This window comes from Petromyzon marinus, chromosome 73 (genome assembly GCF_048934315.1).
Source record: "Petromyzon marinus isolate PM22_M1 ecotype Great Lakes invasive population chromosome 73, UKy_Petmar_22M1.pri1.0, whole genome shotgun sequence".
Taxonomy (NCBI): domain Eukaryota; kingdom Metazoa; phylum Chordata; class Hyperoartia; order Petromyzontiformes; family Petromyzontidae; genus Petromyzon; species Petromyzon marinus.
Genome location: NC_133739.1, coordinates 5,879,736 through 5,951,824, shown reverse-complemented (window position 1 = coordinate 5,951,824; position 72,089 = coordinate 5,879,736). Strand labels below are relative to the sequence as shown.

At 44.1% G+C, this 72,089-nt stretch overlaps 1 protein-coding gene across 1 annotated transcript; it reads left to right on the top strand.

Moving 5' to 3' along the window:
• The first annotated feature begins 44,302 nt into the window (after positions 1–44,302).
• Positions 44,303–63,086, top strand: LOC142905249 (interferon-induced very large GTPase 1-like). The gene is made up of 3 exons (XM_032979463.2): positions 44,303–44,415; positions 50,514–50,613; positions 52,149–63,086. Exon 3 carries the CDS (start codon positions 52,152–52,154, stop codon positions 59,304–59,306), a length of 7,155 nt encoding a protein of 2,384 aa, XP_032835354.1. The 5' UTR covers positions 44,303–44,415; positions 50,514–50,613; positions 52,149–52,151; the 3' UTR covers positions 59,307–63,086.
• The last annotated feature ends 9,003 nt before the right edge of the window (positions 63,087–72,089 follow it).

Sequence of the window (72,089 nt, the reverse complement as noted above, 5' to 3'; positions counted from 1 at the left end):
CGGGCGACCCTCCTCAATCGGCGGCGCGCGCACGGCAAACGTCCCGCCCGCCCATCCCTCGACCCCAACCCCCTCGCGTGCAATTGGTGTACGGGGCTGGGCAGGGGGTAGAGGCACGTTTGTTATTACTGGGGCACGTGGAGCGGGGGTGGGAGGGAGACACACGCCGCGCAAGTCTGTTCACGGGCGGGAGGGAGTTTTTTTCCGGCGAACGCGCTCCTCGCGGTACACCGCCTCGCAGCGCAAAGCGAGCGTAAAGCGACGCGTCCTAAACATCGGTTAAAAAATGCTACGTGGTCAGCAGCACAGGAGGGCGGGGTAGTGGAGGTCGCTAGCCCGAACCCCACAGAGCAGCGGGGGGGTAGTGGGATAAATGTGGCGGGGGAGTCGGGAGCCAACAGCCCCGACAATTCGGTGATGGCGGGGGACATTCGCCCCCACAGTTTGGCGTCAGAAGCGGTACGAACCCCCGCGTTACCCCACGCGAAAATAAGGCATATATTCACCGGCCGGGGTACCCCTTCGTGGAAAGCGTTTGCCTGCAACGTCCTCGGGGCTAAGGAAATTAATGGGTGGACGGACGAGCAGGCGTTACGTCAACTTAATATGAATCTGGATGGGCGGGCAGCCGATTTTGTGGAAGCCCTACCCACAAGCGCGCAGACACAGCTAGAGGAGCTGATGCGCCAACTGATCTGCGTTTCAGTGTGCGCGATGAGGAGGCAAAAGCGAGTCACGCGAGTCACGCCGTCGCCAACCCGGCGAGGACCTGCGTGATTATGCCGAGGATGTGCGCGAGTTAACAAAGATCGCCAGCCCGGTGTACACGACGGAGGTGATTGAGGAGCTGGCCGCAGAGAAAATCCACTGACACTTAACTCGCATGGCGTGGTGGTAGCCAGATATGAACTGTACGCGTCTCTCCTTTAACGCCCTTGTCGAGCGCGCGCGCAAATGTGAAAGAATTTCTAGCGAATGCGCGTAGCTCCGAGGACTGGGACGGGAGCGCACCGTCGCAAGCCTGTCCACCGAGGAGGAAGAGGAGGAACAGGAGCTCGCCAGGACGGTAAGGGTTCGGGAAAGGGAGCCCCCGGTATCTTGCGAGACAACCCCGGGATGGGATGCGGGGATATAGATGGGCATCGGGAGGATCGACAACAAGGTAACCCAAGTACGGGCACATATGACTGCGCTGCAGACTACGGTGGAGACGGTTCAGACCGAGGTGGGAGGGCTGGCCGGGAGGGTAGCCCGACTAGAGGTGGAGTCTGGGCAACGGCGTACGGGAGGGGAAATAGGGAGCGGGCGGGGAGGCTCCTACGGGGCCGCCGCCCTTCCCCGAGCATGTAACCTGTGCGTCCGTCAAGGGCACCTCGTGAGGGACTGTCCTCAGATCGCCCGCGCTAGAAACGCGCCACGGTTAAAGGCCAACGCCCCCTAAAGAGTGGACCACGGGTGCAGTCAACACGGTCCCTTTGCAGAACGACGATAATAATAATGGTGAGCGAGTGACCCCACGCAGATTCCGACCACAACACCCAGGGACATGGTGAGCACGGGCGACTGGCTGCGGGAGCTGGTGGCGGGAATCACGGGGGCCACGTCGTTGGTGGAAGGACAGGTGAACGGGCAGCGCACCCGGATCCTACTTGACACGCGGACCGTAGCCTCACTCGTGAGCGCCGCGCACTGGAGCGTGCTCGGGGTTGATGTGAGCCGCCTGCAGTCACCGGATCGCGCGCTGCACACAGCAAACAGAGCCGGGATGGGGTTCCTGTGAAGGATCTCCCTCGAGGTTCGTCTCGGAAACCAGGTGTGCACACAGGAATTCTACATCTCGAGTGTGTTGTGCCACGAGTGTATTACAGGTACGGACCTCCTGGAGAAACTGGGGCTCAACGTGTAGCCACCCCACCAGCGATGCGCCACCGTGGAGGGCAGCGTGGAGCGGATCCCGTTCCAGGACCCGAGCCGAATCGCCCTCGCTTCACACCCGTGGCCGCTACGCTGGTGTCGGACGTCACCATCGGGCCGCTTGCCGAGATGCTGGTGCCAGTGGCAACACCCTCCACCGATCCCACACACCGACCATCGGGCAAAGTAATGCTAACTCCTCACCCGGAGTTGGCAGCGCGGTACGGAGTCGTCGGGTCAGCCGCGCTGGTAAACGCAGATGGGGGCCGACAGTTCATGCAGGTGTTTAACCCAAACAGTACCCCGGCGATACTACGATGGCGCACCACAGTAGCCGACGTACACCCCCTGCACGCGCGCCCCTCTAACGACTCGGTGTTCGCACTCTGGGCGGAAGACCCTCGCCGCCCCGAGGACAACCAGGATCTGGCATGCCGGGTCGGCCCGACTCCCCGAGCCGAGATCATCCCCTTGCATGACGCGTTACATGTGCCTTGGGCGGACTTACCTAAGGGGGAGGCCGATCAGCTGCGCGGGTTGTTGCAGGAGTACGCCGACGTGTTCAGTGAGCACGATTCAGATGTAGGTCGGACAGACCTTGTTAAGCACACAATTGACACGGGTGCAGCCCGACCTATCAAACGCCCCGCATACCGGGTGGGCGCGTCTGAACGGACCCAGATCAAGGAGGCAGTAGCGGATATGCTACGTGATAACATAAACCAGCCCTCGACGAGCCCCTGGTCTGCCCCGGTGGTGCTAGTGACGAAAAAGGACGGGTCGACCACGTTCTGCGTTGATTACCGAAAGTTGAACGCAGTCACCCTCGGCGACGCCTTCCCCATACCGCGCAATGACGACACCTTTGAAAGCCTCGCAGGAGCACGGTATTTATCCACCCTCGATCTGGCGTCCGGGTACTGGCAGGTGGAGATGGCGGAGGAGGATCGGCCGAAAACCGCATTTACCACCCCGATGGGGCTGTTCGAGTTTCGAGTGTTTCCGTTCGGACTCACTAACGTGCCCGCGACGTTCCAGCAGTTGATGGAGTGGATAATGCGGGGCTTACAGTGGGAACAGTGCCTGATTTACCTGGACGACGTGATAGTGTTCAGCAGATCTCTGTCCGTGCACTGGTCCAGGTTGCGAGACGTGTTCCAGCAACAGCGAGCAGCCCATCTCAAGCTCAAGCCGTGTAAGTGTTACATTGTGCAGCGCGAGGTAGGGTACCTCGGACACCGAGTCAGCGAGGCAGGGGTGCGCACCGATCCAGAAAAGGTGCGCGCCGTAGTGGAATGGCCACGGCTCAGGAATCTGACGGAGATCAGGTCATTCTTAGGACTCGCCTCCTATTATCGTCGATTTGTAAAGGGATTCAGCGAGACTGCACGCCCCCTCACCCAACTCATCTCCCCTAAGAACCCCTATCGATGGACGGAGGCCTGCCAAACGGCCTTCACCACCCTCAAAGACCACCTCACCCACACCCCCACCCTAGCTTTCCCCGATTTCACCACGGATTTTACCTTGGACACCGACGCCTGCAGCAGAGGAATGGGCGCAGTGCTGTCACAGGTACAGGGTGGGACGGAGCGGGTCATCGCATACGCCAGTTGGACCCTGAGTGGGGCCAGCTGAATTATTGCGTGACTTGTCAAGAACTGTATGCCGTGATCTTCGCGTGTAAACAGTTCCGACCGTATTTGTATGGTAGGAAATGTCGGGTGCGCATCGACCATTATGCCCTGCAGTTTCTCTTTACATTCAAGGAACCGCGTGGGCAGATGGCCCGATGGCTGGCGCAGCTGCAGGAGTACAACCTGCAAATAGAGTACCGAGCTGGGCATACGCACGCAAACGGGACGCCTTGTCAAGGCGGCCCGCGGTGTGCGCCGAGACAAGGGTGGAGGAAGTCTGCCCGTGCTTCACGGGGGGCCGTTGCCGGCAGGTGGTGGGCCCCCAGTAGCGCACCGAGACTAACCCCCCCCCCCCCCCCCCGGTGAGAGACAGTGCAGTATGCGCAACAGAGACCCCGGCAGGGCGAACCAGGGACCCGGGGGACCACTCGACGGACACGGAGCCCACACCCCGGGGCCCGACGGGTCCCCTAACCCCACCCGATCGGATCCAGGAGGACGTCGGCTGCACCTTCCCGGGCCTGGACGACGAGCAGCTGAGACGGACCCAGCTGCGGGATCCAGATCTGGCAGCGGTGGAGACGGCCCTATGGGAGAAGAAGGACGCCCTACCGGGACCCTGGAGTGGTTTGTATGCCCGGTTGTGCGTGCAGAACGGGGTAGTACGGGAACTAATCGAAGCCGGCCAGCCGGGATGCATCTGCATTCCCGCCCAGGTGCGACCCCATCTGCTAAGGCTGGTACACGACCACCCGCTCCGGGGCCATGACGGGGAACGGCGCACTCCGGAAACCCTGCGTCACCAGTATCTCTGGCCCAAGTTGGCACAAGACGTGGCCACCTGGGTGCAGGGCTGCCGCGCATGTCAGCAATGCGGGCCGAAACTGGCACGCTATCAGGAACCCCTGAGACCGTTCCGCGTCAGCCGGACGAACCAGCTAGTTGGGATCGACCTGTAGGGACCATTCCTGCGATCCCACCGGGGCAACCGGTATATTCTCGTAGCGGTGGAGTACTTCACATGCTATCCAGTAGCGGTGGCCATCCCAGAAAAAAAAGACAGCCCCCGTAGTGGCCCGAGCGTTCATACAACACTACATACTTAAGCACGGGAATCCCGAATGAGTCATTACTGACCAAGGTAGTGAGTTCGAGGCAGAGCTATTCCAGGCGATGTGCAGGGAGTTCGGGATCCAGAAGGACCGAACTACAGCGTTTCACTCCCAGGCAAATGGGATGGTAGAGGGGATGAACCAAACCCTAGCCGGGAAGCTTAAACGCATGGCGGCCGCAAATCAACAGGACTGGGACGAACACCTCCCCTATGCTCTGTTCGCCTATGCCACCCCGGTACACACATCCATGGGACAGATCCCGTTCCTAATGATGTTTGGTCGCAAGTCTCGCCTGCCTACAGATCTGCTGTTCGGTGTCCCTCTGCCGCAACGGTAGGAAAGGAGCTGCCCCATGGAGCACCTGATGGAGACCCTATGAGAAGCTAGGGTCCAGGCCTACCCGCAAGGCGAGACCGCACACAAGCTGCAGGACCAGAGCGCCCGACCCCGAATGGAGCCCCCCTTCTACTTGGCGGGCTCTAAGGTGTGGCTGCACACCCCTAGCATCGGGGCCGGACAGGTGGGGAAGTTAACCACTTACTGGCGGGGACCCTGGACGGTGGGGCGACAGATCTCCCCCTGGACGGTACTGATTCAAGGGGGAGAGAGGGGCCGGGAGATGGTAGTCAATGTACGGCGACTGAAACCATGGAGGGCGACCCCAGCGAGGGAGAACCCCAGTTTCTACAACAGAGTCCGTAGATGATAATATGGTACTTAAATACCATTATTATTGCACGCCCGGGGGAATGGGTGTGGGGGTAGTGGCCCAGCCTGCCAACGTGTTACCTCCCCTGCCTTGGCAATGTAGGCCAGGACGGGTGCTCCGCACCGGCCTAGGCCTGACCAAGCCTATGGTAAGTACAAATTTCCTTGCTTGTTACGCTAAGAACTCAGGTTCATTGTTTACTATTATTAATCAATTACGTTGCCAGATTTTACAATAATATGTTTAGTGTGCACATAGGAACTCTGGCTCATTGCTTACTATTATGAAACTTATAAGGTACCACATATTACAATAATGATGTTTGTGTGCAGATAAGAACTCGGGTTAATTGTTTACTATTATGAAACAAATACGTTGCCAGATATTACAATGATGTTTGTGTGCACAAAACAAAATTTTCATTATTAGCTTGATAAATATTCCCTTTTTTGCTGTTTTTTTTTATCATGCTGCGATGGAGCATTGCCAGTCTGTCATGTGCTCTGCTGCCTGCTGATTAATTAACGTCAGTGCACTGCCACTATATTATCTACACTCATAATATTCCTTTTGACCATTATGAGTGTATGCCAGTCTATAATCTGTTGCCTGCTTCTTTACCCCACTCAGTGTTCTCCCAGCCTTTCATGTCCACTGTATTCTGCTTTTTCAGCTGCTGCCTGTATTGGCAGCTTTTTATGTCGACTGTAGCAATGCTTATGTCATTGAGTCGGCGTACTGGCAGTCTATAATCTAAACTGTAGCCTGCTTCTCAACTTACCTGTGCGTACTGCTGCTCTTTAATTTACACTGCTTTCTGCTTATTTCTTCAATGCATTTCCATTGTTTCCATTGCTCATGTCACGCTATTTACTCATACGGAGTACTGCGATACTGAGAGCTGTGCCATCATCGGGGATTGCTATGCACGTCGATGTGTGTGTGTGTGCGAGTCGATGTGTGTGTGTTTGAGTCCATATGTGTGCGCGTGTAGGTCCATGCGTGTGTTTAAGTCCATGTGTGTGTCTGTCTTTTACGATTGGACAACGCCGATGTGTGTGTATACGTCCAAGTGTTTGTGTCAGTCCATTTGTGTGTGTATCAGTCGCTGTGTGTGTTAATCCATGTGTGTGTATCTAAAGTAGATGTCTGTGTGACACAGTTCATATGTATATGTGTGTGTATGGCAATGTGTGTCAGTCTATGTGTGTGTGTGTAAGTCCATGTGTGTGTGTCTTAGTTGATATGTGTGTGTCAAAGTACATATGTGTGTTTACGTCAATCTGTCTGTGAGTCCACGTATATCTGTGTGTGAGTCGATGTGTGTGTCGCTGTATGTGTCTACGTCCATATATGTGTGCGTAACTCCATGTGTGTCTATCTAAAGTGGATGTCTATGCGTGTGTGAGTCCATATGTGTGTGTGTGCAAGTCCATGTGTTTGTGTGTGCGAGTCGATATGTCTGTGTGTGTCAGTCCATGGACATGTGTGTTAGTCGCTTTGTGTCCGTGGCTCCATGTGAGTCCGTGTAAGTCCATTTCTTTGCGTGTCTGTAGGTCCATGTGTGCATGTGAGTGAATGTGTGTGCTTTATTGACCTGGTCAAGGCCTATGATACCATCAGTAGGCCTAGCCTCTGGGTTGTTCTTCATACTTTCCGAGTCCCTCAGCCTTTGCTCACAATCTTTAAAGACCTTCATGATGGTGAGCGGTTCCGCGTCAAACTACGTGGCCGTCAGTCAGAGCCATTCCCTCTACACCTTGGGGTGCGACAGGGATGTCCTCTGGCTCCCACATTATTTAACATATATTTTGACCACGTAGTTCGTGAAGACTTCAATGGCTGTACCGGAGGAATTACCATATGGTACATATACAATGGGAGGCTGATCGATAACCGGGTACGGTCAAGGGATGGCTCCCTATTGATCAACCATGTAATGTATGCCGATGCTCTGGTGAATCCTGCTCACTCAGAGGAGGACTTGGAGGCACTGCTGCTGAACCTGGAGCTTGGCACTAAGAGGTGGGGCCTTACCATCAGCCAAATCAAATCTAAGCACCTGGCTGGGTATTTTGTACCATCGGACAATACACCCCCACAACTCACAATTTCTGATGCGCTAGTTGTGGAGAGATTGGAGAGATTCCCATACCTGGCCAGTGTGCTCATGACCAGCTCCAGTTTGACACCAGAGCTCTCGCTCCAAATCAGTTGAGCGCCATTATCTTTTCATCGGCTGCGCTACACTGTGTGGAAGCTACCTGGTCTCTCGCTCCGCATGAAGCTCCAGGTCTTCTCGGCCACGGTAATCCTCTACATTCTGTACGCTTGCGAAACGTGCACCCACCTAATGGAACATCTTCGCCGGTTGGAAACATTTAGGCTGGCCTTCTAACGATCCACCCTGGGTTTAACCATATGTGTGTGTGTGCGTCTAAGTCGATGTGTTTCTATGTGTGTGGGTCGATGTCTGTGTGTAAGTCCATGTGTGTGACTGCCTTTTTCGCCTGGGCAATGCCGGGTACTTCCCGCTAGAATTTTAATACTTTTTTGGTGTTCTTGTACTCTCGTGCTGATCATTTGTGCTTTTTGTCCAACATAGCATTTGCCACACGTGCAATTAATCCGGTACACACCTTCTGTTGACAGCATCGGTAATACATATTTCGTACAAGATATGAATTTATGTATTATATGTACTATGCCAAATATGATTCAGATGCTTTTTTTTTCTACAACCATCTGGCTAGTTTACCAATTACTCCTGCAATGTACGGTATTTTAATAGTTTTAATTACTTGGTCAGATTCAACGGGCATGTTATTTGATTTGATTTGCCATTCAGTAGCCTGTTGATTTGTGTATCATTGTAACCGTTCAATTGCAGAGCTTCTTTAACATGGTTAATTTCACTTCCTCGACTGTCACCATTTGACACTTTCTTACCCCAATGTCTGAGTATCTTGATGAGAGGATTTCTGTGCAGGATGATGGTGGGACTGCATTGATTTAATTAACACTCCAGAGTTTTGCAGTTCAACTTTCAATGATTGTTCAACACTCAGGGGTCATTTAATTATACACTTGTTTATCAGTCATTAGATTTAACAAACCTAAAATGTGGAAGATCATTACTCCATCGCTACAGCTATTGAGAGAGCCATGCCTTGATCTCGAAGCAATGACTATTGCAGAAGATTGCACAAGAGCAACACCTTAGTACCTTAAATCCAATAAAAGTTGTTTCATGGTAAATCCTGCATTTTTATAGAAACGGATTGAAAAACCATTGCATAGTTAATTATACATCTACTGGCACAGTGCAACTGCAGATCAAGTGTAATGCCTTCACTATTACAGGGGTCACCTTGCAGGGTTGAGAATAGATCACTATTCCATCACCTACGAGACATCTGGTAAATGCATTACCAATTTGCAGCATGTACAACATTCTTTGCAAGATTGTGCCATGTCCGTCCAGTGCTCGCTGAGCAGAATTGGCTTCCGGTTGCCCAACGAATACACTAGAATGTCGCACTCATTACACACAAGGTGCTTGCCACAAATGTACCACAAAACCTAGCTGATCTCGTCAAGGAGCATAAACGATGACGAAAAATGAGGTCCTCCTTGCAGCAGTTTTGGCTAACCATCGAACAAAGACGGTCACTGTATCATGCGGAACTTTTAGATGAGCTTCTGCGGATGTCTGGGAACGCTCTTCATTCCTATATTAGGAAGCCACTGCAGCTATACACTTTTAAAGATAAATTGAAAACGAATTTCTTTAGACCATATGTTTCTGTTTAGTTTGTTGTCTTTGCCCCGCGCCTCTGATTAGCAGGTGGCTACGTACGGTGTGAAAGAAGCTCACCATACACATAAACACGTGTTTAATACCGAGTATACTGTACGACTAAGTGCAAACGGTAGCAAGAGCGCACTTTATGAATGGAATCAGTCATTATTCACGAACGTGGGTAATTAAGTAAACAGCCAAAGATTGTAGAAGCAGTGGCAAAGATGGCTAGGCACCACACTGCTCTACGACCCGGGCGCACATGAGTTCAATCCTGGCCATGGCCACAACAATATACAATGGCGAGCGATGTCAGGGCTTGTTGCCCGATGCCTTTACCGACCCGCACCGAGCACCCGTGGTGGCATGTGGTTAAACAACCCCCATGCTGGGGAGGCCTTCATGCAGCAGTGGATTGGCCATGGGCTGTACAGTATTATTACTTTTTCGCAAATAGCCATTGTAACCGTTCATTTGCAGCGCTTATTTAACATGTTTAATTTCACTTCTCAGATAACTGATAAACTCGCCAGATGTTTGTAAAAACAAAACATCCGAGTCAGATTTGGCGCGGTACATAAAATACAGAATTTTATATCTGGTACAAAAATGTATTGCCGAAGCTGTGCACAGGATTAACTGCACGTGTTGTAAATGTTATGTTTGGCAAACAGGACGAATGATCAGCACAAGACTAAAAGAACATCAGATAAATATTAAATTCTCCCAAATGCAACTGTCAGCAGTAGCAGAAAACGCGTGCTAACAAGGACACTCAATTCATTTTGATGTTGAAGTTTTGTGCAAAACTAGATACTACTGGCCAAGACGAATTAGATTATCTATCGAAACTTAAAGAAATCACACTAACTTTAACCGTTCGGATAGCTACCGTCTTAGTGCTGCATAGAAGCGAACCATCAAGTAATACATTATTTAAATGTATGCCTACAAAGGGCAGCGTTCTTCAATAGGGATTATCGTTGGTAGGGCTATTTTAATAACCACTAGACAGGAAGAACAAGTTCAAAGGGCTCGCATAATGCACATGCATAATGTACGTTGCCTCAGTAATCCCCCCTCCTCCCCACATTGTGCAAGAGCACAGAAGGGTGGTCAACACAACTACGCTTCTATATAAGGAACGAAACAGTAAGGCTTCACAAATCTGGCTGTTGCCTGATGAAGCTAGTTGTAATTACTGGCGAAACGTCGTACTCAGATTGTAAATGTTGTGGCTTGGCTCTCCAACACACCTGTGGCTGTTCTAGTGACTAATTGGCATGTTCTGTTTACGTGACAACCCTTACGAGTTAGCTGTGTCGGGTGGTGGCGGGTTTTAGCAACACATATTTACGCGATCTAACTCAAAAAACCTCAATTATGAATAAAGAATTAAATGAAAAATGTTAAGTATTTAATTATGCCAATGTATACAATTATCCCAATGTATGTAATTATGAAAATTATTCAAAATTAATAAAATAATCAAACGTGTGTGTTCAAATTCTTTGAGTGTAAGTGTAATGTGATCAATCTTATGTGTGGTTAAATGTGTGTAAAATATTACGTGAACATGTATGTACATCATCTATGTGTGTGTGTGTGCTTGTATGGGAGTATTATTAATGTGTGTGTTAGTTTGTATAAGGATCAATATGTGTGCGTATGGTTACGTGTATTATTATTATTGGCTCGGCTTCGTGGTCTAGAGGTGTATTCTTTGTGTTTGGTTATTAATGATTGATGTCTGTGTGTGATGTGATGCTCGGCTTGGTCGTATAGTGGCGTATCGTGTATGTGTGACAGTGTGTGTGATGCTTAGCTCTGTTGTCGAGGGGTGTATTGCCAATCGTGATAATGCAATGATTCTCGCCTAAACATTTCCTGATTATGATTCTCGCTTAAACATTTACGGGTTTAGTGTAATTATGTCCGGTTTCAGGATTCAGATCTCGCCACAGGATATAGTTCTCATAAGTAAGATAATGATGCATGAACTTAGGAAGGAACCACTCAGACCCTTCTGTGTTAATAAACTTGAATACATATTTTAAAAACTCTAATATGTGAACACACTTATGATCGGAATTACCACAACGATACTCTAGCTTATATCCTACTCATATATCCGTAAATGAAACCCCAATGGTTAGGTTGTTAAACTGAGCAATAGAACAACAGGCTAACTCCTCGTAGTAGCGCGACAATACACGACGTTAGTAAAGTCCTTAAAAATTACAATATGCATACGGAACCATGCTCAAGAAACATGTGCCCAATTGGTAAGATTATGCAATTAAAATAAATTTCCCGAAACATTAGTGTACATGCGAGTGTGTAGGTTTGGCTAATAGATGCTTATCAAATGGCTAGTGGCCATCAATGAATTCATTGCTATGATTTTGAAATTAAAATAAATATCTCAAAAAATAATATTCATGCGAGTGTGTAGATTCATGACGTTGATGCTTATAAATGTTTAGTGTGACATCAATAAATTAATTCGTAAAATTACGTGATGAAAATAAAACGAATAACAAATACTTCTCACCGATCGTATTCATGCAACTCAAGGGACAGAACAATGCTTTTCATGACCAGCTAATTAACTCACCGCCTTGGAATGGTAACCCTTTTCAAAGCAAAAAAACCTCTTGGAACAATCTTTTTCGTACCGAAATGCGCATTGTATGTGTGTTGGAGGGCAGTCACCATGAGGTCTAATAATTAGTGGGCACTATGCACTGGCGGAGCCAGTGGGGGGGTGGCCCGTGCCCCCCAATGATCCAATCGAAATCCCTAATTTCGATCGCATCATTGGGTTTATTAATAATATATCGGCATTTTGCGACCCCCAATACCACTGTGTTGCATACTATTACAGTGAGGGAAAAAAGTATTTGATCCCCTGCTGATTTTGTATGTTTGCCGACTGACAAATAAATTATCAGTCTATAAATTTTAATGATAGGTTTATTTGAACAGTGAGAGACAGAATAACAACAACAAAATCCAGAAAAAAGCATGTCAAAAATGTTATAAATTGATTTGCATTTTAATGAGGGAAATAAGTTTTTTACCCCTCTGCAAAACATGACTTAGTCCTTGATGGCAAAACCCTTGTTGGCAATCACAGAGGTCAGACGTTTCTTGTAGTTGGCCACCAGGTGTGCACACATCTCAGGAGGGATTTTGTCCCACTCCTCTTCGCAGATCTTCTCCAAGTCATTAAGGTTTCGAGGTGGACGTTTGGCAACTCGAACCTTCAGCTCACTCCACAGATTTTCTATGCGATTAAGGTCTGGAGACTGGCTAGGCCACTCCAGGACCTTAATGTGCTTCTTCTTGAGCCACTCTTTTGTTGCCTTGGCCGTGTGTTTTGAGTCATTGTCATGCTGGAATACCCATCCACGACCCATTTTCAATGCCCTGGCTGAGGGAAGGAGGTTCTTACCCAACATTTGACGGTACATGGCCCTGTCCATCGTCCCTTTGATGTGGTGAAGTTGTCCTGTCCCCTTAGCAGAAAAAACATCCCCAAAGCATGTTTCCACCTCCATGTTTGACGGTGGAGATGGTGTTCTTGGGGTCATAGGCAGCATTCCTCCTCCTCCAAACACGGCAAGTTGAGTTGATGCCAAAGAGCTCAATTTTGGTCTAATCCGACCAAAACACTTTCACCAAGTTGTCCTTTGAATCATTCAGATGTTCATTGGCAAACTTCAGACGGGCATGTATATGTGCTTTCTTGAGCAGGGGGACCTTGCGGGCGCTGTAGGATTTCAGTCCTTCACGGTGTAGTATGTTACCAATTGTTATCTTGGTGACTATGGTCCCAGCTGCCTTGAGATCATTGACAAGATCCTCCCGTGTAGTTCTGGGCTGATTCCTCACCGTTCTCATGATCATTGCAACTCCACGAGGTGAGATCTTGCATGGAGCCCCAGGCCGAGGGATATTGACAATTATTTTGTGTTTCTTCCATTTGCGAATAATAGCACCAACTGTTGTCACCTTCTCACCAATGGTGTATATGTGGGTGTGTGAAAATTAGATGAAAATGATGAAAATTAAATAAAATTTGAAATTTGCACAATCGATTTATGCACATAAATTATGCTAATTCGAGAGATAAGCATATTAATTTATGCGAGTGGGCGTGGTTATGATAATGCGAGTCCCTATGATAATTAGGTTCAGCCTCGGTGACGAGGGTTGGTTATTAATTGGAACAACGCAATTAGCCGTATGCAGTTGATTAGGTATTGTGAGCGTGAATGAGAGAGAGTCAACTCGACTTGTTATTTAATTCCGTATTATCAATAAGGATATGATTATCTTCAGAATCAGAAAGGGTTTTATTCGCCATGAAAGTTCACACCGACATGGAATTTACTTTGGCAGGATCGTGCATACATTCAACATATATGAATCTAAAATCTTAAATAAGTTTTAAACAAGTCTTACTATAATAATAAGGGTTAAAAGTTTAACTAACACCAAGGGGCTGAAGTATATAAAATTGAATAAATATCGAATATAAAATAGCTTTAAGATATAATTTAAAAATAAAAAATACAAATAGGTTAACATAGTTAATATCGGCAAGGTGTCATTATGTAGATAAAATGTTAAAATCAGTGTAAGACCTTGGCCTTTGTTTAACAGGCCAGCAGCAGATGGGAAGAAACTGTTTTTTTTATGGCGTGAGGTTTTGATCCTGATGGACCGAAGCCTTCTGCCGGAGGGGAGTATCTGAAACAGAGAGTGTCCAGGGTGGGAGGAATCGGCCATAATCTTCCTCGCTCGCCTCATGGTCTTTGTCGTGTGCAGGTCCTCGAGGGTTGGTAGATTGCAGGCAATTCCCTTCTCAGCAGTGTGGATGATACGCTGCAGTCTGCTCTTGTCTTTGGCAGTGGCAGCAGCGTACCAGACGGTTATGGAGGAGGTAAGGATGGATTCAATGATCGCTGTATAGAATTGCACCATCATTGTCTTTGGCAGGTTGAATTTCTTCAGCTGCCGTAGAAAGTACATCCCCTGTTGAGCTCTCTTGGTGAGGGAGCTGATGTTCAGTTCCCACTTGAGGTCCTGTGAGAGAATGGTGCCCAGGAAGCGGAAGGACTCTACAATTTTGACTGGGGAGTCTAACAGGGTGATGGGGGTGAGGGGGGCTGCATTCTTCCTGAAGCCCACAACCATCTCAACTGTCTTTAGAGCATTTCGCTCTAAGTTGTTCTGGCTACACCAGGTCACCAGGTTGTCAGCTTCCCACCTATAGTCAGACTCATCCCCACCAGAGATCAGCCCAATGAGGGTGGTGTCGTCCGCAAACTTCAAGAGTTTGACGGACATATGATTGGAGGTACAGCTGTTGCTATACAGGGAGAAGAGCAGTGGGGAAAGGACGCAGCCCTGAGGAGTTCCGGTGCTGATGGACCTGGAGTCAGAGATTTGTGTTCCCAGCTTAACGCACTGCTTCCTGTCAGACAGGAAGTCTGTGATCCATTTACAGGTGGTGTAGGGCACGTTCAGCTGGAAGAGCTTGTCCTGAAGCAGGGCAGGGATGATGGTGTTGAATGCAGAGCTGAAGTCCACAAACAGGATCCTGGCGTAGGATGCTGGGGCGTCCAGATGCTGTAGGGTGAAGTGGAGGGCCATGTTAACTGCGTCGTCCACAGACCTGTTGGCTCTGTAGGCAAACTGAAGGGGGTCCAGGAGGGTCTGTGATGGCTTTGAGGTGTGCCAGGACCAGGCGCTCAAATGACTTCATTACCACAGGTGTAAGGGCGACCGGTCTGTAATCATTTAGTTATGTAGGCCTTAGCTTTTTGGGCACAGGGATGATGGTGGAGGGCTTGAGACAGGCTGGTACATGGCATGTCCCCAGAGAGGTGTTAAAGATGTTGGTGAACACCGGAGACAGCTGGTCAGCGCAGTGCCTGAGGGTGGCTGGAGAGACAGAGTCCGACCCGGCTGCTTTGCGTGGATTCTGCCTCTTGAAAAGTCTATTAACTTCTCCCTCCTGAAAGGAGAGAATCGTCTCTGTAGTATGGGTGGGGGGTGGGGCCTCTTGGGTGGGAAGGGGTGGTTCAGGACAGTCCAATTGTCTTTCAAATCTACGGTAGAACTCGTTCAGGTCGTTGGCTAGGCGGGAGTTGTTAGTGGTGTGGGGGGCTCTGGGTTTGTAGTTGGTGATCTGCCTGAGCCCTCTCCAGACAGAAGCAGCGTCGTTAGTAGAGAACTGGTGTTTTAGTCTCTCTGAGTACAGTCGTTTAGCCTCTCTCACCGCTTTGCTAAACCAGTTCTTCGACTCCTTGAATCTGTCTCTATCCCCACTCCTAAACGCTTCCTCCTCCAACCTCAACCTTCTGAGCTTTGCTGAGAACCAGGGCTTATTGTTGTTAAAGTTCACCCTGGTACGTGTTGAGATACACCAGTCCTCACAGAAGCTGATGTAGGACGTCACAGCCTCTGTGAGTTCATCCAGATTATTGGTAGCAGTTGTGAACATATCCCAGTCAGTACAGTCTAAGCATTATGGATTAGTGTGCTTATGATAGGTCCGCAGGATTCAGATCTGATTCGCAGAACAATTATATGCAGAATCACGGAAAGAATCACACACAACCTTTATGCTTTAATCAATTTTATTTTCTAGCTAAACTCAGCGAGACTGCATGCCCCCGCACCCAACTCACCTCCCATAAGAACCCCTATCGATGGACGGAGGCCTGCCAAACGGCCTTCACCACCCTCAAAGACCACCTCACCCACACCCCCACCCTAGCTTTCCCCGATTTCACCACAGATTTTATCTTGGACACCGACGCCTGCAGCAGTGGGCTGGGCGCAGTGCTGTCACAGGTACTGGGTGGGACGGAGCGGGTCATCGCATACGCCAGTCGGAACCTGAGTGGGGCCGAGCTGAATTATTCCGTGACCCGTCAAGAACTGCATGCCGTGATCTTTGCGTGTAAAAAGTGCCGACCGTATTTGTACGGCAGAAAATGTCGGGTGCGCACCGACCATTATGCCCTGCAGTTTCTCCTTACATTCAAGGAATTGCGGAGGCAGATGGCCGATGGCTGGCGCAGCTGCAGGAGTACAACCTGCAAATAGAGTACCGAGCTGGGCGTACGCACGCAAACGCGGACGCCTTATCAAGGCGGCCCGCGGTGTGCGCCGAGACAAGGGTGGAGGAAGTCTGCCCGTGCTTCACGGGGGGCCGTTGCCGGCAGGTGGTGGGCCCCCAGGAGCGCACCGAGACTAACTCCCCCCCGGTGAGAGACAGTGCAGTATGCGCAACAGAGACCCCGGCAGGGGGAACCAGGGACCCGGGGGACCACTCGACGGGCACAAAGCCCACACCCCGGGGCCAGATGGGTCGCCCAACCCCACCCGATCGGTTCCAGGAGGACGTCGGCTGCGCCTTCCCGGGCCTGGACGACGAGCAGCTGAGACGGACCCAGCTGCGGGATCCAGATCTGGCAACGGTGGAAACGACCCTATGGGAGAATAAGGACGCCCTACCAGGACCCTGGAGTGGTTTGTATGCCCGGTTGTGCTTGCAGAACGGGGTAGTACAGGAACTAACCGAAGCCAGCCAGCCGGGATGCATCTGCGTTCCCGCCCAGGTGCGACCCAAGCTGCTAAGGCTGGTACACGACCACCCGCTCGGGGGCCATGACAGGGAATGGCGCACTCGGGAAACCCTGCGTCACCAGTATCTCTGGCCCAAGTTGGCACAAGACGTGGCCGCCTGGGTGCAGGGCTGCCGCGCATGTCAGCAATGCGGGCCGAAACCGGCGCACTATCAGGTACCCCTTAGACCGTTCTGCGTCAGCCGGATGAACCAGCTAGTTGGGATCGACCTGCAGGGACCATTCCCGCGATCCCACCGGGGCAAACGGTATATTCTCGTAGTGGTGGAGTACTTCACACGCTATCCCGTAGCGGTGGCCATCCCCGATAAGACAGCCCCCGTAGTGGCCCGAGCGTTCGTAGAACACTACGTACTTAAGCACGGGATCCCCGAATGAGTCATTACTGACCAAGGTAGTGAGTTCGAGGCAGAGCTATTCCAGGTGCTGTGCCGGGAGTTCGGGATCCAGAAGGACCAAACTACGGCGTGTCACCCCCAGGCAAATGGGATGGTAGAGAGGATGAACCAGACCCAAGCCGGGAAGCTTAAACGCATGGCGGCCGCGATTCAACAGGACTGAGACGAACACCTCCCCTATTCTCTGTTCGCCTATGCCACCACGGTACACACATCCAAGGGACAGACCCCGTTCCTAATGATGTTTGGTCGTGAGTCTCGCCTGCCTACAGATCTGCTGTTCGTTGTCCCTCCGCCGCAACGCGAGGAAGGAAGCCACCCCATGGAGCACCTGATGGAGACCCTACGAGAAGCTAGGCTCCGGGCCTACCCGCAAGGTGACACCACACACCAGCGGCAGGAGCGGAGCGCCCAGGGACCCTGGACGGTGGGGCGACAGATCTCCCCCTTGACGGTACTGATTCAAGGGGGAGAGAGGGGCCGGGAGATGGTAGTCAATGTCCGGCGACTGAAACCATGGAGGGCGACCCCAGCGAGGGAGAACCCCACCGTTCAAGGACCCCGAAACCCCGGGGTCCCCACACCCCCCATACCCGGGGGCCTCGTGCCATATATGGGCCCCACGGGGCCCCGGGCCCGAGAGGGTCCCGACCCATGCCAGGGGAGACAGGCAGGGACGATGACCCCTGAACCCCACCGCCCCCGAGTTTGTCTCCCAGACCGCAGGTACCCAGGACCGGAGAGAGCCACTGGAGTGGAGGAGGAGACCGCCGCCGGAACCCCGAGAGATGGGGCCGCCAACGCCAAGACCAGCCACGAGGGCCGGACAAGTCCCGCGGACCCCGCGGTGCTACCTAGTAGGGGCAACCCAGGCGAGGTGCTCCAGTCAACCCTGGATGGGAACTGGCACCTCGGGGGGCTGTGTGGTGCCACCACGGCGGAGTAGCTCCGTCGGGGACCGTGCCCACCGCCGCGACACCAGCGCCGGGGGGTGACAACGCCGACGCGGCACACTGCGCCGCACACCCCCCCCCCCCCCCCACATGGACGAAATTACACACGCGGCACGGGGCGTGTGAACCACGAGATGCCTGTTGTTATAGATGGAATTGGGAAGTGAATGCCCCTGATTATAGGTGAGCTCACGGATCCAAATGACAAGAGGAAAGGAGCATTCAGGCCTTTGAATGAGCAGGGCGACGCGGGGCGGAAGCATCTGAATGCCTTTTGTGCTAGATAAGGTCACAGGACGGAATGCCTTTGTTAGGATCAGGGATCTAGATAACAAATTGGTAAGAATATCCAACATCTGAATGGACAGGGCCACCTGGGGTGTGAGAACCACAGTGCGCCTTTATTATGAATGGGGTTAGGGACTCGATGACAATGAGATAAAAATAACGCGACCTCCGATTGGGCCGGGCAGCATAGGTGCGAAAGCATCGGAGTGCCTATTGTTATAGGTAAGCTAATAGACTCGAATACGAAAAGGCACGGGCGATGATGTGTAGGGTCCGTGCAATATGTTTGGTGATATGTAGGATAAAAAGGAGGTATGTTAAAAGTTAAAGCATACACATCTGCAGAGGCACTCCTTGATAAAGGAATTAGCATAGAATTTAGCATTGAAATAGGTAAGTTAAAGCATACACATCCGCAGAGGCACCCCTTGACAAAGGAATTAGCATAGAATTTAGCATTGAAATAGCTGAGTGATTAGCTTGTAACTGGTCACATAAATAGCTACGTTAAAGTCAGAGCATACACATTCACCGAGGCACTTAGTACAAATCAACCAGGAGAATTTATCATTGAAATAACTAGGCGAATTTAGCATTGAAATAACTGAGTGATTAGCTAGTGACTGGTCACAGAAATGACTATGTTGAACTCAACGCCTACACATCTGAGCTATTCACAGTACTATATAGTGAACCAATAAAAAACTAAAATATAAATTACCTTCATGTTATCAATAAACTCTATATTCTCCAATCAGCTAAGCTACCAACAATAAGTCGTTATATATCACAATGCTATATGGCGAAAAAATGGGTGGATTCTTACCCTCAACTTTAGCACCACGGATAGCTACGGGCCCCGTTCAGACGGACGAGTTCATCCATGGTCGGAACAGAGGAGGGGGAGAGAGACAGCTGCGAGGCGCTATTATACTCCATGTTGTAAACCATACCATTACCCTTGGTGTGAGAGGTATTAAGAGTCGATGCTGGCGAAAGAGCTGCGGTCTGAAGGTCATTGTAAAATACAATTAATTAAGAACAGAAATGGTTTAAATCATCTTTCCAATAGTTACTAAGCCAGAATCCATCTTCTCGGTTGAAATTGTCTCTGTGCTTGTATATGTGAATGGCCTCATGAACGAATCTCTCATGGTAGCCGGTTGTTTGCAAAGAACCTCCGTCTTGGAGAAGTCAATGTCATGTGAGCCCACTGAATTATAAAAGTGATCTGCCACGGCAGAGGAGTTCGTCCTACCGTGTTTCAAGTCTGCTTTATGTTCGCGGATGCGGTCCGAGATATGTCGTTTGGTTTCTCCAATGTAGCTACTACCACAGAGGCACTTTAGTTTGTAAACGCCCGGGTACTGTATGTCTGGAACAGCATCTTTTACAGATGGAACTAAATCACGGATTTTATGTACTGTGTTGAATCAGACCTGGATCTTGTATTTATTCAGGATTTTGGAGATCTTTTTAGTGACCCCTGCAATGTAGGGTAAGGTGATGGTTTTGAGTGGCTCCACAAGAGGATCCTTCTTCATGACTGGAGTGATGGCTTTGCGGATTGTGTAGTCGGAGTAACCATTAGCCCTGAGAGCCTGGTGTACGTGCTTGAGTTCACTCGTAATGTGTTCCTGGTCGGAAATGCATTGGGCTCTATGGTATAGAATCTTGATGAGCAACAATGTCTACATCGGATTGGGAACATGTAGACAATATGACTACCTCTTCGGCTGCCACTATAACGACCAAATGTAGGGACAATTTGATTTCCAAATTCAATCACCTCTCCAGCAAAAATCGGATCCACACACCGAAAAGATAGACGTCAACAAAGTCGTAATTAATCGCAGTAACAGTTCCATTTCTGATGGTCTGAAATCCGTTTTAGCTAAAGGTCTTAACTTTGCTGTCACACCGAGACACTTACCGGTTAATGATATCATTGCCTATGTCGACGTTGCACTCAAGGGCTTGAGTCACATCTCTGCAGACGTAGCAAGATCTGAAATCGCTGCAACCCTCAAAAACGCTAAGTTGCTACCCAGTAACATCAGCAAAGACGAACGTTTTTGAATTATCTCAATTAAAAAAGAGGGATGATATTGTTGTCCTCTCAGCCGACAAGGGTAATGCCACTGTCATCATGGACAAAACAGAATATAACAACAAAACTCAAGAACTACTCAACGATGGCAGCTATACAAAAATAAAAAGAGATCCCACCAACAGCCTGGTCACCAAAACGAACAAAATCATCTGTGATTCAACAGCATTAATTGATGAGATCAAACAGTTCTCGTTGAAACCCTCTGCTGCCAGACCACCAAGATTATATGGCCTTCCAAAGATACACAAAGAAGATACATCCCTTCGTCCCATCGTCTCTACTATCAACTCCCCCACCTACAAACTGGCGCGTTTTCTTGCTGATATACTGCGACCTTTCACTGGAAAAACCACCTCTGCGGTACTAAATTCTACTCACCTGGTATCGACAATCAAAGGCATTTCCCTGTCCCCAGACGACCTGCTTGTCAGTTTTGATGTGGTGTCCTTGTTCACCAAAGTCCCGGTACCTGACACCATCGCTATAATTGAAGACCTGGTTCATCAAGGACTAAATACTGATGTACCCCCCCCCCCCCCTGGTGAGACATTGCTTAACCAACACATACTTCACCTGGAATGGAACTTTCTACAAACAAACTGAGGGCACCCCAATGGGCTCCCCCATATCTCCGGTTGTAGCCAACGAATTCATGAAAACATTTTAAACTGACGCCATCCAGACTGCCACTCTACGCCCGACCTTATGGAAGAGGTACGTTGATGACACCTTTGTCATCTGGCCACATGGCCAGCCTGCTCTAGACTAATTCCGCGACCACATCAATTCCATACACCCAGCCATCAGATTTACCATGGAGGTCGAAAAAATGGCAAACTACCCTTTTTGGATGTCTTAATTTAAAGGAGACATGATGGTTCAATGAGCCACTCTGTCTACAGGAAAGCTACCCATACAGATGCTTACTTGAAACCAGATTCCCACCACCATCCATCCCAGAAGAACTCCCTCATCAAGACTCTATACCATAGAGCCCAATGCATTTCCGACCAGGAATATTACCAGTGAACTCAAGCACGTACACCAGGCTCTCAGGGCTAATGGTTACTCCGACTACACAATCCGCAAAGCCATCACTCCAGTCATGAAGAAGGATCCTCTTGTGGAGCCACTCAAAACCATCACCTTACCCTACATTGCAGGGGTCACTAAAAAGATCTCCAAAATCCTGAATAAACACAAGATCCAGGTCCGATTCAACACAGTACATAAAATCCGTGATTTAGTTCCATCTGTAAAAGATGCTGTTCCAGACATACAGTACCCGGGTGTTTACAAACTAAAGTGCCTCTGTGGTAGTAGCTACATTGGAGAAACCAAACGACATATCTCGGACCGCATCCGCGAACATAAAGCAAACTTGAAACACGGCAGGACGAACTCCTCTGCCGTGGCAGATCACTGTTATAATTCAGTGGGCTCACATGACATTGACTTCTCCAAGACGGAGGTTCTCTGCAAACCAACCGGCTACCATGAGAGATTCGTTCATGAGGCCATTCACATATACAAGCACAGAGACAATTTCAACTGAGAAAATGGATTCTGGCTTAGTAACCATTGGAAAGATGTTTTAAACCATTTCTGTTCTTAATTTATTGTATTTTACGATGACCTTCAGACCGCAGCTCTTTCGCCAGCATTGACTCTTAATACCTCTCACACCACGGTTAATGTTATGGTTTACAACATGGAGTATAATAGTGCCTCGCAGCTGTCTCTCTCCCCCCTCCTCTGTTCCGACCATGGATGAACTCGTCCGTCTGAACGGGACCCGTAGCTATCTGTGGTGCTAAAGTTGAGGGTAAGAATCCACCCATTTTTTCGCCATATAGCATTGTGATATATAACGACTTATTGTTGGTAGCTTAGCTGATTGGAGAATATAGAGTTTATTGATAACATTAAGGTAATTTATATTTTAGTTTTTTATTGGTTCACTATATAGTACTGTGAATAGCTCAGATGTGTAGGCCTTGAATTCAACATAGTAATTTCTGTGACCAATCACTAGCTAATCACTCAGTTATTTCAATGCTAAATTCGCCTAGTTATTTCAATGCTAAATTCTCCTGTTTGATTTGTACTAAGTGCCTCGGTGAATGTGTATGCTCTGACTTTAACGTAGCTATTTCTGTGACCAGTTACAAGCTAATCACTCAGCTATTTCAATGCTAAATTCTATGCTAATTCCTTTGTCAAGGGGTGCCTCTGCGGATGTGTATGCTTTAACTTAGCTATTTCAATGCTAAATTCTATGCTAATTCCTTTATCAAGGGGTGCCTCTGTGGATGTGTATGCTTTAACTTTTAACATAGCTATTTCTGTGACCAGTCACAAGCTAATCTGTGACCAGTCACAAGCTAATCACTCAGCCATTTCAATGCTAAATTATATGCTAATTCCTTTGTCAAGGCGCTTTGTTTCCTCTCACACAGCATAAAGGTCGTGATCTGAACGTGGCTCTTTCACTCCAGCGCTGTCCTACCAGACAGTCTCGTTCCTTCACCTGATGAAGGCCGCTTGTGTTGTGGCCGAAACGTCGTGAGAATATTATTGTGTTATTTTATTTTATCAATTTATTATTTAATTCTCATTCTACGTGACTTTACCGAAAGAACCAAAGAAGATTAATCATTGCAGTCACAAAAGCTTTAAATCGAAATTTAACCGCCTCTACGGGGAGGGATTCCACACATCCTTAAGATCATTCAACAGACTCCGTGATAAGAAGGCTCAACTAATCGAGTCTCTCACCTTTCTGAAGAGATGCCGCGACTCTAAGGTAATACCAACCGCATTTACACTAACCTCTGCTGTTGCAACTTCTCTCAATGCAAAACGAATTCTAGCTAGAACTAGCTTCGCTCTTATCTCGGAAAAAAACAGACTTACACGCACCGAACTCGATCAGTTAGAAAAGACACTCTACAAATCACACTTAAAATTGACAGCAACAATGTCTACATCGGATTGGGAACATGTAGACAATATGACTACCTCTTCGGCTGCCACTATGTCGACCAAATGTAGGGACAATTTGATTTCCAAATTCAATCACCTCTCCAGCAAAAAATCGGATCCACACACCGAAAAGATAGACGTCAACAAAGTCGTAATTAATCGCAGTAACAGTTCCATTTCTGATGGTCTGAAATCCGTTTTAGCTAAAGGTCTAAACTTTGTTGTCACACCGAGACACTTACCGGTTAATGATATCATTGCCCATGTCGACGTTGCACTCAAGGGCTTGAGTCACATCTCTGCAGACGTAGCAAGATCTGAAATCGCTGCAACCCTCAAAAACGCTAAGTTGCCACCCAGCAACATCAGCAAAGACGAACGTTTTGAATTATCTCAATTAAAAAAGAGGGATGATATTGTCGTCCTCTCAGCCGACAAGGGCAATGCCACTGTCATCATGGACAAAACAGAATATAACAACAAAATTCAAGAACTACTCAACGATGGCAGCTATACAAAAATAAAAAGAGATCCCACCAACAGCCTGGTCACCAAAACGAACAAAATCCTCTCTGATTCAACAGCATTAATTGATGAGATCAAACAGTTCTCGTTGAAACCCTCTGCTGCCAGACCACCAAGATTATATGGCCTTCCAAAGATACACAAAGAAGATACACCCCTTCGTCCCATCGTCTCTACTATCAACTCCCCCACCTACAAACTGGCACGTTTTCTTGCTGATATACTGCGACCTTTCACTGGAAAAACCACCTCTGCGGTACTAAATTCTACTCACCTGGTATCGACAATCAAAGGCATTTCCCTGTCCCCAGACGACCTGCTTGTCAGTTTGGATGTGGTGTCCTTGTTCACCAAAGTCCCGGTACCTGACACCATCGCTGTCATTGAAGACCTGGTTCATCAAGGACTGCATACTGATGTACCCCCCCTGGTGAAAAATTGCTTAACCAACACATACTTCACCTGGAATGGAACTTTCTATAAACAAACTGAGGGCACCCCAATGGGCTCCCCCCTATCTCCGGTTGTAGCCAACGTATTCATGGAAAAATTTGAAACTGACGCCATCCAGACTGCCACTCTACGCCCGACCTTATGGAAGAGGTACGTTGATGACACCTTTGTCATCTGGCCACATGGCCAGCCTGCTCTAGACCAATTCCGCGACCACATCAATTCCATACACCCAGCCATCAGATTTACCATGGAGGTCGAAAAAGATGGCAAACTACCCTTTTTGGATGTCTTAATTAAAAGGAGACATGATGGTTCAATGAACCACTCTGTCTACAGGATAGCTACCCATACAGATGCTTACTTGAAACCGGATTCCCACCACCATCCATCCCAGAAAAACTCCCTCATCAAGACTCTATACCATAGAGCCCAATGCATTTCCGACCAGGAACACATTACCAGTGAACTCAAGCACGCACACCAGGCTCTCAGTGCTAATGGTTACTCCGACTACACAATCCGCAAAGCCATCACTCCAGTCATGAAGAAGGATCCTCTTGTGGAGCCACTCAAAACCATCACCTTACCCTACATTGCAGGGGTCACTAAAAAGATCTCCAAAATCCTGAATAAACACAAGATCCAGGTCCGATTCAACACAGTACATAAAATCCGTGATTTAGTTCCATCTGTAAAAGATGCTGTTCCAGACATACAGTACCCGGGTGTTTACAAACTAAAGTGCCTCTGTGGTAGTAGCTACATTGGAGAAACCAAACGACATATCTCGGACCGCATCCGCGAACATAAAGCAAACTTGAAACACGACAGGACGAACTCCTCTGCCGTGGCAGATCACTGTTATAATTCAGTGGGCTCACATGACATTGACTTCTCCAAGACGGAGGTTCTCTGCAAACCAACCGGCTACCATGAGAGATTCGTTCATGAGGCCATTCACATATACAAGCACAGAGACAATTTCAACTGAGAACATGGATTCTGGCTTAGTAACCATTGGAAAGATGTTTTAAACCATTTCTGTTCTTAATTTATTGTATTTTACGATGACCTTCAGACCGCAGCTCTTTCGCCAGCATTGACTCTTAATACCTCTCACACCACGGTTAATGGTATGGTTTACAACATGGTGTATAATAGCGCCTCGCAGCTGTCTCTCTCCCCCCTCCTCTGTTCCGACCATGGATGAACTCGTCTGTCTGAACGGGACCCGTAGCTATCTGTGGTGCTAAAGTTGAGGGTAAGAATCCACCCATTTTTTCGCCATATAGCATTTTGATATATAACGACTTATTGTTGGTAGCTTAGCTGATTGGAGAATATAGAGTTTATTGATAACATTAAGGTAATTTATATTTTAGTTTTTTATTGGTTCACTATATAGTACTGTGAATAGCTCAGATGTGTAGGCCTTGAATTCAACATAGTCATTTCTGTGACCAATCACTAGCTAATCACTCAGTTATTTCAATGCTAAATTGGCCTAGTTATTTCAATGCTAAATTCTCCTGTTTGATTTGTACTAAGTGCCTCGGTGAATGTGTATGCTCTGACTTTAACGTAGCTATTTCTGTGACCAGTTACAAGCTAATTACTCAGCTATTTCAATGCTAAATTCTATGCTAATTCCTTTGTCAAGGGGTGCCTCTGCGGATGTGTATGCTTTAAATTAGCTATTTCAATGCTAAATTCTATGCTAATTCCTTTATCAAGGGGTGCCTCTGTGGATGTGTATGCTTTAACTTTTAACATAGCTATTTCTATGACCAGTCACAAGCTAATCACTCAGCCATTTCAATGCTAAATTATATGCTAATTCCTTTGTCAAGGCGCTTTGTTTCCTCTCACACAGCTTAAAGGTCGTGATCTGAACGTGGCTCTTTCACTCCAGCGCTGTCCTACCAGACAGTCTCGTCCCTTCACCTGATGAAGGCCGCTTGTGTTGTGGCCGAAACGTCGTGAGAATATTATTGTGTTATTTTATTTTATCAATTTATTATTTAATTCTCATTCTACGTGACTTTACCGAAAGAACCAAAGAAGATTAATCATTGCAGTCACGAAAGCTTTAAATCGAAATTTAACCGCCTCTACGGGGAGGGATTCCACACATCCTTAAGATCATTCAACAGACTCCGGGATAAGAAGGCTCAACTAATCGAGTCTCTCACCTTTCTGAAGAGATGCCGCGACTCTAAGGTAATACCAACCGCATTTACACTAACCTCTGCTGTTGCAACTTCTCTCAATGCAAAACGAATTCTAGCTAGAACTAGCTTCGCTCTTATCTCGGAAAAAAACAGACTTACACGCACCGAACTCGATCAGTTAGAAAAGACACTCTACAAATCACACTTAAAATTGACAGCAACAATGTCTACATCGGATTGGGAACATGTAGACAATATGACTACCTCTTCGGCTGCCACTATGTCGACCAAATGTAGGGACAATTTGATTTCCAAATTCAATCACCTCTCCAGCAAAAAATCGGATCCACACACCGAAAAGATAGACGTCAACAAAGTCGTAATTAATCGCAGTAACAGTTCCATTTCTGATGGTCTGAAATCCGTTTTAGCTAAAGGTCTAAACTTTGTTGTCACACCGAGACACTTACCGGTTAATGATATCATTGCCCATGTCGACGTTGCACTCAAGGGCTTGAGTCACATCTCTGCAGACGTAGCAAGATCTGAAATCGCTGCAACCCTCAAAAACGCTAAGTTGCCACCCAGCAACATCAGCAAAGACGAACGTTTTGAATTATCTCAATTAAAAAAGAGGGATGATATTGTCGTCCTCTCAGCCGACAAGGGCAATGCCACTGTCATCATGGACAAAACAGAATATAACAACAAAATTCAAGAACTACTCAACGATGGCAGCTATACAAAAATAAAAAGAGATCCCACCAACAGCCTGGTCACCAAAACGAACAAAATCCTCTCTGATTCAACAGCATTAATTGATGAGATCAAACAGTTCTCGTTGAAACCCTCTGCTGCCAGACCACCAAGATTATATGGCCTTCCAAAGATACACAAAGAAGATACACCCCTTCGTCCCATCGTCTCTACTATCAACTCCCCCACCTACAAACTGGCACGTTTTCTTGCTGATATACTGCGACCTTTCACTGGAAAAACCACCTCTGCGGTACTAAATTCTACTCACCTGGTATCGACAATCAAAGGCATTTCCCTGTCCCCAGACGACCTGCTTGTCAGTTTGGATGTGGTGTCCTTGTTCACCAAAGTCCCGGTACCTGACACCATCGCTGTCATTGAAGACCTGGTTCATCAAGGACTGCATACTGATGTACCCCCCCTGGTGAGACATTGCTTAACCAACACATACTTCACCTGGAATGGAACTTTCTATAAACAAACTGAGGGCACCCCAATGGGCTCCCCCCTATCTCCGGTTGTAGCCAACGTATTCATGGAAAAATTTGAAACTGACGCCATCCAGACTGCCACTCTACGCCCGACTTTATGGAAGAGGTACGTTGATGACACCTTTGTCATCTGGCCACATGGCCAGCCTGCTCTAGACCAATTCCGCGACCACATCAATTCCATACACCCAGCCATCAGATTTACCATGGAGGTCGAAAAAGATGGCAAACTACCCTTTTTGGATGTCTTAATTAAAAGGAGACATGATGGTTCAATGAACCACTCTGTCTACAGGATAGCTACCCATACAGATGCTTACTTGAAACCGGATTCCCACCACCATCCATCCCAGAAAAACTCCCTCATCAAGACTCTATACCATAGAGCCCAATGCATTTCCGACCAGGAACACATTACCAGTGAACTCAAGCACGCACACCAGGCTCTCAGTGCTAATGGTTACTCCGACTACACAATCCGCAAAGCCATCACTCCAGTCATGAAGAAGGATCCTCTTGTGGAGCCACTCAAAACCATCACCTTACCATACATTGCAGGGGTCACTAAAAAGATCTCCAAAATCCTGAATAAACACAAGATCCAGGTCCGATTCAACACAGTACATAAAATCCGTGATTTAGTTCCATCTGTAAAAGATGCTGTTCCAGACATACAGTACCCGGGTGTTTACAAACTAAAGTGCCTCTGTGGTAGTAGCTACATTGGAGAAACCAAACGACATATCTCGGACCGCATCCGCGAACATAAAGCAAACTTGAAACACGACAGGACGAACTCCTCTGCCGTGGCAGATCACTGTTATAATTCAGTGGGCTCACATGACATTGACTTCTCCAAGACGGAGGTTCTCTGCAAACCAACCGGCTACCATGAGAGATTCGTTCATGAGGCCATTCACATATACAAGCACAGAGACAATTTCAACTGAGAAAATGGATTCTGGCTTAGTAACCATTGGAAAGATGTTTTAAACCATTTCTGTTCTTAATTTATTGTATTTTACGATGACCTTCAGACCGCAGCTCTTTCGCCAGCATTGACTCTTAATACCTCTCACACCACGGTTAATGGTATGGTTTACAACATGGTGTATAATAGCGCCTCGCAGCTGTCTCTCTCCCCCCTCCTCTGTTCCGACCATGGATGAACTCGTCTGTCTGAACGGGACCCGTAGCTATCTGTGGTGCTAAAGTTGAGGGTAAGAATCCACCCATTTTTTCGCCATATAGCATTTTGATATATAACGACTTATTGTTGGTAGCTTAGCTGATTGGAGAATATAGAGTTTATTGATAACATTAAGGTAATTTATATTTTAGTTTTTTATTGGTTCACTATATAGTACTGTGAATAGCTCAGATGTGTAGGCCTTGAATTCAACATAGTCATTTCTGTGACCAATCACTAGCTAATCACTCAGTTATTTCAATGCTAAATTGGCCTAGTTATTTCAATGCTAAATTCTCCTGTTTGATTTGTACTAAGTGCCTCGGTGAATGTGTATGCTCTGACTTTAACGTAGCTATTTCTGTGACCAGTTACAAGCTAATCACTCAGCTATTTCAATGCTAAATTCTATGCTAATTCCTTTGTCAAGGGGTGCCTCTGCGGATGTGTATGCTTTAAATTAGCTATTTCAATGCTAAATTCTATGCTAATTCCTTTATCAAGGGGTGCCTCTGTGGATGTGTATGCTTTAACTTTTAACATAGCTATTTCTGTGACCAGTCACAAGCTAATCACTCAGCCATTTCAATGCTAAATTATATGCTAATTCCTTTGTCAAGGCGCTTTGTTTCCTCTCACACAGCTTAAAGGTCGTGATCTGAACGTGGCTCTTTCACTCCAGCGCTGTCCTACCAGACAGTCTCGTCCCTTCACCTGATGAAGGCCGCTTGTGTTGTGGCCGAAACGTCGTGAGAATATTATTGTGTTATTTTATTTTATCAATTTATTATTTAATTCTCATTCTACGTGACTTTACCGAAAGAACCAAAGAAGATTAATCATTGCAGTCACGAAAGCTTTAAATCGAAATTTAACCGCCTCTACGGGGAGGGATTCCACACATCCTTAAGATCATTCAACAGACTCCAGGATAAGAAGGCTCAACTAATCGAGTCTCTCACCTTTCTGAAGAGATGCCGCGACTCTAAGGTAATACCAACCGCATTTACACTAACCTCTGCTGTTGCAACTTCTCTCAATGCAAAACGAATTCTAGCTAGAACTAGCTTCGCTCTTATCTCGGAAAAAATCAGACTTACACGCACCGAACTCGATCAGTTAGACAAGACACTCTACAAATCACACTTCAAATTGACAGCAACAATGTCTACATCGGATTGGGAACATGTAGACAATATGACTACCTCTTCGGCTGCCACTATGTCGACCAAATGTAGGGACAATTTGATTTCCAAATTCAATCACCTCTCCAGCAAAAAATCGGATCCACACACCGAAAAGATAGACGTCAACAAAGTCGTAATTAATCGCAGTAACAGTTCCATTTCTGATGGTCTGAAATACGTTTTAGCTAAAGGTCTAAACTTTGTTGTCACACCGAGACACTTACCGGTTAATGATATCATTGCCCATGTCGACGTTGCACTCAAGGGCTTGAGTCACATCTCTGCAGACGTAGCAAGATCTGAAATCGCTGCAACCCTCAAAAACGCTAAGTTGCCACCCAGCAACATCAGCAAAGACGAACGTTTTGAATTATCTCAATTAAAAAAGAGGGATGATATTGTCGTCCTCTCAGCCGACAAGGGCAATGCCACTGTCATCATGGACAAAACAGAATATAACAACACAATTCAAGAACTACTCAACGATGGCAGCTATACAAAAATAAAAAGAGATCCCACCAACAGCCTGGTCACCAAAACGAACAAAATCCTCTCTGATTCAACAGCATTAATTGATGAGATCAAACAGTTCTCGTTGAAACCCTCTGCTGCCAGACCACCAAGATTATATGGCCTTCCAAAGATACACAAAGAAGATACACCCCTTCGTCCCATCGTCTCTACTATCAACTCCCCCACCTACAAACTGGCACGTTTTCTTGCTGATATACTGCGACCTTTCACTGGAAAAACCACCTCTGCGATACTAAATTCTACTCACCTGGTATCGACAATCAAAGGCATTTCCCTGTCCCCAGACGACCTGCTTGTCAGTTTGGATGTGGTGTCCTTGTTCACCAAAGTCCCGGTACCTGACACCATCGCTGTCATTGAAGACCTGGTTCATCAAGGACTGCATACTGATGTACCCCCCCTGGTGAGACATTGCTTAACCAACACATACTTCACCTGGAATGGAACTTTCTATAAACAAACTGAGGGCACCCCAATGGGCTCCCCCCTATCTCCGGTTGTAGCCAACGTATTCATGGAAAAATTTGAAACTGACGCCATCCAGACTGCCACTCTACGCCCGACCTTATGGAAGAGGTACGTTGATGACACCTTTGTCATCTGGCCACATGGCCAGCCTGCTCTAGACCAATTCCGCGACCACATCAATTCCATACACCCAGCCATCAGATTTACCATGGAGGTCGAAAAAGATGGCAAACTACCCTTTTTGGATGTCTTAATTAAAAGAAGACATGATGGTTCAATGAACCACTCTGTCTACAGGATAGCTACCCATACAGATGCTTACTTGAAACCGGATTCCCACCACCATCCATCCCAGAAAAACTCCCTCATCAAGACTCTATACCATAGAGCCCAATGCATTTCCGACCAGGAACACATTACCAGTGAACTCAAGCACGCACACCAGGCTCTCAGTGCTAATGGTTACTCCGACCACACAATCCCCAAAGCCATCACTCCAGTCATGAAGAAGGATCCTCTTGTAGAGCCACTCAAAACCATCACCTTACCCTACATTGCAGGGGTCACTAAAAAGATCTCCAAAATCCTGAATAAACACAAGATCCAGGTCCGATTCAACACAGTACATAAAATCCGTGATTTAGTTCCATCTGTAAAAGATGCTGTTCCAGACATACAGTACCTGGGTGTTTACAAACTAAAGTGCCTCTGTGGTAGTAGCTACATTGGAGAAACCAAACGACATATCTCGGACCGCATCCGCGAACATAAAGCAGACTTGAAACACGGTAGGACGAACTCCTCTGCCGTGGCAGATCACTGTTATAATTCAGTGGGCTCACATGACATTGACTTCTCCAAGACGGAGGTTCTTTGCAAACCAACCGGCTACCATGAGAGATTCGCTCATGAGGCCATTCACATATGCAAGCACAGAGACAATTTCAACCGAGAAGATGGATTCTGGCTTAGTAACCATTGGAAAGATGTTTTAAACCATTTCTTTTCTTAATTTATTGTATTTTACGATGACCTTCAGACCGCAGCTCTTTCGCCAGCATTGACTCTTAATACCTCTCACACCACTGTTAATGGTATGGTTTACAACATGGAGTATAATAGCGCCTCGCAGCTGTCTCTCTCCCCCCTCCTCTGTTCCGACCATGGATGAACTCGTCCGTCTGAACGGACCCGTAGCTATCTGTGGTGCTAAAGTTGAGGGTAAGAATCCACCCATTTTTTCGCCATATAGCATTGTGATATATAACGACTTATTGTTGGTAGCTTAGCTGATTGGATAATATAGAGTTTATTGATAACATTAAGGTAATTTATATTTTAGTTTTTATTGGTTCACTATATAGTACTGTGAATAGCTCAGATGTGTAGGCCTTGACTTCAACATAGTCATTTCTGTGACCAGTCACTAGCTAATCACTCAGTTATTTCAATGCTAAATTCGCCTAGTTATTTCAATGCTAAATTCTCCTGTTTGATTTGTACTAAGTGCCTCGGTGAATGTGTATGCTCTGACTTTAACGTAGCTATTTCTGTGACCAGTTACAAGCTAATCACTCAGCTATTTCAATGCTAAATTCTATGCTAATTCCTTTGTCAAGGGGTGCCTCTGCGGATGTGTATGCTTTAACTTAGCTATTTCAATGCTAAATTCTATGCTAATTCCTTTATCAAGGGGTGCCTCTGCGGATGTGTATGCTTTAACTTTTAACATAGCTATTTCTGTGACCAGTCACAAGCTAATCACTCAGCCATTTCAATGCTAAATTATATGCTAATTCCTTTGTCAAGGCGCTTTGTTTCCTCTCACACAGCTTAAAGGTCGTGATCTGAACGTGGCTCTTTCACTCCAGCGCTGTCCTACCAGGCAGTCTCGTCCCTTCACCTGATGAAGGCCGCTTGTGTTGTGGCCAAAACGTCGTGAGAATATTATTGTGTTATTTTATTTTATCAATTCATTATTTTATTCTCATTCTACGTGACTTTACCGAAAGAACCAAAGAAGATTAATCATTGCAGTCACGAAAGCTTTAAATCGAAATTTAACCGCCTCTACGGGGAGGGATTCCACACATCCTTAAGATCATTCAACAGACTCCGGGATAAGAAGGCTCAACTAATCGAGTCTCTCACCTTTCTGAAGAGATGCCGCGACTCTAAGGTAATACCAACCGCATTTACACTAACCTCTGCTGTTGCAACTTCTCTCAATGCAAAACGAATTCTAGCTAGAACTAGCTTCGCTCTTATCTCGGAAAAAATCAGACTTACACGCACCGAACTCGATCAGTTAGACAAGACACTCTACAAATCACACTTCAAATTGACAGCAACAATGTCTACATCGGATTGGGAACATGTAGACAATATGACTACCTCTTCGGCTGCCACTATGTCGACCAAATGTAGGGACAATTTCATTTCCAAATTCAATCACCTCTCCAGCAAAAAATCGGATCCACACACCGAAAAGATAGACGTCAACAAAGTCGTAATTAATCGCAGTAACAGTTCCATTTCTGATGGTCTGAAATCCGTTTTAGCTAAAGGTCTAAACTTTGCTGTCACACCGAGACACTTACCGGTTAATGATATCATTGCCCATGTCGACGTTGCACTCAAGGGCTTGAGTCACATCTCTGCAGACGTAGCAAGATCTGAAATCGCTACAACCCTCAAAAACGCTAAGTTGCCACCCAGCAACATCAGCAAAGACGAACGTTTTGAATTATCTCAATAAAAAAAGAGGGATGATATTGTCGTCCTCTCAGCTGACAAGGGCAATGCCACTGTCATCATGGACAAAACAGAATATAACAGCAAAATTCAAGAACTACTCAACGATGGCAGCTATACAAAAATAAAAAGAGATCCCACCAACAGCATGGTCACCAAAACGAACAAAATCATCTCTGATTCAACAGCATTAATTGATGAGATCAAACAGTTCTCGTTGAAACCATCTGCTGCCAGACCACCAAGAATATATGCCCTTCAAAAGATACACAAAGAATATACACCCCTTCGTCCCATCGTCTCTACTGTCAACTCCCCCACCTACAAACTGGCACGTTTTCTTGGTGATATACTGCGACCTTTCAATGGAAAAACCACCTCTGCGGTACTAAATTCTACTCACCTGGTATCGACAATCAAAGGCATTTCCCTGTCCCCAGACGACCTGCTTGTCAGTTTTGATGTGGTGTCCTTGTTCACCAAAGTCCTGGTACCTGACACCATCGCTATCATTGAAGACCTGGTTCATCAAGGACTGCATACTGATGTACCCCCCCTGGTGAGACATTGCTTAACCAACACATACTTCACCTGGAATGGAACTTTCTATAAACAAACTGAGGGCACCCCAATGGGCTCCTCCCTATCTCCGGTTGTAGCCAACGTATTCATGGAAAATTTTGAAACTGACGCCATCCAGAATGCCACTCTATGCCCGACCTTATGGAAGAGGTACGTTGATGACACCTTTGTCATCTGGCCACATGGCCAGCCTGCTCTAGACCAATTCCGCGACCACATCAATTCCATACACCTAGCCATCAGATTTACCATGGAGGTCGAAAAAGATGGCAAACTACCCTTTTTGGATGTCTTAATTAAAAGGAGACATGATGGTTCAATGAGCCACTCTGTCTACAGGAAAGCTACACATACAGATGCTTACTTGAAACCGGATTCCCACCACCATCCATCCCAGAAGAACTCCCTCATCAAGACTCTATACCATAGAGCCCAATGCATTTCCGACCAGGAACACATTACCAGTGAACTCAAGCACGTACACCAGGCTCTCAGGGCTCATGGTAATTCCGACTACACAATCCGCAAAGCCATCACTCCAGTCATGAAGAAGGATCCTCTTGTGGAGCCACTCAAAACCATCACCTTACCCTACATTGCAGGGGTCACTAAAAAGATCTCCCAAATCTTGAATAAACACAAGATCCAGGTCCGATTCAACACAGTACATAAAATCCGTGATTTAGTTCCATCTGTAAAAGATGCTGTTCCAGACATACAGCACCCGGGCATTTACAAACTAAAGTGCCTCTGTGGTAGTAGCTACATTGGAGAAACCAAACGACATATCTCGGACCGCATCCGCGAACATAAAGCAGACTTGAAACACGGTAGGACGAACTCCTCTGCCGTGGCAGATCACTGTTATAATTCAGTGGGCTCACATGATATTGACTTCTCCAAGACGGAAGTTCTTTGCAAACCAACCGGCTACCATGAGAGATTCGTTCATGAGGCCATTCACATATACAAGCACAGAGACAATTTCAACCGAGAAGATGGATTCTGGCTTAGTAACCACTGGAAAGATGTTTTAAACCATTTCAGTTCGTAATTAATTGTATTTTTACGATGACCTTCAGACCGCAGCTCTTTCGCCAGCATTGACTCTTAATACCTCTCACACCACGGTTAATGGTATCGTTTACAACATGGAGTATAATAGCGCCTCGCAGCTGTCTCTCTCCCCCTCCTCTGTTCCGACCATGGATGAACTCGTCCGTCTGAACGGGGCCCGTAGCTATCCGTGGTGCTAAAGTTGAGGGTAAGAATCCACCCATTTTTTCGCCATATAGCATTGTGATATATAACGACTTATTGTTGGTAGCTTAGCTGATTGGAGAATATAGAGTTTATTGATAACATTAAGGTAATTTATATTTTAGTTTTTTATTGGTTCACTATATAGTACTGTGAATAGCTCAGATGTGTAGGCCTTGACTTCAACATAGTCATTTCTGTGACCAGTCACTAGCTAATCACTCAGTTGTTTCAATGCTAAATTCGCCTAGTTATTTCAATGCTAAATTCTCCTGTTTGATTTGTACTAAGTGCCTCGGTGAATGTGTATGCTCTGACTTTAAAGTAGCTATTTCTGTGACCAGTTACAAGCTAATCACTCAGCTATTTCAATGCCAAATTCTATGCTAATTCCTTTGTCAAGGGGTGCCTCTGCGGATGTGTATGCTTTAACTTAGCTATTTCAATGCTAAATTCTATGCTAATTCCTTTATCAAGGGGTGCCTCTGCGGATGTGTATGCTTCAACTTTTAACATAGCTATTTCTGTGACCAGTCACAAGCTAATCATTCAGCCATTTCAATGCTAAATTATATGCTAATTCCTTTGTCAAGGCGCTTTGTTCCTCTCACACAGCTTAAAGGCCATGATCTGAACGTGGCTCTTTCACTCCAGCGCTGTCCTACCAGACAGTCTCGTCCCTTCACCTGATGGAGGCCGCTTGTGTTGTGGCCGAAACGTCGTGAGAATATTATTGTTATTTTATTTTATCAATGTATTATTTTATTCTCATACTACGTGATTTTACCGAAAGAACCAAAGAAGATATTTTTCTCACTTATGCTCACACATGCCTTTGGGACAGCACAAGAGGGAGTCTTTCTCCATACAAGAACTGACGGCAAACTGTTCAATCTTGGCCGTCTCAGATCCAAAACCATAGTTCGCAGAGTCCTCATCAGAGAACTCCTATTTGCCGATGATGCCGCACTGACAGCTCACACAGAGCAAGGTCTGCAGATACACATGGACCACCTTGCCAATGCCTGCAACAACTTTAACCTGACAATCAGTCTGAAAAAGACCAATGTCATGGGCCAGGATGTCAAAGACACCACTTCCATAAACATTGGCAGCTACACCCTGGAAGTCGTTCAGGACTTCACTTACTTGGGTTCCACCATCACCTGCAATTTGTCCCTTGTCACAGAGATTGACAAGCGCATTGGGAAGGCGTCTACAGCTATGTTCAGGTTGACCAAAAGAATGTGGGAGAACAAATCTCGAACGCTCAACACCAAAGTAAAAGTGTATCGGGCCTGCGTCCTTAGCACCCTCCTCTATGGGTCTGAGTTCTGGACAACATACGCCCATCAAGAACATCGACTAAACACATTCCACCTCCGATGTCTCAAGACGCATCCTCGGTATCAGATGGCAAGATTGCATTGCCAACACCTCAGTCCTCAACTTGGCCAATATTCCCAGCATGTACTCTCTACTCAGTCATAGGCGCCTGAGATGGCTTGGACACGCGCCACATGCAGGATGGCAGAATACCCAAGGATGTCTGTAAACGGGACATGAAGAGCTGCGACATCAACCCAAATGACTGGGAAAAAACTGCCGTCGACCGACTCAGCTGGCAGCAGGCTATGAAAACAGGCCTTAGGAGAGGCAAGGAGAAAAGACACACTGCTTGGCAGTCCAAGAGGGATCGACGTAATGAAAAAAGCAACAAACACCTCTGGAGCTGCCACCGCCTTCACTCGCAATTGCTGTGGCAAGGATTGTCACTCAAGGATTGGCCTACTAAGTCATTATAGGCGCTGTAAAACCTACAGCTGACCTCGTAAGGTGCAACCGAATTGTCTCTCGAGACACAAAGGCCGATGTATCTTTAAAAGTAGTTTGATGCTTACACACATCTCAAAAAGGTTTTTCGAGAAAATGTAACAATGAAAATTAAATCAAATGTACATATGCAGGTGATCACATATGGTAACAAAACACTTAAAAATGAGCAACATCTGCCGACTTATGTACAAGTGTGCATGATAAAATTAACCTGTCAGGCAAAAGTCTACATTTGATGGAAGGCACTGGCATATTTAAGATTCTATGAAAGTCACAATGCAAGCAAATATGGAAAAAATCTGGATTGTTTCACAGCGGCCAGGGTAGAACATGTTGACACGTGATTACAAGGAGGAATGTATTGTAAAGGCAATACTGGAGTGTGGAATCTATTTACGCAATCTTAACAAAACAGCTTTAAAAAAATAATAATGGCATTGTAGATTATAAGCATGGCAAATGTCAACAACAATTTAACGTGATTCGGGACAAACCACGAGATCTGAGACAGCACACGCACATCCATCCATTCGTTACTACTTTAGCAAATGATAACAAAATAGAAAACTGGTATGCATGCATGGTGGCACCCATTTGTATAGACTTAACAAAAACAACATTGTATAAAAGTAGGACTGATATTTTTTCAATATTATAAACCAAGCGTTCAGAAATATTTGAACATAAATACCCCCAATTGCCGCACATATGCAGATTCTGATTGACAGGCTGTGGTACAGACTTATTTTATTAATGTTGACATTTTTTTGCACCGTATGTAGCCAACCATGATAATCAGGGGTGGAAACAGGGACGCTCCTGTTTAGGAGATAATTGTATGTTTTTAATCAGTCATGGAGGAATACGGGCAGTCCTCGGGTTACGAACATCATTCATTCTTGAGACCCATCCATAACTTGAACGGTTCGTGAATCGGAACACAATAATCCACTGTATTTAAATATGGTCAGTGTTAAGCAATGTGCTAAGGTTCAACAGAAAGGGAAGCACTGTCAAACTCATAATAAATAAAATTGTACTTTTCCATGTAATGCTATAAAACTACTGCATATTAAATAAAATAAAACATTAAATAAAGTGACATTATTGGAAAAAAAAACACTTTATTTTCATGAACCTTGAGTCCTGATGCTCGTCAGAAGAGGGGCAATGAGTTACCACAATTGCAGACACCCACACACAGACAGAGACACACACACCACGACGACAATGATCCCCCGTGTAGCCTTAACAGACTATAGGGGCAAGTGCTGTTAGTGAGTAGAGCCGATGAAGGCCGGCACGGCACACGAAGAGGTGAGTAGCCAGCGCCACGTCCGACTGCCTTTGTCTCCCCAGTGGCGATGTTTACACACCACACCAGGTACTCATTTGAGTATGAGCCGCCATGACGTCACCACGGCGCCTGTGCCAGGCTAGGTGCACTTTGAGGCTCTAAATGTGTGGTTGGCTGTCTTGCTTTCTTCTCAAACAGTGGGATGCTTTCCAAGCAAGAAAATCTCACGAAAATACAGATTTGAGACAAAAATAAAATCAGAAATGCTGGATATGATTAGCACATCGAGACCAGTCTGTAGTTTGACTGCTTACAAATGCTGCTTGGTGATTGATGTTCGCCTGGAAAAATAAACGGTCGATGGACTATACTATTTTTCTAATTATATTTGGATAAAGAATGGAGTTCTTGCTTATTTGTCCTTTCGCCCATGATGCTCCACATATATGCAAAACAAGTTAGTGTATGATTTAAGTTTAAGTGCTTTGATAGCCTTAGTATAATTTGGAAATTATATCTCATTGTCCGACTCCTCGAGAGACTCCTTCATACGCTATCCTCACTGCTGAGGCAACATGCAATGTTCAACAACTCAAAGGGCATACCCTCACAATCTTCATAAATCATCTTTAAAACTCCTGGCCTCGCCTCTGAAAGAAATGCATGTGATTGTGTGTGTGCGTGCTGTCTCGTAATCTGGTGTCATCCATTCGCCCGTACGTCATTGTGACTTTTATAGATTCTGAAATGGACAAGTGCCTTGAAGGCATTCGCTAGGAATGCAGTCCATCGTGTTTAGGGACCACACCTTTGCTCTTGTCGGCTAGAAACAGTCTGCCACTGCATTTTCAAGCTGTCATCATTCAATATCCCACTCAAAAACTCACCTTTCTAAAGTTATAAATGACACTACATATATTTCTCACTTCAATTGCCGAACGACTCGTGATTCATTTGTTTGTTGTTTGTTCAGATAGCCCATGTAAAGGCACTCTATAAATTGTCATTATGTTTCAATATTATTGGGAGCCCTGAGATGATGGATTAGTGCAAACTCTAGAGGATAGAGTTGTGTAGATCAGTCCAAATGTGATGACAACATGGGGGAAGGTCTTGAGTGACAGATCTGGCAAGGAATATTGGATGTGGGAGATTTTACTCAGGTGGAGATATAGGGCCCTGCAGAATTAAGATATGGGAAAAGTTTGTTCAGGTTTAAATATAATGGGAAGATTTTGCACACTGTCTAGTAGTGCAATGTAAGACGTGAGCATTTCTACACTTAGCTACAGTCTTGGCTGAGTGTGGTCTTTTTGGAGAAGTGAATTCGTTAATTTTTACATTTAACTTGAAAAAGGTCAGTACCAATCCGGTTGGTGCACCATTGGGGTCTGTCCTCAGGTCCTTCCTATTTTTAACAGAAGTCTCTCCGATCGCCGATGTCATCAAGTGACATCAATATGCTTATTTCCCGCTGCTGCATTCAGGCTCAGGTTAAAAAAGATTTTGGGCGGACCAGGTGTGGTGGTTGCAGACGTCAGGATTCAGTTGTCTACTAATCTAAAGAGCCTCGGCACCATTCTCGATACAGAATATGTTGTATGATCTCCACGTACGAAATAGTCAAGTCCTGCAAGTTTCATTCCATGGCTCTACAACTCATTCGACTACCATTGAGTTATGACATAGCCAACACGGTGGCGTGTAGTATCGTAGCGATAAGGTTTGATAATTGCAACTCTACGAGACAATGGCAAAAACATTATAAAGCTGCAGCCTGTACAAAATTTGTTGGCACGTGTCATGACGGGTACTGCAAGATCACACCACGTCCATCCAGTGCTCACCCAGCTCCATTGGCTTTCGGTTGCCAAACGAATGCATTATAAGTTTGATGCCATTACACACAAAATTATTTCCACAAATGTGCAATGAAACCTTTCTGATCTCGTCAAAGATCATGAACCATCACGTGAACTCTGCTCATCCTTGCAGTGGATTTTGACTGACCATTGAACAAAGACGGTCACCGCAATCGTATGCGTTCAGATGCACGTCTTTGTCCATCTGGAACGATCTTCCTTCTGACATGAGGAAGCAACTGGAACTATGCAATTTTAAATCAAGATGGGAAGCAAATTTCTTAAGAACTGCTTTGTGTTCAGTTTGTTGTCCTTCCCCCGAACCTCTGATGAGTGTGGTTGGCTACATATGGTGCGAAACAAGTTTAACGATTTACAACTAGGGCTACAACAGCCCTTTGATTATCTACAACTGTTGAATAATGCTTTAAAGTTAATTCTCAAAAATCAAATGTCGGTGCCCTGGCGACACAAATGCTGGTGAGGTGAACTGCGGTGGTGGACTTGCGCCCTCTGTGGCGCGCGTCCCTCCCCCACCTGCATCGTGAAGGCCACTGTTGACTTTCTCTTGGCGGAGTGACGCGTGCGCTAGGGACGAGTGAAGGCAGTTAGCAATGGTTTTAAACGGTTTGCCCTCCACTCTGTCCTTCATTCCTACAAAAGAACTCATCATAGCAAACTCTATATCACTTGGAATTTGACCACCCTTGACATCCTAAAACACTGCCACAGGGCAGTCTTCATTCTAAAAGCGCTTTTAAACAAATCCACCCAATATCTACAGGACCTCTTAACTCAGTCACAGCATCAGATGTGCATCCATATTCTTACTGTAATACAAACGATTCAAAGTAGAGTTTGTGACCTCTTTTACCCTGCTGCCCCATGTTCCTGGGATGCCTTTGCTTCTCAACTTAGGATCGACTCCCTTCCCTCCCTCCACCACTTGAAATTATTCCTAGCTCAAAATGCACAATTCCGTTAACAAAATGCATAATTTGCATATATATATTTTACACGTACTTTGACAAAATTAAAGGGTACAAAAGGTTGCTCAAGTTTTCAGAAAAGTTTAAACGATGATGAGTTAAAGGAATTCGGTGTGAGTAAAGTGTTCAGTCATTCACGATATGCTGTCATACAGCCGAATACGCACATCAGGGAAACTGCAATGAGTGGTTGTCTAGAGTCAAACATTATAAATCCCAATGTATATACGTGTGAAGATTAACGCGTTTTTACTTTCAAAGTAAGTAGTTCGATGCTTACACACATCTCAAAAGGGTTTTACGAGAAAATGTAACAATGAAAATTAAATCAAATGTACAAATGCAGGTGATCACATATGCGAACAAAACACTTTAAAATGAGCAACATCTGCCTACTTACGTACAAGAGTGTATAATAAAATGCACCTGTAAGGAAAAAGACTACAATCTGAGAGACATTTGATGGAAGGCACTGGCATATTTAAGATTCTATGAAAGTCACAATGCAAGCAAAAATGGAAAAAAAAACTGGATTGTTTAACAGCGGCCAGGGTAAAACATGTTGACACGTGATTGCAAGGAGGAATGTATTGTAAAGGCAAGACAGGAGGGGTGGAATCTTTTTTACGCAATCTTAACAAAACAGCTTTAAAAAAAATAATGGCATGGCAAATGTCAAGAACATTTTAACATGATTCGGGACAAACCACTAGTTCTGAGACAGCACACGCACATCCATCCATACATTCGCTACCACTTCAGCAAATAACAAATGGAAAACTGGTATGCATGCATGGTGGCATCCATTTGTATAAAGTTTAAAAAATAACATTTTATAAAAGTAGGACTGATATTTTTTCAATATTATAAACCAAGCGTTCAGGAATATTTGATACTGATTGACAGACTGTGGTACAGACTGATTTTATTTATGTTGAAAATATTTTGCACCGTATGAAGCCAACCATGATAATCAGGGGTGGAAGCAGATATGCTGCTGTTTAGGAAATAATTGTATGTTTTTAATCAGTCATGAAGGAATACGGGCAGTCCTCGGGTTACGAACCACATGCATTCCTGAGACCAGTCCATAACTCGCACGGTTCGTGTGTCGGGACACAATAATCCACTGTATTTAAATGACCATATGGTCAGTGTTAAGAAATATGCTGAGGTTCAACAGAACGGGAAGCACTGTCCAACTCACAATTACGAATATGGTACTTTTACATGTAACACAATAAAAATACTGTATATTAAATCAAATAAATCATGAAATAAAGTAACATAAAACACTTTTATTTCCATAATACCTTGAGTCCTGATACTAGTCAAAAGGGGGGCAATGAGTTACCACAATTGTAGACACCCACACAGACACACACAGAGATACCCACACACACACACAGAGACACACAGACAGAGATACCCACGCACACAAAGACAGAGATACCCACACACTGACAGGGACACACACAGAGACACACACCGCGACGACAATGATCCCCCGTGTAGCCTTAACAGGCTATAGGGGCAAGTGATGTTAGTGAGCAGCGCCTATGAAGGCCGGCACGGCACACGAGGGAGTGGGTGGCCAACACCACACCCGGCCCCCTTTGTCTCCCCAGTGGCGATGTTTACACACCACACCCAGGCACTGATGATAGCCGTGAGCAAAAATCGAACTCGGGTCGCCACCTTTGTAGCGCAGTGCGCTCACCGCTACACTACCGCTCCGCACACACCAATACCAATATCCGCCATTCGCCACAAAGTGACGGCGACGTCACCACGGCGCCTGTGCCAGGCAAGGTGCACTTTGAGACTCTAAATGTGGTGTTGGCTGTCTTGCTTTCTTCTGAAACAGTGGGATGCTTTTCAAGTAAGAAAAGCTCACAAAAATATAGATTTGAGATGAAAAAAAATCAGAAATACTGGATATGATTAGCACATCGAGACGAGTCTGTAGTTTGACTGCTTGCAAATGCTGCTTGGTGATTGATGCTCCCCTGGAAAAATAAACGGTCGATGGACTAAACTATTTTTCTATTTATATGTGGATATAGAATGAAGTTATGCTTATTTGTCCTTTCGCCCATGATGCTCCACATATATGCATAACAAGTTAGTGTATGATTTAAATTTTAGTGCTTTGAGAGCCTTAGTATAATTTGGAAACTATATCTCATTGTCCGACTCCTCGATAGACTATTTCTTCATACGCTATCCTCACTGCCTAGGTAACATGCAGTATTTAACAACTCAAAGGGCATACGCTCACAATCTTTCTTTCACGTCCACACACGCGTTGTCTCTCACACACAGGCAAACACGCATTCGTTATTATCAAGCACTGGGTGGAGTCTGGGAAGCTCCACCTTTTTGTGAATCTGAATATAAAGCCGGGGTGAATGCAGAGCAGAAGAGACGGAGCGAATTACTTGCGCCCTACGACTCTCCATCACCTGAACATCGTGAGTATTATAAGAGATGCAAGTCAGCTGCACATTGGCCTGTAATAGGCTAAAACTATTGAAATCAGTTACAGGTAAATTAGATACGGCATAGATGTGAGAACGTACATTGTATAGACTATGTGTGGTTAATACAGGATCGCTATTGTACATCAGATATTTTAACAGGCTATGTTTAAAAAAGAATACCATATTAAAATGCATGTTAATGTCTATGGGTTAGTGATGTTAAATATCTTGAACAAATGGCCCTGTAATTTTGGACTGCATGCAAACACCACAATAGTGAAATATAGGTTATTACAATCTAGGCAAAAAAAATAACGTTTTGAAAATATGTCAGACATGAATCTTGCCTGAACACTTGCACTTATGCTAACCTTGATGTTGGTTTATAATACTATCCATAGCCCAAACACAACATTAGCAACTCCCTTAATAGTCTTCATTTATCAAACGCATTATCTACTGATATGCCAATAACAGTGCATGCTACCTTCAATGACATTGCTCGGAGATATGGTCATTAACGAAAAATATAGAACAAAAACTCAGGGAAAAAGAAGATATTTTACCCTTTCTGGCAAAAAAAAGGTGTTAAGATGTTAAAACACCTAACTGCATCCTTTGCAAGGAATCATGTCTGCATTAACCACGTACACTTGTGGTGAACAAATAATGCTTAAGTTTAAACACAGGACACAATCTAACCACCAAAGTATGCAAGGGAGCATGGAGAGGTGTGTATGTGTACAAAGAATTGTACATACAAGTGACGCTGTGTAGACTAAGGTTGCCGCGAGTCAGTACAGGGTTCTCTCACTTTATGCGGGTTCAGTTTGTGTAATATGTATATTGGACGAATGCATTTCTACCCAAAATTCTCCATATGCTATTTAAATTCACTCATATACAGCTTCGTGATCCGACGTGGGACACCATTGTGTGTGTAAACTGTTTGGCAGGTAAGCTGTTCTGTGTGGTTTAGGTTTGTGTGCCCTTTTTCTTGGACCACATCTACAACCACAAAGCGAGGGAAACCTGTATGTGTTGCACTTCAGGCCATTTCCAATGAATGTGCAGTACAGTATCATACAGAAAATTCCATCGCACAACAGTGGCATGAAAAGGGCTGTATAAGACGACCTCACCACTAGAGTGCTCTTATTAACAGGTCCCTGCAGGGTGGGCTGGTAGGAACATTGGAATTTTGCGCAATTTTATTTTTACACCCCAACAGCACGAGATTTCACTTCGTTAAAGTATTGAAAGGGGACGGACGGACACATTAATCTATTGCAGGCTGGTACACTCAGTTTACAACTTCGTTCCTACCAATAAAACATTTCTATCACACAACTAATTGCAACACTACAGGCGCAGTCCTTGGCTCTGCAAGCGGCCCAAAAACAGACGAAAAAAACGTAACATAAGCCTTCTAGCGACACTTCGTGTGCCTCAACAGGAACAAAACTCTGTTGCCAGTCACGAGGGCAAGCCCCGGAGTCTGCCAGTGCAGAACCGACTAATATGATTGTGTGCTGTTTATATAGGATTTCTAGCTCATGCGATTAATGACCTAATATACATTACGGCCCGACATTCTCCTCCCACCTTTGCACACGTGGTGCATCCATCGGGTCAGCCTGAGATCATCCCTGGTTCTCCGCAGACATCCTGGCGCTTGATGTCATAACCCTTATCAAACTCCTTTCTTCGGAGGTCATCCCACGGTATGTGTGAGCACAGACCCACTCAATTTCCCCTACGTGTTATGTGTCTGTAGCCATGTTTATTGTGAAACGGCTTTCCTCGTTAGGTCGACTCATCCTTAAAATTAATTTCCTGCTGCAGCAAGCAATGACAGTCACTGGGAAGACAAAGGCGGTTGGCAGGCTCTGGTTATACCCCTGGATGACATGTTATTTTTGTCGTGGAGATTACGTATATTTTCTGAATTATCCTTTGGTTCAATACTTCAATATAAAACTTCCATACATCATTATCAACTTTATATGCTTAACCCAGATCTCATGGCACTCATGTATCGATAAGTGGATGTTAATAGAACATGTAACTAGTCGTATTCACAACCCCCTGACTATGTGCTGTATTGTCACTTAACAACATATCATATCACCAAAGTTAATGTTTAATACCATGATTTTGATTTAAAGCTATCGTGACTGCAGGGATTCATATTCTTGGTCCTTTCGGTAAAGTCACGGAGAAGGAAAACAATAAAATAATAATATAAAACAATAAAATTCTCACAACGTTTCGACTGCAACACAAGCAATCATCATCAGGCGTGAAAACCACAGTAAAAAGAGACCTGATGGTTCAATGAGCCACTCTGTCTACAGGAAAGCTACCCATATGGATGCTTACCTGAAACCGGATTCCCACCACCATCCATCCCAGAAGAATTCCCTCATCAAGACTCTGCACCCTAGAGCCCAGTGCATATCCGACCAGGAACACATAGCCAGTGAACTCAAGCACGTACACCAAGCTCTTAAGGCTAATGGTTACTCCGACTACACAATCCGCAAAGCTATCACTCCAACCATGAAGAATGACCCTGTTGAGGAGCCATTCAAAACCATCACTTTGCCCTACATTGCGGGGATCACAAAAAAGATCTTCAAAATCTTGAATAAGCACAAGATCCAGGTCCGATTCGACACATTACGTAAAATACGTGATCTGGTTCCGTCTGTAAAAGATGTGAATCCGGACACACAGTACCCTGGCGTCTACAAACTAAGTTGCTTCTGTGATAGTAGTTACATTGGAGAAACCAAACGACATGTCTCGGACCGCATCCGTGAACATAAAGCAGACCTAAAACACAGTAGGACCAACACCTCGGCTGTGGCAGATCACTGTTATAATTCAGTAGGCTCACATGACATTGACTTCTCCAAGACAGAAGTTCTCTGCAAGCCATCGGGCTACCATGAGAGATTCGTTCATGAGGCTATCCACATATACAAACACAGAGACACTTTCAACCGAGATGGATTCTGGCTTAGCAATCATTGGAAGGTTTTGATAAACAATTTCGGGTCTTAATTGATTGTTCACGATTACAGTGGCTTTCAGACCGCATCCATTATTTTTGTCTCCTCCCTCCTCTTTTCTGAACATAGATGGACTCGTCCATCTGAATAACTGCCAAATCGCTCTTTGTGGTGCTAACGTTAAGAAAAAACGGCCACTTTTTTCAAATTTTCTTACTGTGGTTTTCACACCTGATGATGATTGCTTGTGCTGCAGTCGAAACGTCGTGAGAATTGTATTGTTTTATATTATTATTTTATTGTTTCCCTTCTACGTGACTTTACCGAAAGAATCAAGAATATATAATACCATGATGTTTAAGAATATGCATATGCATGGTTGGCATTGGAACGTTTCAACTTTCCAGGCACCAGGGTTTGTTAATTCAGAGAGTGAAACGGCAAGGGACATTCTCGTCTCTTTGCCCTGGATTTGCCCTTGGATGGGCAGCGAGTTTATGGTGTTTTGCCATGGGTCCTCCCTTGTGTATATTCTCTCAGAAATTTCCCTGGGTCACTCCTTGCCCATGCAAGAGTTATTTCTCTATGGTCTGTCATGAACATCGTCCTCCTTCGCTCCACGAGGTTAATTCCTGGGAAGCAAAATATACTACGGCTTCCAGGCCCTCCTCAGCTCTGGTTATTCTCATCACACCCATTTGATCGATGTCTCTTGTATTCTGCTTACCCGCTTCTCATTCTAGTGCTGTTTTGGCTTCATCATATTGTTTTCCTGACTTCCGGCATGCAGGGAACGCATATTTGTCTGTCAGGAACTGCGACATTCAAAATAGACAAGGCATTTAAAAAAATTGGAACAGGCATACAGTCGACCTAAGTTTGAACGATTTGGGGACACTATCTAATTGCGATTTTTCTGACAAATATTGCGATTGTGATGTGATTTGCGATTACATTTTTTAAGTCAAGCTTCAGTTCAATATTCACTGTGTAATAGATTAAAAACATGCGATGGAGCATTACCACATGATACCATCAAATATGAACTGCTCTATATCTTTTAATGCAAGGATGAGACCTTAAAATATATCAATTGCTTCCATCATGTATTTATTAAAGTGTTTTAATTGAAATAGAACAATCAAACATTGAACTATTAAGTTACATAAATAATGTTAGAATAATAAAAAAATAAAACAATTCCAATGAGAAAGCAACTGGACTTTTCAAATCGCAAAAATCGTAGCCTTTGTGATTTGCTAATCGCATTGTTTCAAATAGCGATTTCGATTTGAAATCGATTAATCGTTCAGCCCTAAGTCGACCCTTTCACATCACGGGGGTTCGGGGTGCAGGCCCCCCCGATCTGGAAAAACCGAGTAAAATATTTGGTCCCCTTGGTGAGCGAAGCGAGCACCTCCAGCCTGGGGGGTTCGGGGGTGGGGTGCTGTGAGATATCACGTGAGAGGCTGCGATAAATACGATTGGTATCCTCCAAACCAACGCGCAAAGTAACTTTTTACAAAATGTAACATAAAAAATTGTGTATATTTATGGTATTAAAATAATAAAATACATTCATATTATACATTTGAAGTGAGTCCAACTGAGTCACAGACGTTATTCTTCAGAGGCAACACAATTATCATAACACGTTTATACAAAGGGGTAACTACCCCTTTACCAAATACAGCCTGGGGTGGTGACCACCCAGATAACTACTCTATATGTTGGAGTTATAGCTACGAAGGGTCGGACCCTCACTCGGATCCCCGGCCATGTGTTTATGCCTCGTAGGATGTAGAGCTTCCAGCTTGTAGAACGAAGCGACTCCGGTCCCTCTCAGGGACCCACCTAATATCTTTCCGGGTCGGGGTCGGCTCCACCCTCGGCCCCGCCCACTTTCTCGAGCATTCTAGCTCCCTCTCAATCCCCCTCGAGAGCTCTCCCTGGACACGTGATCAACCCCCCCACACCTGGGGCCTTCTCTGTGGACACTCCAGATCACGTGTTTACGGGGTCAACCAGAGTGCCATGGCCCGGGGCAACCCTGTCACTGGGCTGACACTCTCCCGCTCCCCTTTGTGGGAGCCCGCACTATACGCTATGTGTGGTGCCCGCGCTATCCCAGCGCTCAACGCCCCACTAGGGCTGGTACTACACCCATCTACGGGGTGTATGCGATGACGGTGCATCGCACTCCACGCGATGCTAAAGCCGGCATCACACAGCAACCCACCCGGTGCTGTCCGCAACGTAAGAACATCGCATGCCACGGCCCACCCAGGCCGGCACCATACAGTGACATTCCCGATGTCACTACACATATTTGATGCATTTGTGCGGTACTAAACTTTGTGTGTGTCATCTGCTGGCCTTCATGTGTCGTCTGCGACTTTCGAAAAACTCCCAAAAACTTCAAAAAAAAATTCCCATTTTATTTCTCATGCCGACCCCGCGATATATCAAAACCGCGATGTAGAAAGTCGCGATGGAGAAGGGTCGTCTGTATATACAATAAGGGACCAAGATGAGCTAGCTTTGTTGCTCATATAGACACGCAGTGAGACATTGATCAGCATCATCCATATCACGAGGATTGTTTTGAGGCAAGGAATGGCCCTTGTGAGCTTCCACATCAAGTCCTTAATCTAGGCTGTTTTTTCGGCCAATGACAAGTCCACACATCCCGCTTGTTCTTCAGGGATTACTGACTCAACGAGGGGGTTGATCCTCCAGAGGATGATGCGTTCCAGGAGTTTGTAGGTCGTTCACATGAGTAATATTGGCCAATAGCTTCCCAGGTCATCGGTTGGCTTGGCGGGTTTGAGTATTGCAATGACCAACACCTCCCAGCATGATTTTGGGATTCGTCTGGTTTTAATGGTTTTGTTCAGATTAACTGATATTTAGATGCTGTATAAATGTGTATGTTGTTGTAATAACCCTTAAATGAAAGTCTATGCGAGTCAGTAAACCCATGCATAGTTCACAGCTATCTGAAATTGTGGTTGCTGTGTAGTGTACGGTGAAAATAATTAATCACGTGTTTGATTTGCTTTTCTTTTCAAGCTGGACACAATGCAACTCCACCTCACCCTGACACTTGTCTGTCGATAAAGAAGGTCAGGAAGAGAGTTCCAGCCTCCTTTGTGCTCCGAGCAAGCGAGAGGTGAGTCCATGAGACTGTCAACTCTGGCACTTGCATTGTGAACATTTAGGTTGCCGTTGGCATCACGATTAGAATGTCTCTGTCATGTAAATGGCATGTTTAATTATGCAATTGTAGTAAACAAATAATTTAAATCGTATTTAATAGTCAGGAATAGATATTTATTTTCGTTGTCAAGTATTTTATGCATATACAGATTGCTATTCACAGCTTCGAAGTGGATTACGCATTCGAAAAAAAACACTTAATACAGAATTAGGGAGACTGCAGTCAAAAGATGTAAATTTTCATATGATACAGTAGTTATGATGAGCCTAAAAGCAGACGTACACATTTTTTTTATTCAACGAAGAGTATATAATTCTGTGTCAGCACGTGGATAGCAAGTTACAGAATAAATGGTGCTGCCATCTACCAACCTAAACATCGCCTCACCACCTGCATTAGGCAAGGCCTAAAGGGCCGAGCTCTCAAATCCAGCACAAGTGACGGCACATGAATAATAACAGTCATGGTTGGTAATGTGATGGTAATCAATGTATACAAGCCACGAAAAAGCAATGGCCATTACCACCTCAGCAGTCACTGCAATGGCTAATGTACTTTGCATTACATTATCGCATAGGGATAATGTAATGTACAATATAACATTGGGATAATGTAATATGATGCCCAACACATTATCCCTATGTGATCGACTGACTCCAGTGTAATTGGAGCTTTGAGCAATGCCTAGAGTCACCCTTCTCTCGCGCAGGAGCACACAGGGTATGCGTGTGTGGTCTTAGCTCAGCTCTTTCTATCACCACACCTTAGTACCACCACTTTTAACCTCTGCCAGATCCTGCAATTGCACAGTAGACACACGATCTCTAAGACCATACCTCATAATATCCCCCATCTGTAAACTCCAAGTGCCGCACCACTTTTTTCAATACATGACGTTGGCCCCACCCCAGTACATCCCTTACTACTGCCTCTAGGGGGGCCGGTGTAGTATTGGCTAAAGACCGACTTTTATCAACATTTGCATTGGGAAATGACATGCAGACAAAAACGTTCTCATGTGGCATGAGAACCATGTGTGGAGCTTGAGCACAGGAGATGGGCAGGATTGATCCATTAGCTATGGTGCCATGGCTGAAGTGCTGCTTGTTAAAGCACGGTAAGTTAAAACACTTCCCATTAGTCTCTTGAGAATATTGGGCCCGTTGAAGGAATGAATTTCGTGCTGTTATATTCCAAATTTCAACCTGCAATGACTCAATCAATTGTTTAAATATCAAAATTGTATATTTATTTCATTTTTATTATTTAAAAAGTAGATAAGCGTGGTAGGTATTTGGAAATACTTAATTTAATATTTATCACAGATGTTTGACATTAAAATAGGTGATGAACTTCGGTTATTCGTCTGAATATTTGTTATGCTCATTATTAAAACAAAATTCAATATTCAACTGAATTATAACTTGATTTGTATTATTGTTAAATGTTGTATTACTAATTAAGGACGGTCTATGTGTGTATTCAAGGCTATGTCTGAAGAGGAGGACCACGACATTAAAGCTCAAGATGAGCTTGCCAAAGTACTTACAGACTTAGGTCTTAATACAACTTTTTGGATTACAAAACTACGAGATATTTTGTGTATCACCAATGTACAAGCATTGCAATATTGTGGCCCTGAGGAATTTGAAATCATAGAACCACATTGCCGGCATTCATGGGAGAAAAAGGCATTGTGTAAGTTAATGAAAATGTCTGGCAATGAAGTTATTTTAAAACAATCACAACAATGTGAGCCAATTGGAAATAAACAGGAGCAAGATACACCAACAAAGCAGCATCCAGAACAAATCCATCAGAAAATATTAACTCGCAGTGATAATTCTAACATAGAGACTGAGACAGAGCAGCGAATGGAATTGAAAGGAGCAAAAGAAAACCCATTGCGTGATGGCAACCATTCCACTGATATGGCAAACACTTATCTAAAGCAGTTAGATTTATCAGACATTTCAACTTTACGTGGAACAATATCACATATAAGTCTTTTACAATATGCATCTAAAGGACTTGTTTTGGAGGGGGTGTATCGAACTGGTCAAATAAACGATATGTTAAAGAAAAGAGGCAAACTCCTAAACATCCCAATGTCGTTTGATCTTGCTGGGCCAGTACATCAACCGATGATAAAGCAACAAGAGTTTTCATCCTCTGAAGAGGAAAACATATTTGAGACAGCAGTGGAAAAATTGGGATTCAATACCATAACGACAGAAGAAGGTTTCTTACAGGCCTTGAATGAAGAAATCACCTCGCGGCATAGCAAGGCATTACACACTGAAAAAAAGCAACAAAAAAATCCCACGGATACCTGCATTCATAGCGTCAAATACCTGTACTTACCACTTGCCTCAGGAAGTCTGAACTTTGATCAACTCAAGCTGTCTGATGAGGCATTGGAGGAATTACAAAGCATTGAAAACACTTTAAAAAACGTCAATGAGTCTTTTAAAACGCGCGTGCTAAGCAGCAGGTTTGGAAGTTTTTTTGAGAACTTTGGCTCTCATGCCCATACAGGCCCTGTCCACTTTGGTGGGATATTTAAGTGGAAAGCATCAGCAGAGGGCATCAGCTCAGATGAGGAAAAGGAAGAAAGAAATATGCTATCGGAGGCAGTGGAAAGGTATTCCACTTCTGCCTACAACAGCAGTGGCTGTGGTGGTGGTGGTGATAGCATGATGGCATCCGAATTTACAACGGAATTTTCCGAAAAATACAATGCTACACCTCTTAGTAAGGTGACAATTTCCGTAGGTACAATAGGTGGATCACCTGGCATTTGTTCTTTTCAACAATGGAAAACTGACATTGTCTCGAACACCAAGACGTGGACTGTCATTGATCTAGGCACATCATTGGTTCCAGTGTGGGACATTGTCACGTTTAACCACAAGGATTACTTTAAAAATACCTTGATAGCTAGCAGGCTCAAGGAGGCATACACACTTTTGACAAACCAAAATCCAAATTTTGGTCTTGAGGATAAATTGGTCTCTGCTAATGCTAAAGCCAGGTCAGTGATGCAAGATATTAAACAGTGGCAAGAATCCGACATGGAATATAATTTAGAAAAGATACTTGATTTGAAACAGACGTTATATGATGAAACGAAAAGCAATTTAATTTGGATAAACACCTGTTTGTCTCACCCAGCCTTTCAATCATTTTTGTCAAATCTTGTTACAGCACCTGCCAAAACGGTGAAAATCAAAAAGCTTATGCGCTCTATTATGGAGCCAAACAGTTGTGAAGTTAACAGCTTTCCACAATTCGCCTCCATTATGCAGTGGCTGAATGAGTATGAAAGAGTCCCTAATCATTTATCTGAATTTATAGATCTTGTGAACATCTTAACAAAAGCAGAAGAACATTTAAAAGTTGACTTTTCACCAACTTATTCAGAAATACATGAAAAAAACAAAGAAATCACACATTCATTTAATTCATTATGCCAATCACTGAGAACAACAAAACTCATCGAACAAGAGCTACTCATCATTTCAGTAGCTTCTGCTGTTGGCTACTGTGTAAAAGAAAAACGATTTCAGCATCCCCTGAATTACGACAACATTGATCATCTTCAACGTGCACTAGAGTCCGCTTACGGAGAGTACTCAAGACTGATGGAACAAGACAAATCCAGAGCTCAGGCATACGTGTTACGGACAGGTTTGTCTAATGCACGAACTCCTGCCGAAAAGCAAAAACAGTTCGATTTCATGAGATCCCAGATCGAAGCAACAATGTGTGCTGAAGTTTCCCATGTGATTAAATGCAGTGAAATAAGGCCAACTGACTGGAATAAACTTGATATGATGCTGGAATCCATTATCGTTGGAACTTTAAGGCAAGAAGAATTACAAAATAAACCATCAATTCAACCACGAAAAAATAATGAAGAGTTATTGAATCTGCTTGAAAGACTCGCACTGATAAACTACTACCCTAAGAAATTACACACAAGTGATGTATGTGTTGTCAACAGGTCTCCAATTCAAACTAACCCTGATCGATGCACAGAACAAGAACTTGCTCTTTCTTATCTGCAAAAACTGATGATGATTGACTATCGAGCAAGATGTGTTAGTTTTCAGTGTAACAATCTAAACAAAGGTAAATTAAACAACTTATCTCAGTCCACGTATACACATAAAAGCCCTAATAGTGATAACTTCTTTTCTGATGATAAGAATGATGATGACATAATAAATAACAGGGATAGCCCTAGTACAAACACTGAAACCCACATTCACCCTATGGATTTACAAATGGCAATATTCCATTGTGGAGACAATTTTGTAAGGCAGTACATTTTCACCAAACTTTCATTCATCCAGTTCGCACTTCCGCTATTAGTTCCAAATCCTTGTTGTTCAGAAATAGAATTCCCTATCTGGTCATTCAGACAGATAAAAAAAAGCTGGAAATACCGTGATGCATCTACCACAAAATGGAAATCTAAAAACTGTGCAATCAGTGATGCCAACACTGCACTCGTGTCCTTCGTAAGATTTGGTGAATCACCCACATCAAAATCTCAGATAATGAATTCTCTGCTCGGCAAGCAAAAGCATGAAGTTTTCTTTCATAGGCACTGCCGAGGCAGCAGCAGGAATGGTCAACTAATGAAAGGAGTTGCAGAGATCGCCTGGTATCTTCCAGGTGGCAAGGACGATGATGTATTTAATGACTGCATAGCATTCACTAATCTCCACGGAGATGCAAGAGAACACAAAACACAGGTGCAATTTTTACATGAGATATCGTCTATAAATGTGATATTACTGTCAGATGGTGATCGCAATGAAGAAGGTAAACGCATCTTAGACGAATGTTTGAGTTCCCCAAAGCCGCTAGTTTGCCTCTGTGCTGACAATAAGAGAGTTTCCAGTGGAGTATCTGGAACAAACGCGAAAATTGCTGTCGGGAATCGAAATGAGGCTGAGTTAATTGATGAATTGACGTCAATAATAAAATTCTATTTAGACAATTCAAAAAGAAATATTAATATCGAAGCTTGCTCAGATATTGCAAGACAGTATGGCTTCATTGTTGATGAAGATGATAAACAATGTTTAGAGGGCAAGGATATGGCGAAAGTTTTGCTGAGTCTTATAAGTAACAAGCCGCTGTGTTCCATAAAGGAGACATTTTTGCCTCTTCAAGGAAAATTGTGGCAGTCGTGGTGCAAGAAAGACAAAGAATTGACTCGCATGAAGGTAAAGGGGGGCCTAAGTGTTGAGGAACACAAAAGTAATATTTCAATGGAAAAAACACTCATTAGGAAAGAACAGCTTGAAAAAGCATTTCCTCTTAACGATTTTATGAGATCATTGATCATAATTTTGACCAAGAAGTCATGCACAGTAAAAACATACTTTATGCATTGGCTACGCATATACTTAGAAAATATGTCTGCAGATCGCTTATCACAACTTAATCTCACTTATCATCAGGTCTGGACAGCAATAATACAATTGAAAAAACAAGGTTCTAACACGACTACCATTGCTGCAAAACAATCAGAGTTGGATAAAATATCAGAAGAACTTGATGCCTCTTCCTTTGGAATTTATCACGTTTTTAGGGAAGTTGGTCAGATCTACGAAGCTTCACAGACAACGCCATCAGTTGAAAAACTCCCAGCTACTTTGTCAAAGATCGCAGCAGAAATGATGATCTCTGGATTTCCCCTTGAACTCATGGATGGTGATGCTGCACATGTCCCTCTCATTTGGATTAGCTCAATCTTGGATGGAATCATTAATGAAATTGGGAACGTGAGGCTGTTTGTAATCTCAATACTGGGAATACAGAGCAGTGGAAAGTCCACGCTACTTAATGCCATGTTTGGTCTCCAGTTTCCTGTTGGTAGTGGGAGATGCACCCAAGGAGCCTACATGCAGTTAGTGAAGGTGGAGGCAGAGTTCAGTAAACAGCTGGGATATGACTTTGTGCTGATAGTCGACACAGAAGGACTACGTTCTGTAGAGCTGTCAAATGCAACACATAGTCATGACAATGAGCTGGCAACGTTTGTGATTGGGCTGGGAAACATGACCGTGATCAACATTTTTGGAGAGAACCCTTCTGAAATGCAAGACATTCTACAAATTGCTGTGCAGGCATTTCTGAGAATGAGGCAGGTCAAGTTATCACCGAGCTGTGTGTTTGTCCATCAAAACGTAGGGGATGTGACTGCTCACAATAAGAACATGGAGGGAAGGAGACGCTTTCAGGAGAAACTTGATGAGATGACCCGCATGGCTGCAGCCCAGGAGCAGTGCGCTGTTGAATCATTTGATGCGGTTATCAGGTTTGACGTGAACTCTCAGATCCGTTACTTTGCTCATCTTTGGGAGGGAGACCCTCCGATGGCTCCGCCAAATCCAAGCTACTGCCAAAATATTAAAGACCTTAAAGAAATGTTACTTAGAAATGCGAAAAAAGAAAAAACAGTCAACGTCTTGAAGATATCAGAATTCAAAGCACGCATTAAGGATCTATGGACGGCTTTGCTTGCAGAAAACTTCGTTTTCAGCTTTAAGAACACATTAGAGATTGCAGCTTATACCAAACTGGAAGAAATGTATGGAAAATGGACTTGGGAACTCAGGAGTGATGTTCTTCAGCAGGAAAACAAACTCTATAACAGCATTGATAACAATACAGATGCTATGACACGATCACAGATTGAACTAAGAATTTTGTCAAACTATCAGGATATTAAAAATAAAATGGAAGAACATTTCAATAGCGCAGATGATGCGGAAATGTTGGTTCAATGGAAAGTTAAATTTGAAAAAGGATTTGAAACAGTGAAAGAAGAGCTATTGTCTGATGCTTACAAAAACTACACAGCCCTGATGGCTCAAAAAGACAAAAAACGAAATCTCGATCTACAGAGATCAAGTTACGAAGATCAGCTTATTAGAAAGAGCAAGGATTTGGCTTCAAAATTGAGAGACAAAAATGTAAATGACGGACAATGGGACAGGCATTTTGATAAAATCTGGCAGGAGTGGATTAAAGTGATAAAAGACAGTATGACCAGCCCTGCAACACTTGATGTAAAAACACAAATTGAAAACCTTCTTTACGAAGTTAATGAGAATCAAATTAAACACCTACAAACAGCGATATGTCACTATCACATAGGGACAGAATTTTACGTTAATCAAAACGAACACATTATGATGGGCACGAAATGGCTTGGAAGTCGGAGTCACCATTTCAAAGATGAGGATATGGAGTCAATTAAAAAATTAATTACTGACATAAAATTCAATGTCAATAGATGCATTACCACCCAAGAGAAACATAAAACGAATTTCAATTCATCCTACATATATGAAATTTTAGAGGTAATTAATTCAGAAATACAAGAATTTTCACAATCCAATAAAAGATTTATGCTCACAGATAAGTTCAAAATTAATTTATCTGTCCACATATTGGCAGCGGTTACAGGGCGATTTCAGAAAATGCATGAGAATTTCCAGAGGGAAAATGACCCATTAGTATACTTCGTCAGTAAAAAAGAAGAATACTTCAACAGCTTCAAAATTCGCTGCCAAGGCTCAACATCCACAGCTATTTTTGTGGATTTTTTGTGTAACAAACTGAAAACATCCATTCAACAGGCAGTTTATGATAAAGTTTGTGTTGACATTGCAGGCAGGATGAAGTCCACATTTCCGGCATTCAACGGAAATCGATCAAAATTAGAAAACTACATTCTCATAGATTTAGCGAAGAAGAAAGATTTTAATGCATTTGATGAATATATTCACCATCCAAAACACCACTTTGAGAAATACATTACGGAACGTGTAAAAGAGTATTGCAAGGAAAACGATAATGAAATAATTTATGAGATGTTAAAGTCAAGTCTTGGGGATTCCACAGCTGCAATTACTCGTGCAATTAATAAAGCAACTGAAATGGTACAAGAAAACGAGTATGATGCATCTTCATGGCTGGATGCATTTTGCACACAGCTTGATGACGTCATCAAGCTCCCAAGACAAACTTTGGACAAAGGCGACTACAAAGAAATAACGGATATTGAATTTCTTAAAGAAGAATTAACAAACGGACTAAAAACCGTGGTTCAAGGCTTAAAAGATAAATTTTCTTCAGCATGCTTAAATGATTTACAAAACGTTCAGAACGAACCTCACGAAATACTATTTCGGCAGCTATGTGGGTGCTGGGTGCAGTGCCCGTTCTGTAAAGCCATCTGCACAAACACGATGTCCAATCATGAAGGAGACCACAGTGTTCCCATTCACCGCCCCAGGGCAGTACGTGGAGGACATTGGCATGAAACTGATCACTTTGTCACCGACATCTGCACTAGTTTAGTTGCCAGTAACTGCAGCATAGTGTTTCCAGACAGAAAAATACCATGGAAGGATTATCGTACAGCCGGGCCAAATTATGCTTGTTGGAGCATAACACCAGACTTAACCACACAGCCATATTGGAAATGGTTTGTCTGCAAGTTCAAGTCAAACTTAGAAAAGCGCTATAACCTAAAATTTGCAGCGCTGGGAAAAATTCCATCAGATTGGGAATGTATTAAAGAACATGATGTTATTGAGGATTTAGAGAAACTGTAGGTTAATAAAACTACAAATAAGCATCCTATGTCACAGATGAACTTATGAATATGTGGCTCTGTTTCAAAGTCTGAAAGATTTTCATTTTTATGTTATTAATAATAACGAACAAAATTCATCATCAAACAGGAACATCTCTAAAATGGCATGTCATTTAACGGTCGTTACATGCATGCATATGGACATACATTTAACTTGAGACATTGTGGATGTTATAGTAAACTGATCATCTGCCTTAGACGTGAATATTTTCGCGCAAAATAAATATATGCATCTTTTTAAGTAATCCATAAAGAAATATCTACAATCATTTACAATGTGTTTATTCCTCTATACCCTTGTTTTGTTTAAACGTGCATTTTGTTTGTGATGCACTTCAAATGTAAATCCAAAATTAAGAATAGAAATGTCAATGAAAATGGTAAATTACACATCAGCTAACTGCGTGCTTAATATTAAATTGTGTTTCTACTTTAACATTTGTAATTGAAATCTAAAATCAATATTGCATGTTTTAATAGTAAATGTGTGCTTCTAGTTCCCACAAATACTCACCAGCCTTGCACTTTCTTCTTCATGTTGGTGTCGGACCCCTATTTCATGATGCAGAACCTTCTCCCCTGGGTGCTCTCTTCTAGAGCTTTAATCACCTGCCCATCCCCTCTCATGAATGCCCAAGACAGGTATTTTGCCTCTCACGATCGTTCTTTTCAGACTTTTATGTTCATCCAAAATTGCTTCATCATGAGCATAATACTATATTTCCATGGGATAGCATATGGCCAGTTGAAGTCAAATCCAAAGCTGAAAAGGTTCCAATATTATCAAGTATTCCGTTCTCAGCATGGATATCTGCCAAATGTAACATTTAAGTAAATGTTGAAACATCTTTACCAGTAACTTCTTCTTTGCTGCTTATTTCCCTTTGCAGCAGCAATTCTGTCTTGCTGAATGCTATTTTTTCCATTAAAATAATGATATCACCATTACGCACAATTAACTCGTTTGCTCTCCAATTATACGTTCAGACCCAACAATAACACATGTGAGTAAATACAACACAATTTCAGCAAACCTCAGGGTACTGTAATTCTATAATCGCAACAAATGCTTCCAATGACTGGAAAGGCACCAAATGAGACACAAAAATTAGCGGGGTTTACAAGGCTCTTAGAATTTACAAAATTAAACAACATTGTACTGATCAACACCATTCACCCCCACAAATAATCAAGAAGATCAACGTAGCACTCATGTTGTGGTGCATTTCACTACTGGACTGACGATACACGAATGTCAAACCATTTTTGGTCAAATAAAAAGAGTGGATATTTCTCTGGGGCAGACATTGGAAGTGATGACGGTGGCTTAATCATGATGATGGTCACAATCAAACTCAGAAAGAATTTCAGGGAAAAGAGCACGAGAGCGAGATATGACTTGGACAAACTCTACAGCCGACAGATAAAGGTAGAATATTAAGCAATTATTTCAATAAGGTTTGCGCCATGACTAATGTTAGTGCTACATTAAGTTACGGTCATGTAATATCACAATAAAGAGCCAAAATATGTTATTAACAAGGCTTGGGAGTTTAAACAGCAATGAGTGACTAAGGGGGGCATGTACCAAAGTGATTAGTCATGGAATTTGAAATCCAAGAGACCTGATGGAGAAGACGATACAATGATCAATCATCCACTAAACAATCCTGTCAGAACTGAAAAACTATTTTTTCTCGACAGAAACAGAAGAAAGCTCTTGAGACTGTTAGGAAACTCATCAAATGGAACCAGTCAATACAATCAGCAACATAACTATTTAGCAACTTATTTGCAAACAGTAACACACACTTACACGCTCTAACCCAAAAACCTCTATTTATGGATGATATTGGTCGCGAAAACCTCCGTGTTAAACTGAGTAACACAAACAGACAGCCAATGACTCCCTCCAATATCAATGTTGCTGAAATGATGTGCTTCCAAAATGTCGTGTCGCTAATGGGATGTGAAAAAATATTTGTTTAATGTTCATGTTGAGGTAAAGATATTGGAGAGATGTGCATTGTGACCCTATTGATTTTGGAACTTTTATTCGAATAATTATGTCATGATACAAAGTATCCAAGTCACAGTAAGGTTGGCAGCATACTGTGAAATATCTGTCGAAGCCCAGAGGAACTTTTTAACCACATTTTCTAGGGCACAGTCGAAGTTAAGAGAGGGTGGCCAATGATCAACATCGTGCCTTAGACGTAAATATCAAAGGCATACATGTAGATCACAAGAGACTGATAAAGGTGGAATCGGTTGATACATCACTGGCCACACCTACGACATTACAAGTTAAGTAAACAAAACTCACATTCGTAATCTTCAACTCTTATCCACTCTATATCTATGGCCTCTGTTTATGTGCTATGAAAAAGGGCCATTGTCACGAATAATCTGTTATATATATAAATGAGTATTTATAGCAGTGCTATTGCTTTTTTTAAGCCAAACGTCCAGTAACTTATGATAATGACGATACCAACATTTTCATACGTGGACATATAATCATACAGGTTGGTAAATGTGAAGAAATAGTAACAGTTTTGCATACAATTAATAACATTTCTAGGTTTGATGCATCGAAGTCAATAGGCTGTATGACTTGAGCATTATAATGTTTTAGGTGATTTTCAGATAAGCATAGGAGCAAATATTGTCCACGCTGCCTACTCATCTCCCTCTCTTCCAGATCCATTGTCAGTTATTGCAAAGTCTACATTATTTTTAACACCACAATTTGCATAGCATGAAGATGGAAAAAACTGCATATTAAGTGTAACACGATCAATATCAATGGACGAAAGCAAACAACTTTAAAATGTAAATGAGTGGAAGCTGGATCAAGAAAACGACAAATGCAGAGTTCTATTAAATATCAACGAATAGGCTGAGATCAATAAGTAGAACAACAGATTCATCCTCTGGGCATTGTTGGCAATACAGGCGGCAGGAAGACGTCACTTTGAAGGGACATGGAAGGCGATGAACAAGACGACAGAGATGGATTCATAAAAGCAACTAATAAAAGTGGCATCATTGCTGACAAATGCTTCAGAAGGGTGGACGAGTGGAAAGATCAAGTTCTACAACTGCCAACCGCTTCCAAAGACAACATAAATTGTTGACTTTTGATATAATTATTTTACACGAAGCTTCATATTTTACTTCATTAACAACTTTAAGTTAATTACATCTATTGTCAATTTGGTCATTGTAGATAAGGTGCGTGAGCAATTGGGAGGTGTTCTGGAATTTGAGTTATTTTCGATCGCATGCAACTTTATATATACATAGAGTAAGATGATACTATCTGAATACAATACAGGAATATATATGTACATCTTGTCATATTTACGAAGTGGAGTGTTGGCATAGTGCTTTGCTATCTGCCATATGATATTTGCCATCTGTGCATCTTATATTTTGTGGCAATAAGAATCTGATTTCAATAATATGGTTGGTATTGCAACAACCAATGAACTAAGGATTGTTTGGATGTCGCATTTTTTTGTTTAGCTAATCTTGATTGTATAATGCTGAAGAGGTCAGTTATTTTATGAATTAATACCTGTTTGTATGTTTCGGAGCATGAACATGATATAGTGGTTGTGCAAATAGATACAAAACATATAAGTTTAACATAATATGTTTTCAAAGTCACAATTCAATGTTTTATTGGGGCCATAACTATCGGTTTTAATCAATACATTTATAAGCATACAAATATTAACATATTTTGTGTTTTAATGAAAGCAGCATTTCAAAGTGGTGAACAAGACAAACACGAAATACAAAACACACCAAGGGACAATTGAAAAAATGTAAAAAATGAGACGATCAAAATATTTTGATTTAAAGCTTTCGTGACTGCAGTAATTCATATTCTTAGTTTTTTCGGTAAAGTCACGTTGAAGAGAAACAACGTGACTTTACCGAAAAAACTAAGAATAAGATCAAAATATTCTTAGTTTTTTCGGTAAAGTCACGTTCAACGTTCAACGTGACTTTACCGAAAAAACTAAGAATATGAATTACTGCAGTCACGAAAGCTTTAAATCAAAATTTACGATCAAAATAGTGAAGATATGCCAAGGAATGTGGGGAACGTTGGGTTCTGTTTTGGAAAAAAAAGGTTCCAAAGAGAGTTGTATTCTATTTGCATAGTTCTTCGAGTTCAATTGCCTTGCTTTTTAAATAATCCACAGCATCAGGTTTAAGAATCCGCATTACTTGTAAGTCTAAATCAAGGATTGTGTATTTATTAGAACAATTCTTCAAGGAGTAGATTTTACCTCTCCCTCTACCAGCCACTAAGGCCCACTGGTGGTTGTTGTGAAGAAGCCCGATGGTTCACTGAGGTTTTGCTTAGTTCTTAGCCACCTAAATCAGGTGACTTTTGATGGTACTTATCCCCTGCCGAGTATTAACGACTCATTGGAGGCATAAGCAGGGTCAATTTGTATTTGTTCGTTCGTTTCTCAATCCGCTAGTCCTGGTGAGGGTCATGGCGGCAGCATGTTGCGTAGGGTAGTCCAGACCTCCCTTTCCCTGGCAATGGACTCCAGCACTACTATACACTACACTATCATGCGCCACTATACACTACACTGTACTCTACACTACACACTGCTATACACTACACTTATATGCAATACAATACACTATTATACACTACTATACTAGACGCTACACAATACACTACATTACTATATACTACTAGACACGTACTCTAGCTCGACAGTCCCGCCAGCGTGTCCGGGGACATGCTGGCGGGACTCCGATAGGGAGTCTATCGGAGGGCATCCTAACCAGGTGCCCGAACCACCTCAACTGGCTCCTGTTAATCCGGAGGAGCAGCAGCTTGACTCTGAGGCTCTCCCAGATTACCGAGCTCCTTACCCGATCACCGAGCTCCTTACCCAATCACGGAGAGTGAACCTGGCAACCCTGGTGAGAAACCAATTACCCAAGGATCATGTTCCGGATCCATCGCTGAGTCTGAGCCAGTTCTGCAACAGACTCAAAACAGTGTTGTTTCAGAGAGCCTACTTCAATGTGTGATCAATGCACATTCGTGATGGACTGGACTCATAAGACTGCACAATATCAAATGCGCTTACTTACTTCTTACTTACTTACTCATGACCATAGGTTAGAGTGGGAATGTAGATCGACCTGTAAACCACTTCACTACCACAAAATGGTACAGTGCCCGCAACACAGCGGGCGCCACACCAATCCGCCAGCCAATATCACGCTCCCACTCACCATCACTCAACTTCTCCACTGAGGGCAGCTGTTCCCCCCTTCCCTGGGGAGAAAAATCCACCGTATCCCGTGAGTGAACCATGACCCAGATTTGGAGGTACTGATCCTCATCTCAGCTGCTTCACACTCGACTAGAGCAGAATTCCAATAACATCTCACCATTCGGGTTCAGATCAGGGGGGGCATTCCTCCCAATCATGCCTCTCCAGGTATCGCCATAATTTCCCACGTGAGCATTGAAGTCGCCCAGTAAGACTGTGGAACCGGTAGACGGCACTCTGTCTAGCAGTGCACCCACCATCTCCAAAAAGGCCGAATACTATGAACCGCTGCTTGGCGCATAAACACAGACAACAATCAGAGTTTTCCTTTCTGAGACCCGAAGTCTCATTGAGGGGACACTCTCATCCACTCGGGCAAACTCCAACTGAACAGCACCCAGCTGGGGGCTTGTGAGTATCCTTACACCCGCTCGGGTCCTCTCACCAGTGGTCACTCCGGAATAGGAGGCCACCCCGATCAAGAAGTTTATTCCAGTGCCAATGCTGTGTGTGGAAGTAAGACCGGCTATATCTAGTCGGTACTTTTCCACGTCCTCCACCATTTCTGACCCGGTCCCAATAGCAAGTGTCCATCACTATGGTCCAGCCCATCTGAGACCATCCCTTTTCCTGCCAAACTGGCATCGCATCCACCCCTCACCCTTTGTCCTGCGAATGGTGCGCCCACAGTACCGGGAATCGATAACAACCATGCTAAAAAACGGAATCGATTCCCTGATATATGTACTGACGTCATCACAGGTGTGTGCAATCAATTCTCTGATATCCCGATCACACTCAATCGTATCAAATATTAAAAATGTGGGTATCGATTTCCCAAAGAGGAATCGACAACGACCACGCTATTAACCAGAATCGATTCACTTCACTGCTATAATATATAATGACGTCACTACAGGTAGGCAGAATCGATTCTCTTCGACTTCTATTTACCGTATTGAAATCGAATTTTAACATTGTGGATATGGATCTCGCCAAGAAGAAACAATAACAGACGGGCTATAAACCGGAATCGATTTCCTGATATATGGAGTGAAGTCTTAATACGTGTGTGGAATTTATACTCTGCTATCCTGATCATGCTCAATCAAATCGAATATTAACATTGCCGGTATGGATCTCGCCAAGAGGAATCGACAATGCTATAAATAATAATAATTCAATGCATAATGTGCATTCCATACTAGGATCAGGAAACAAAAACAGAACCAGGGCAACCGACCAAACGAAAGAGGGAAGGCCACTTTAAAGAGATGGGTTTTCAAAGCAGACTTAAATATTTCAACCGACTCTGATTTCCACACCTCAAGTGGCAAAGTTTTCAATAATTTGGGTGCCATGATAACAAAAGCCCGATCACCAAAAGAGCGCAACCTAGACCTGGGAGTGCCGAGCAGTTGGAGATCAGAAGATCTTCAGGATATTAATGGAACATATACATTCATTAGTTCCTGCAAGTAATGTGGGGTGAGCCCTTTTAAAGCCATATAGGTTAATAGCAGTATCTTAAAATCCACTTGGAATTTGACTGGTAGCCAATGAAGAAATAAGAGGACTAGTGTGATGTGCTCACGTGTAAGCATTTGCGCAGCTGCATTCTGAACAAGCTGGAGTCTGCCCAGTACTTTGCTCGGTATCTCAACCAGTAAGGCGTTGCAGTAGTCGAGTCGGGATAACACAAAAGTATGGACCACTCTCCAACGCAGAAGGTGACACGATTACTCATGTTGTAAATACTCTTTGGTTCTTTCAGTAAAGTCACGTAGGTATGAAATGAAATAAATCACGACCTTTCGATAGCAACAAGCAATCGTCTTCAGGTGAGAGAGAAACAAGCTGCTGTGACGAGATATTATATAGGTCCAAGAGGTGGAGGGAGGGGGTTGCTGCAATGGGCAAGAGGGTGGGGATGAAATCCAAAGAGGGAACGTGCGGAAGAGAGTGAGGTGATGCGATCGTCTTAGGTGAGAGGGAGAAAAAGAAGCTGAGACATCAAATTTAGCAAACTTAGAAATGCAATTCAACTCAGAGAGTCGGCTAAGTAAACAGTTAACACTTTACCTGGTTGATCACGTCCTCCCAATTATACATATCTTAGTTGGGTTGGTTCTGTAGATTTGTAAACGAATGTGGTTCGTGGTATAGTTTGCATATTTACTTATTTTTGATAGCGTGGCGCCATGCAGCACTTCGTTTATAACTGCCTGCTCTGTTACTGACGTTGCGTTTACGTCCAGGCTCAAGCCTGCTTTTACATAGTTTATACGGCGCCTTAACCAATGAATGTAATGATGGAGATAGGGTAAATGAAATATATGATGGGAAGCATTGGGCAAATCTTTGATGCATGAATTTGGTAAAATCCTAATAATTGACAGTAAATTATGATGAATTAAATGAATGAATGGGGGAAGGAGTGACAGCCATGTCATGAGAATTTTGTCATGAGAATCTGCAGAGACCCATTGCGGCTCTCAGGACACGCGGTGTTCCCAGCCCACAGCGAGGAGGCGGTGGAGGTTCAGCCGCCCACGATTTTTCTTTCTCTAGTGTACAGACGCTATATTCCTTCTTTTTATTTCATTCTATACATGTACCATACAATATGTATTTAACACGAGAAAATATTAATCAGAGTTTACATTCAAAATACTTAATGTTTAATGTCTGGGTTGATCCCATGAAAGGAAATGAGAGGGGTGTCGTTTTACGAACCATGAACCAATTGCCAGTGTTCCCATTGTCGTTGACTTTGCCTATCGCAGATTTACCAATAGCAGATATATTTTTAAAGAACATAACCTCCGCGACAGGCAAGGATTTGCTGTTCACAGTGTTTCCACCAACCCATAACTCTGGGTACAAAGGTCAAAGTTCCTGGCTGATAAAACAAAAATGGGGGAAGCTCGTTGAGTTTATTGGTGTTTTACATCAACAATAAATGACGACCCTTTACAGTCTTGTGCAATATTTTACTTGGAAGTTTTCCCCTTCATCGCCAAATGTATTTTACTTGTTGCCCTCACGAACAACTCAGCCTAGTTCAGTCCTAATTGCAAAGCCTTCCATGTATTTCAGTACAGTAAACGTAGTAGACACCCATTGTGAACCTGTTAACTGTGTTGCATACAACATTTCAACTGGTTGGTTGGCATCTATTTATTCATTTTTTTATTTTCCAGTCATCTTCGTGAAGAATATAAACGCGCATGCAATACTAGTTAACATTCTGTCGCCACGTTTAAATAGAGGGAAGATTGAGACATCATGCCACGATTGAGGCATTTCATGTCTGTAGAGTGTAGACTCTTCATAAATTAAAGATCAGTGTATGCTCTTAGTTTAAATTAATAATCGGACATGCTTAATTTGCTGCCGGATGTAGACCTATTTGATTTGCGGCCAACTCTCACAACACTTGCATTGTAATAATCCACCAAGCAGCTCTACACGAACTGATTTAATCGCTCCATCTCCTTAGTTATCTTTCTCTTGGATTTATGGCATCATAAATCCATGAACTAAACGATTTTTATTGTACCAGGTAAAATCAACCGAGAGATGCAGCTCCTTTAATGAGCCAGCCCTGGACCTCCTCTTGGTAAACTTAGCCTCAAATGACGACCTGTTGTGGTGTGTAAACATTATCATTGGGAAGACAAAGGCTGCCAGGCGTGGTGCTAGCCACCCAACCCCTGGTGTGTTGTGCCAGTCATCATAGGTACTCGCCAATACCACTCACTCAGGTTAAGAACCAGGCTACAGTCTACATTATAGACTCCCATTTTTGTTTAATCAGGCAGGAACTTTGACCTTTGTACCCAGAGTTATGGCTTGGTGGCAACACCGCGAACAGCAAAGCCTTGCCTATCGCAGAGCTTATGTTCTTAAAAAAATATCTGCTATCGGTAAATCCGCGATAGGCAAACTCAACGACAATGGGAACACTCGGGATTGGTTCATGGTTCGTAAAATGACACCCCTCTCATTTCCTTTCATGGGATAAACCCAGACATTAAACATTAAGCATTTTGAATGTAAACTGATTAATATTTTCTCGTGTTAAATACATATTGTATGGTAAATGTATAGAATGAAATAAAAAGAAAGAATATAGCGTATACAATACTATACATGTATACAGTACTGTACGCTAGAGAAAGACATCTTGGGCGGCTGAACCTCCACCGCCTCCTCGCTGTGGGCTGGGAACACCGCGTGGCCTGAGAGCCGCGATGGGTCTCTGCAGATTCTCTTGACAAAATTATCATGACATGGCTATCACTCATTCCCCCATTCATTCAATCAATTCATAATTTACTAGATTTGTGTGTGTGTCTCCCCATATGTCTCTGTGCTAACCCGTGATGCTTGGATGTCGATATATGTGTATGCAGTCTGTTTTCCAGCACTCTCTTGGATTTCACACTTAACTTATAATTTAGCAATCTTTGAAATAACATATTCAACCAGACCATGCGTTAATTGTGTTTTGACCGACCGTCTGTGTTGCTTTATATAGTTTCTAAATTTTGCTAAACCCTGTTTGATTTAGTGTGCTCCTCCGTCTTTGTATCCCCTTGTGTATCTGTTAATTCCCTCTATTTGGGTGTCTGTATATATATCTGCGGTTATGTGTTTCCTCTCTCTCTCTTAAATTTAGCTTTTCTGTACCTGATGAAGATTGATTGTGTTGCAATCGAAACGTCGTATAGTATTAGTATAGTATTATGTTATTTTATGTCTTATTTCTACGTGACTTTACCGAAAAAAACAAAGAGCATCATAATTTACTGTCAATAATTTGGATTTCACCAAATTCACGCATCAAAGATTTGCCCAATACTTCCCATCATATATTTCATTTACCCTATCCCCACCATTACATTCATTGGTTAAGGCGCTGTGTAAACTACAAAAAACCAGGCTTCAGCCTGGACGTAAAAGCAACGTCAATAACAAAGCAGGCAGTTATAAAAGAAGTGCTGCATGGCGCCACGCTATCAAAAATAAGTAAATATGCAAACTATACTACGAACCACATTCGCTTACAAATCAACAGAACCAACCCAACTAAGATATGTATTATTGGGAGGACGTGATCAACCAGGTAAAGTGTTAACTGTTGTGTTAGCCGACTCTCTGAGTTGCATCGCATTCCTAAGTTTGCTAAATTTGATGTCTCAGCTTCTTTTTCTCCCTCTCACCTAAGACGATTGCTTGCGTGGCAATCAGATCACCTCTCTCTCTTCCGCATTTTCCCATTGCGGTAACCGCCCTCCTTCCCCCTCTCGGACCTATATAATATCTCGTCACAGCAGCTTGTTTCTCTCTCTCTCACCTGAAGACGATTGCTTGTTGTTGCGATCGAAACACCATTTTTTTTTATTTTATACCTACGTGACTTTACCGAAATAACCAAAAAGTATGGATTCCTGCAGTCACGAAAGCTTCAAATCAACATGTTGTAAATGTTGGAGATTTACTCTGCAACACACCGATGGCCTGAGATAGAAACTAATTGGCACGTTTTGTTTACGTGACAAATCTTATTGGTTGGTGGTGGCGGGTTACGACACATTTATATGTACACGATCTGACCCAAAAACCTTAATCATATCTCATAATACGCTTGGGGGCATTGTTCCTGTAACACTCTGCCCTCTGGTTGACTGGGTTGTTCGCGGTGACGCCACGCACTGCAACAAATCAGCGTGTGCAATGGGACTCCAGAAGATAATTTAAATTAGCACCATCGCACAGGTGAGACACCCTGTCCATGCAATAATTAATCATCCTGTGCTGCAAAATGCAACATTATTTGCAGCTCACCGTCATAACACTTTACGGTCATTCCCCGCTTTACGTACGGGTTCTGTTCCTGAGGATCGTTCATTGGTTCAACTGATCGTAAGCTGACACACTCATTGCACAAAATGAACCCTACTTACATTGGCGAAATGAACTGCCGAACTATTTGATTTGGTAGAGCAATCCTTCGCCAGCTGTAATGAGTCTTAACATCACCACGGAGAGTGTGTGTGCGTGTTGAAAGTGTGTGTTGAGAGTGTGTGTGTTGAGAGTGCGTGTGTTGAGAGTGTGTGTGTTGAGAGTGCGTGTGTTGAGAGTGCGTGTTACGAGAGTGTGTTGAGAGTGTGTTTTGGGAGTGTGTGTGTTGAGAGTGTGTGCTGAGAGTGTGTGAGTTGAGTGTGTGTGTTGAGAGTGTGTGTTGAGAGTGCGTGTTTTGGGAGTGCGTGTGTTGAGAGTGCGTGTTTTGAGAGTGTGTGTGTTGAGTGTGTGTGTTGTGAGTGTGTGTGTGTTGGGAGTGTGTGTGTTGGGAGTGTGTTTGTTAAGAGTGTGTGTGTACGCACGTGCGTGTGTGTATGTTGTGGATACGGTAGTGTAGCGGTTAGCGCTACGCTGCGCTACGAACCTGGCGACCCGAGTTCGATTCCCACTCATGCGCAACCGAAGTGACGATTATCTAAACCAGTCCTGGGCCTCCCCGAGGTCGACTCAGCCTAAAATGAGTACCGAGTGCGGTGTGGAAACATCGCCACAAGCTAGACAAAGGTGGTCAGGCGTGGTGCAGGCCACCCACCATGTCGTGTGCTGTGCCAGCCTTCATTCGGTGTTCGCTAACTGCACTTGCCCCAATAGTCTATTACAGGCTATACGGGGGATCTTTGTTTTATTTTGCGTCAGGAGTGGCGCTGTAGCGATTAGCGATATAGTGCGTTAAAAACCTGCCGAGCTGAGTTCCCTTCCCGCACACGGCCACCACCAGTGACGATGATCTAAACCGATCTTGGGCCTCCCCAAGGTCGACTCAACCTTAAATAAGTACCTGATGCGGTGTTTAAACATCGCCACTGGGGAAACAAAGGCGGTCAGGCGTGGTGCTGACCACCCACCCTCGTTTGTAGTGCCGGCCTTCATAGGTGCTACTCGCTAACAGTTAAGGCGAGGCAGGGGATCTTTGTCTAAATGTGTATGCGTGTTAAATTGTAAGCGTTTACTGATAAGTAGCGATCTGATCCTCATCATGACATTCTCAAGGAACTTCCGCGGGTTACTGCTAGTTATGAATATCGGTCGCGAAAGCCGACTACGATGTGTCAAACTAACATCGACAAGATCGGCGATTCTATCGCAGTCGTTTCTATTGCACCATAGCACCCCCTGCCGCCGCGGGACGCATTTGATCGATCGGTATGCAGGATCCTTGAGAATCTCCTCCGCTCGCGACGCGAACATTTGCAAATTTTGTGAACAAATTGGGTTACACTCAAATTTCTCGTTGTAGCGAAATATCGTCAAGAGAACGCTCGTTAAGCGAAACACACCTGTATACAGTGTACACACAGCACACTGTATATGAGCGTTTACACAATGTA

Bases quoted from the DNA above. Each gene is read 5' to 3' on its own strand.
- LOC142905249 (XM_032979463.2), top strand. From the start codon at position 52,152: ATGTCTGAAGAGGAGGACCACGACATTAAAGCTCAAGATGAGCTTGCC.